Genomic DNA, 69,329 nt, shown 5'->3' on the forward strand with positions numbered 1-69,329 from the left:
TCCTGAGAGCCCCTTGGACTGCAAGGAGATCCAACCAGTCCATCCTAAAGGAGATCAGTTCTGGGTGTTCATCAGAAGGACTGATGTTGAAACTGAAACTCCAATACTTTGGCCACCTGATGCAAAGAACTGACTCATTTGAAAAGACGCTGATGCTGGGAAAGATTGAAGGCAGGAGGAGAAGGGGACGACAGAGGATGAGAAGGTTGGATGGCATCACCGACTTAATGGACATGAGTTTGGGTAAACTCTGGGAGTTGGTGATGGACAGGGAGGCCTGGCGTGCTGGAGTTCATGGGGGTTCAGAGGGGTTGCAGAGTTGGACACAACTGAGCAACTGAAATGAACTGAACTGAACCGAACCAGATAGATAGCCGTGTGTGTGTGTGTGTGTGTACATATATATACATATATACATACATATACATATATATATATGGCACTAAGCGCAAGCGGCGGCGCCAGTGGGCCACATCCAAGGTCAGGGGCGGTGTCCGGGAGGAGCTACCCAGCGTCCCAGGCCAGTGGCGGCCGGGAGGGGACAACCCACATCCGAGGTCAGGGGTGGCCGGGAGAAGCCACCTTGCGCCCGAGGCCAGGAGCGGTAACCCTGAGGAGCCACCCCAAGCCCAAGGCCAGGGGCGGCAGCTGGGAGGAGCCACCCACACCCAAGGCCAGGGCCGGCGGCCGGGAGGAGCAACCCGAGGAGGGTTGCACAGGAGGGCCTAGAGGAGTATTCCCACGTTGAAGGTCAGGAACAGCAGCGGTAAGGAGATACCCCTCGTCGAAGGTAAGGAGCAGCAGCTGTGCTGTGCTAGAGCAGCCGTGAAGAGATACCCTACGCTCAAGGTAAGAGAAACCCAAGTAAGTTGGTAGGTGTTGCAAGAGGGCATCAGAGGGCAGACACACTGAAACCATACTCACAGAAATCTAGTCAATCTAATCACACTAGGACCACAGCCTTGTCTAACTCAATGAAACCAAGCCATGCCTGCGCGGCAACCCAAGACGGGCGGGTCATGGTGGAGAGGTCTGACAGAATGTGGTCCACTGGAGAAGGGAATGGCAAGCCACTTCAGTATTCTTGCCTTGAGAACCCCATGAACAGTATGAAAAGGCAAAATGATAGGATACCGAAAGAGGAACTCCCCAGGTCATTAGGTGCCCAATATGCTACTGGAGATCAGTGGAGAAATAACTCTACTGAGAAAGAATGAAGGGATGGAGCCAAAGCAAAAACAATACCCAGCTATGGATGTGACTGGTGATAGAAGCAAGATCCGATGCTGTAAAGAGCAATATTGCATAGGAACCTGGAATGTCAGGTCCATGAATCAAGGCAAATTGGAAGTGGTCAAACAAGAGATGGCAAGGGTGAACGTCGACATTCTAGGAATCAGCAAACTAAAATGGACTGGAATGGGTGAATTTAACTCAGATGACCATTATATCTACTACTGTGGGCAGGAATCCCTCAGAAGAAATGGAGTAGCCATCATGGTCAACAAAAGAGTCCGAAATGCAGTACTTGGATGCAATCTCAAAAACGACAGAATGATCTCTGTTCGTCTCCAAGGCAAACCATGCAATATCACAGTTATCCAAGTCTATGCCCCAACCAGTAATGCTGAAGAAGCTGAAGTTGAACGGTTTTATGAAGACCTACAAGACCTTTTAGAACTAACACCCCAAAAAGATGTCCTTTTCATTATAGGGGACTGGAATGCAAAAGTAGGAAGTCAAAAAACACCTGGAGTAACAGGCAAATTTGGCCTTGGAATGCGGAATGAAGCAGGGCAAAGACTAATAGAGTTTTGCCAAGAAAATGCACTGGTCATAGCTAACACCCTCTTCCAACAACACAAGAGAAGCCTCTACACACAGACATCGCCAGATGGTCAACACCAAAATCAGATTGATTATATTCTTTGCAGCCAAAGATGGAGAAGCTCTATACAGTCAAAAAAAAACAAGACCAGGAGCTGACTATGGCTCAGATCATGAACTCCTTATTACCAAATTCAGACTCAAATTGAAGAAAATAGGGAAAATCGCTAGACCATTCAGGTATGACCTAAATCAAATCCCTTATGATTATACAGTGGAAGTGAGAAATAGATTTAAGGGCCTAGATCTGATAGATAGAGTGCCTGATGAACTATGGAATGAGGTTCATGACATTGTACAGGAGACAGGGATCAAGACCATCCCCATGGAAAAGAAATGTGAAAAAGCAAAATGGCTGTCTGGGGAGGCCTTACAAATAGCTGTGAAAAGAAGAGAGGTGAAAAGCAAAGGAGAAAAGGAAAGATATAAGCATCTGAATGCAGAGTTCCAAAGAACAGCAAGAAGAGATAAGAACGCCTTCTTCGGCGATCAATGCAAAGAAATAGAGGAAAAGAACAGAATGGGAAAGACTAGAGATTTCTTCAAGAAAATTAGAGATACCAAGGGAACATTTCATGCAAAGATGGGCTCGATAAAGGACAGAAATGGTCGGGACTTAACAGAAGCAGAAGATATTAAGAAGAGGTGGCAAGAATACACAGAAGAACTGTACAAAAAAGATCTTCACGACCCAGATAATCATGATGATGTGATCACTAATCTAGAGCCAGACATCCTGGAAAGTGAAGTCAACTGGGCCTTAGAAAGCATCACTACGAACAAAGCTAGTGGAGGTGATGGCATTCCAGTTGAGCTGCTTCAAATCCTGAAACATGATGCTGTGAAAGTGCTGCACTCAATATGTCAGCAAATTTGGAAAACTCAGCAGTGGCCACAGGACTGGAAAAGGTCAGTGTTCATTCCAATCCCAAAGAAAGGCAATGCCAAGGAATGCTCAAACTACCGCACAATTGCACTCATCTCACATGCTAGTAAAGTAATGCTCAAAATTCTCCAAGCCAGGCTTCAGCAATACGTGAACCGTGAACTCCCTGATGTTCAAGCTGGTTTTAGAAAAGGCAGAGGAACCAGAGATCAAATTGCCAACATCCGCTGGATCATGGAAAAAGCAAGAGAGTTCCAGAAAAACATCTATTTCTGCTTTATTGACTATGCCAAAGCCTTTGACTGTGTGGATCACAATAAACTGTGGAAAATTCTGAAAGAGATGGGAGTACAGACCACCTGACCTGCCTCTTGAGAAATCTGTATGCAGGTCAGGAAGCAACAGTTAGAACTGGACATGGAACAACAGACTGGTTCCAAATAGGAAAAGGAGTATGTCAAGGCTGTATATTGTCACCCTGCTTCTTTAACTTCTATGCAGAGTACATCATGAGAAATGCTGGACTGGAAGAAACACAAGCTGGAATCAAGATTGCCGGGAGAAATCTCAATAACCTCAGATATGCAGATGACACTACCCTTATGGCAGAAAGTGAAGAGGAACTAAAAAGCCTCTTGATGAAAGTGAAAGAGAGTGAAAAAGTTGGCTTAAAGCTCAACATTCAGAAAACGAAGATCATGGCATCTGGTCCCATCACTTCATGGGAAATAGATGGGGAAACAGTGGAAACAGTGTCAGACTTTAATTTTTTGGGCTCCAAAATCACTCCAGATGGTGACTGCAGCCATGAAATTAAAAGACGCTTACTCCTTGGAAGGAAAGTTATGACCAACCTAGATAGTATATTCAACAGCAGAGACATTACTTTGCCAACTAAGGTCCGTCTAGTCAAGGCTATGGTTTTTCCTGTGGTCATGTATGGATGTGAGAGTTGGACTGTGAAGAAGGCTGAGCGCCAAAGAATTGATGCTTTTGAACTGTGGTGTTGGAGAAGACTCTTGAGAGTCCCTTGGACTGCAAGGAGATCCAACCAGTCCATTCTGAAGGAGATCAGCCCTGGGATTTCTTTGGAAGGAATGATGCTGAAGCTGAAACTCCAGTACTTTGGCCACCTCATGCGAAGAGTTGACTCATTGGAAAAGACTCTGATGCTGGGAGGGATTGGGGGCAGGAGAAGAAGGGGGCGACCGAGGATGAGATGGCTGGATGGCATCACGGACTCGATGGACGTGAGTCTGAGTGAACTCCGGGAGTTGGTGATGGACAGGGAGGCCTGGCGTGCTGCGATTCATGGGGTCGCAAAGAGTCGGACACGACTGAGTGACTGAACTGACGTATAGATAGATAGATAGATGGCTTTCCTGGTGGTTCAGCAGTCAAGAATCTGCCTGCAATTCAGGTGACTCAGGTTTGACCCCTGAGTTGGGGAGATCCCCTGGAGGAGGGCATGGCAACCCACTCCAGTGTTCTTGCCGGGAAAATCCCACGGACAGAGGAGCCTGGTGGGCTGAAGTCCATGAGGTCGCAGAGTCAGACACACTCTGCACACACTGAGCACATGCGCAGGCACACGTATGTGCACACGTATAGAGAGAGACATTATGGAGGCTGAGGGCTGAGAAGCCTTAAGACCTGCTGTCTGAAGACCTGAGTCCCGGGAGAACCATGGTCTGAGTCAGAGGCAGGTCAAGACCAACGTGCCCGCTTCAAGACCGGCAGGCGAAGACAGCACAGCCTCGTACACTCAGCCTTCCGTCTGCTGTGTTCAGGCTCCGAGGGGCTGGCTGACACCTGCCACCCACATTCCCACCCCCGCTCGGGAGGTACCTCTACTCAGCCCGCCAACTCAGCGTCAGTGTCTTCCATGAATGCCCTCACAGACACGGGAGCGTGGCTCAGCTGGCCCCGGCCTGGAGCATCCAGGCGGCCCTCAGCAGTGCCATCCCCCAGATGCTCTGGGGACGCGTGTCCCTCGGTTTTCCTTCCAGCTGTTGGCTGTTTCCTGGCCTTTGAGGTTGGTGGGTTGTGGAACCAGGGACCTCCTCGGGAGCCTGGCCCCGGCTGCTCCAGGCTGCCTGCACTCCTTCCTGTGCCTCCCACGTGGTCCCCCAGCACGGACAGGCCAAGGCCTCACACACCGCGAATCTGACTTTCCCGTCTGCGTGTCTCCAGCTGGAGAAAGTTCTCTGCTTTTTTACGCGCTGTGTGGTTAGACTCCACACAGTTGCTCCTGGATTACCTCTCTGTGCTCAGGTCTATAGCCTTTTCTTTCTTTTCATTGTTGCTCTTGCCATACCTCGCAGCTTGCAGCACCTTTCCAGGCTCTGAACCCACGCCGCCAGCAGTGGAAGCGTGGAGTGCTAACCACTGGGCCGCCAGGAAGCCCCTGAAGTCTGTAACGATCCCATCTGCAAAGTCCCTTTTTAACATGTAATGTAGCACAGCGGTTTCACTTTTCCTCCCTTAATCATTTGGGGAAAAATCCAGGGATCCGGTCATTGGCAGGAGTAAAGACAAAGACAGAATAGCCTGGAACGCTAGTGGAGCTCCAGCAGTAAGGAGGCAGCAAATTATGAAGAGCCAGGGATGTTTACATCAGTTTTATTCAAATTACCAAAATTCGGGAGCAACTAAGGTGTCCTTCCGTAGCTGAACGGATTAGTAGACTGCGGTCCATCCAGACAAAGGAATATTGCTCAGCAAGAAAACCGAATTATTTGTCAAGCCATGAAAAGATATGGAAGAACCAAATGCACATGAAAAGAGCTGACGGAGACCTTCTGGAAAAGGTGATACCATGGAGGCCCTGACAAGCTCAGCACTCGCTGCAGGGAGGGAGGGAGCACAGAGGACTTTTAAGGCAGTGGAAACACACGGTGTGATGTCACAGCGATGGAGACGGCATGGCACGTTCATCTAAACCCACAGAACGGACGCCATCAGGAGCAAGCCCCGGTCACACTGGGAACTCTGGGAGGTGATCTATCAACACGGGTTCATCCTAGCTCTCGCAGGCACCGTCCTGCTGAGAGATGCTGACAAAGGAGGAGGCTGTACAGGTGTGGAAACCCAGGGTACAGGGGAAACCTTGGCACTTCCTTCTCAATTTCATTGTGAACCTAAATCTTCTCTTAAAAAGCTGTCTTAAGAGTCAGAGGCATGACCCAGCAGCTGCACTCTGAGCCAGACACCACCCCAGGGCCACAGGAGGGGTGTGAAGGGCCCAGGGTAGGCGCTCCGGAGCTGCTCACACAGCCCGCCTGGCCCCAAGCAGCCCAGGGGTGGGGCCAGACACCCAACCCCAACGAGCTTCTGAATCAGGCTGCCCTACTCCAGGAGGGTCTATCTCTAGGTGGGCGACTGTGTCTCAACTGGAAAATAACCCTCATTTAGCTTGTTAAATGGCATTTAGTCCCTGAACTCTGAATAGCTCAAAGAAATTTTTTTTTTTTTAAATATAAGCATGCCGGGAAGATTAACAGGGCATGTTTCTCCATGATTTCTTCCAAACTCATAAGACATAAAGTCCTCTTTAGGCTTGGAGAAAAATTACACATATGGCAAGTTGTAAGCTATAATTTTAAAAAGCTATTTTATTGAGATGTAACTCACATACAGTAAAACGGACCCACCTGCACTGCATGGCTTGGTGCTGAGGAGTTTCGATGGCTGCGTACGTACACTTGTGTAATCTCTTCTCCAGTAAGACCTGGAACGTCTCCATGACCCTGGAAAGTTCTCTCGTGCTCCTTCCCAGTCAACCCCCCTCCCTGCTCGGCAACTACCACCCCTACCACTAGCGGGTTGTTTAGCCTTTTTCAACTTTTATTTTGTATCGGGGTATAGCCAATTAACTGGAGGAAGAAACTGCAACCCACTCACTCCGGTACTCGTGCCTGGAAAATTCCATGGACAGAGGAGCCTGGTGGGCGATAGGCCACGGGGTCACTAGGGTCGGACACGACTGAGCGCCTGAACAGCAACAACTGTAGCCAGTTAACAATGTCGTGCCAGGTTCAGGCGAGCAGCGAGGGAGCTCAGCCATACATACACCGGTATCAGTTCTCTCCCAAACTCCCCTCCTGCCGAGGCTGCCACACAACACTGAACAGAGTTCCCTGCAGGTTTAGCCTGTTTCAGAACTTCAGGGTTCTCCAGAGACACAGAGCCAACTGGATATGTGAGACACAGTAAGAGACTCATCTTAAGGAAACAGCTCACTTGATCTCAGGAGCTGGCACGTCTGAAGTCCGTGTTGCAGGCTGGAAAGTCGCACAGCGGGGGGCGGGGGGGGGGTTGCAGTCTTGAGGCAGAACTTCTTCCCTGAGAGACCTCAGTATTTGTTCGTGAAGTTTTCAACCGATGGGGTGAGGTCCACCTACATCACCAGGGGTCACCTTCTTCCCTTAAAGTCAGCCGATCCCAGGGGTTAACCACGCCTACGAAATACCTTCACAGCAACACCTAGATTCCCACGTGACTTACTCCTGGTCCTATGCCCTAGTGAAGCAGACACAGAAGACTCAAATCATCCCGCAGCTGGAATCACACAGCGTGTGCTCTTCTGGGTCCGGGTCCTTTCCTTCTGTGGCAAATTTCTGACTCATCCCTGTTGTTTGTCTCTGTAGTAGGTTCCCTATTATAGGTATCCTCTAGTATGAATACAGTAAGCTAGATTCTAATACACACCAGGCATTTCGCAATTTAGCCAAGAGATCTACAAATAACAAAACAAGAAAATTGCTTCGTGATGCCCAGGGACTTGTAAGAACCCACCAGAGTAGCTCGCTGGGTATTTAAAGTTCACTGGCATTATACAACAGAGCGGTTTAAAATGTCTCAATATCAGCTGAAGCACAATGGGACGCAAAGGAGGTGGCTCAACCCTTTCGGGAAGGCATTCATTTCGTGTTGTTTTTGTTGTTTTAGGATTTTAATTTAGTGGCAACTAATTAACCAAAGAATACAGTCTAAACTAAAACCAGTTTCTCTTGTGGTCACTTCAGAAGACTTCTCTGCAGCACACACTAAAGCAATTGCATGTAGGAGAGTCTGAGAGTGAGCCTGGGTTGCCAGCTGCCCGGGGAAAGACCAGCGAGATCTATCAGGGAAAGAGGAGGTCACCGCCCACCGCACTCCGCCTCACAAAGGGCTGCTGCCCCTCACCGCCTTCTCTCTTCCCTGACTTCCCTTCACCCCTCTCACAGCAGGCTGCACCTGCCACCCTGGCGTGCCGGCTCTCAGGTCAGCGAGGGCACGCACACGGCCACACGGCCCTCCGGCAGAGCTCCTCCCCAGGGGCTTGCAAGCGGGCCCCTCCCCACCCTGTCCGTGCTCCTGGTCCTCCCATAGGGCTCCTCCTCAGCCTCCTCCTGGGTTCTGAACCCGGTCCTCTCCTCCATCTGCCCTCCCTCCAAGGTGAGGAGCTCACCAGGCTCTTCTGGCTTGAAACGCCTCTACCTCCAGGGCCTCCGGAACCTACACCTCCAGGGCCTCCTTCCCCAGGGCTGCAGATCTGTACCTGCAACCTTTGCGACCACTCCGCAAGTTCAGGACCAGTCTCTGCGACAGCCTGCACGCCTGCGCCGGCCCAGCTGCCGCCATCTCGGGGCCAGGAGACTCCCTGGTCCTGGGCGCTCAGACCAAGGCGTGCAGCGTCCCTGAGTCCCTTCTCTCTCACACTGCGCCTACTTCACCACGGCCCCAAGCGCTCCACCCTCAAAATGCCGCTGACCCCTGACCAGCACTCAAGTCCTCTCTGTACAATCACCACATCCATGACGGCTGAACGCTCATCCCTCTGCCTGGACGGCCTTGGCTCCCTACAGTGTGTTCTCAGCACAGCAGTCACGGTGGCCGTTAAATGCCAAGTCACCCGTGACCCCTCTCTGCTCATGGCCCCACAGCTTCCCGTCTTGCCTGGACTCCATCCCACTCCCCGCACACACTCCTCCCACGTCGGCGTGGCTTGCTCCCTCATCCTCCTGAGCTCTTCTCCAGGCACCCTGTTTAAAACCGCCACCATCCAACAGGCACTCCCTCACTCTTTCCCCCTCTAGTTTTCTGTCCAACTCCATCTGATCTACTACAGGATTTGCTATATTCCTGCTATTTTCTGTATCCCTAAACCCAGATGCATCTGCCTGCAACGCAGGAGACCCCAGTTCAATTCCTGGGTCAGGAAGATCTGCTGGAGGAGGGATAGGCTACCCACTCCAGTATTCTTGGGCTTCCCTGATGGCTCAGCTGGTAGACAATCTGCCCGCAATGCGGGAGACCTGGGTTTGATCCCTGGGTTGGGAAGATCCCCTGGAGAAGGGAAAGGATACCCACTCCAGTATTCTGGCCTGGAGAATTCCATGGACTGTGTAGTCCATGGGGTCACAAAGAGTTGTACAGGACTGAGGGAACTTCACTCACTCAAACCAAGACATGCGCTCCCTGAGGGCAGGCATTTGCTGTTTACCCTCCAGCCTTCTGGGCCATGAGCAATGTGGCACGCAGCCTGAGCGAATCAAAATGCTCTATTTGTGGACAAATGTTCCTGATGTCGGAGAAGGCAATGGGACCCCACTCCAGTACTCTTGCCTGGAAAATCCCATGGACCAAGGAGCCTGGCGGGCTGCAGTCCATGGGGTCGTGAAGAGTCGGACACGACTGAGCGACTTCACTTTCTCTTTTCACCTTCATGCATTGGAGAAGGAAATGGCAACCCACTCCAGTGTTCTTGCCTGGAGAACCCGAGGGACGGGGGAGCCTGGTGGGCTGCCGTCTATGGGGTCGCACAGAGTCGGACGCGACTGACGCGACTTAGCAGCAGCAGCAGCAGCTCCTGATGTAGGAGGGCCATCTTCTAGTGTGACACGCGGTCACCACCAGCTTTACAGTATCACTGAAAGTTATGACTTCGAACACATAAACCCCACAAATGAATAATCTCTACGCAGGCCACAGAAAACACACCCACGAACGAAGGGAGGCTGGGCCACACTGCACTGCACCACCACTTCCCCAGGACCGGACACTGACGCGGGCGCGGGGGCTGAAGGAACCCAGGCCGACCAGGCTGCCGTCAAAGGTGGACACCGGCCCCGGTCGCCGGAGCCGGGGGCGCGTACGGCCAGAGTCAGCGGGCCGGCAAGATGCCCTCAGGTGGGGGAGGCCCCACGTGGGCCAGGCGGGCCCGGGACCGTCTCGCGGCCTCCGAAGCTGCCCGGGGTGCGCGGGGCCAGCAGCATCCCCGCGCCCGACCTGCAGGGCGGCGCCAGGCCTGCGGCAGCGCGCGCGGCGGCCCGGACTCCTCCCCGCAGGGGGCGGGGCGCGGCGCGGCGCGGCGCGCGCAGGCGCAGTCGGAGCGCCCGCGGCCCTGGCGGCGGTGAGCCCCGCCCCGCGCGGGCGAGCCTCCCGGCGGACCCGCCCCCGCCCGGGGCCTGAGGAGGCGGGACAGTGACGTCATCGCGCAGGGCGCCATTTTGGAAAGGGATAAAGGTGCCGCGGCGGCGGCGCGGCGGCCGGGGCTGGGCTGAGGTGCTCGAGCGGCGGCGGCGCGGCGGCCGGGGCTCCCGCTGCGCGGGGACGGGAGCGCCTGAGGGAGCGCCGAGCGCCCGGTGTTTCCGCGGGAGCCGGAGCCGGCGGCTGCCCGGCGGGCGGCCGCGACGAGCCGTGGTGCCGTGGACAGGCCGTGGCGGGAGGCGGGCGCGCGCCTGGCGGCCCCTGCGCTCGGCGAGCGGCCCGCCGGGGGAGGCGGCCCCGGGGTTGCCTGAGGAGCCCAAGGCCAGCCTCAGAGCCCGAGCGGGCCCCGGCCCTCCCCGCTGCGGGTGGCTGCCGCCTGCGCTGGACCGCTCGCCCCGGTTTCCTGGCCGTCCCTCCTCCAGTGAGGCGGCGGAAAGTGCCGACTGCAGGCCGCACTGCTGCACCTTATGGGGCCACTCGAAGCCGGGCGGTCTTTCCCCTAGTCCCGGCGCAGAGCTGCAGGGCGCAGGGCGCTTCCCGCCGCCGTGTGTGTCGTCTCAGACCCTCCCGTGGTGCGCAGGGGGCGCGGTTTGTACTGTAGTGACTGTGTTGTGTGTGATCACGCTACTCAGCTAGGGACCCTTCAGTTCAGTTCAGTCGCTCAGTCGTGTCCGACTCTTTTCGACCCCATGAATCGCAGCACACCAGGCCTCCCTGTCCATCACCAGCTCCTGGAGTTGACCCAGATTCATGTCCATCAAGTCAGTGATGCCATCCAGCCATCTCATCCTCTGTCATCCTGTCCTCCTCCTGCCCCCAATCCCTCCCAGCATCAGAGTCTTTCCCAGTGAGTCAACTCTTCGAATGAGGTGGCCAAAGTATTAGAGTTTCATCTTTAGCATCAGTCCTTCCAAAGAACACCCAGGACTGATCTCCTTTAGAATAGACTGGTTGGATCTCCTTGCAGTCCAAGGGACTCTCAAGAGTCTTCTCCATCACCACACTTCAAAAGCATCAATTCTTCGGCGCTCAGCCTTCTTCACAGTCCAACTCTCACATCCATACATGACCACAGGAAAAACCATAGCCTTGACTAGACAGACCTTTGTTGGCAAAGTAATGTCTCTGCTTTTGAATATGCTATCTAGGTTGGTCATAACTTTCCTTCCAAGGAGTAAGTATCTTAATTTCATGGCTGGAATCAACATCTGCAGTGATTTTGGAGCCCCCCAAAATAAAGTCTGACACTGTTTCCACTGTTTCCCCATCTATTTCCCATGAAGTGATGGGACCAGATGCCATGATCTTAGTTCTCTGAATGTTGAGCTTTAAGTCAACTTTTTCACTCTCCTCTTTCACTTTCATCAAGAGGCTTTTAGCTCCTCTTCACTTTCTGCAACAAGGGTGGTGTCATCTGCATATCTGAGGTTATTGATATTTCTCCTGGCAATGTTGATTTCAGCTTGTGCTTCTTCCAGCCCAGCATTTCTCATGATGTACTCTGCATAGAAGTTAAAGAAGCAGGGTGACAATATACAGCCTTGACATACTCCTTTTTCTCTTTGGGTAACTTCAGCTTACTGAAAATTGCTTTTGGGAGTAAAGCAAAACCTGTTGGTTTATGGCTAGAGAGGTGGCAGGGCTTACTGTCTGTCTTAACTTCTAGTTTCTTCCCTTTTTACAAGAAGGTTTAGTTGATAACCTGAGTGAATTAAAATTTAAGTCTAACTAAAACGGTCTGTTTTAAGTGTTGATGTTATACTTTGAAAAATGGTATTTTTACTTTTAAACATCTTGACAAAAATATTTTGTTCTCCGAACTAAACTCAGAACTTTTTTCCCAATTTTAAATCTGTACTTTAACTAAAATTTTGAATATATCTAAAAGTTTGATATTTTGAGTTATCTATTTTCTTAGATCACTTTGTGGTAATTTTTGGTTGTTGTATGTATTCAAAGCTTTCTGTTTTACTCCACATAATACTTCGGTTTTAGTGATCCTTCAGGGTTAACATTGATGACACTCATCGTTTTATCAAACAGGTGTGACACTGTTTAAATTGTATCATTATCTTGAAAGTCCATGAGAAAGGAAGAAAAGTAAAATGGCGTGATTGTTAAGCAACCAGAATTAAGAAGCCAAGTCGGTCCTGAAGCTGGTTGTGCCCAGACTCAACCTTGGTGAAGAAATGTTGATTGTTGTTCAGAGTACGCTTGGCTTCTCTGTCCCTCGCCATCTCCCAGAGTCTGCCCAAGTTCATGTCCAGGGACTCGGTGATGCCATCCAACCATCTCACCCTCTGTCGCCCTCTTCTCCTCTGCCTTCCGTCTTTCCCAGCATCAGGGTCTTTTCCAGTGAGTCAGCTGTTCGCATCAGGTGGCCAACGTGTTGAAGCTTCTGCTTCAGCCCCTCCAAAGAGTATTCAAGTTGATTTCTTTTGAGACTGACTGGTTTGATCTCCTTGCTCTCAAGAAACTTCTCCAGCACTAGAGTTCTAAAGCGCCAGTTCTTCGGTGCTTTGCCTTTATTGTCCACCTGTCCTTTCCATACATGACTAATGGAAAGACCGTAGCGCTGACTAGACGGGTCTTTGTTGGCAAAGTGGTAGCTCTGCTTTTTGACACACCGTCTGGATTTGCCGCAGCTTTCCTGCCAAGAAGCAGTCGTTTTCTAATCTCCATGGCTCCAGTCACCATCTGCGGTGATTTTAGAAGAGGAAGTCTGTCACTGCTTCCACCTTTTCCCCTTCTGTTTGCCACGAAGTGATGGGACCAGATGCCATGATCTTAGGTTTTTTTTAATATTGAGTTTTAAATTGGCTTTTTCACTGTCTTCCTTCACACTCATCAAGAGGCTCTTTAGTTCCTCTTCCCTTTCTGCCATTAGAGTGGTATTGTCCAAATATCTGGGGTTGTTGATATTTCTCCTGGCAGTCTTGATTCCAGCTTGTAGCTCATGCAGTCTGGCATTTTGCGTGAGGTGCTCTGCGTGTAAGTTGAACAGGGTGACAGTAAGCAGCCTTGTTTCTCCTTCCTCCATCCTGAACCAGTCAGTTCTTCCATACGGGGTTCGAACTGGCGTCTCGACCCTCATACATGTTTCTCAGAAGAATGGCAGATTCGTAGTTTAAGGGAGGTGATTGTACACTGTCCATCTGAAGGAGATCAACCCTGGGGTTTCTTTGGAAGGAATGATGCTAAAGCTGAAACTCCAGTACTATGGCCACCTCATGCGAAGAGTTGACTCATTGGAAAAGACTGATGCTGGGAGGGATTGGGGGCAGGAGGAGAAGGGGACGACAGAGGATGAGATGGCTGGATGGCATCACGGACTCGATGGACGCGAGTCTGAGTGAACTCCAGGAGTTGGTGATGGACAGGGAGGCCTGGCGTGCTGCAATTCATGGGGTCGCCAAGAGTCGGACATGACTGAGCGACTGAACTGAACTGAACTGATTGTACACTGATCGTTGGACTTTCGGACTAGAGGTGCAGTGAATTTATTTGTTCAGATTTGTGGCTGGTGAGTGTTTTGTTCCTTGAGGTTTTGTTCTACTCCAAGCTCCACTTTGAAGAGTGCTCTGGTAACCTTAGAGTCCGGAGGTCATTCTGCTTTGCGCTGCGCTGGGGATGAGAAGGGGAGGCTGAGGTGGGCCGCTCCTGAGCTGAGTGAGTGAGCGTGAAGGCATGGGGTGGCGTGGGCTCCCCTGACTTCTGAAGGCTGCAGGGTCAGTACAGTGGAGAGAAGCTTTTGATTTCCTTTCTGTTTTTAAAACTGTTAATTTTTGGAGACTCCTGAAGAAAGTATTATAATGTGTAAGATTTGATGGTGGCTTTCTTTCTTTTTAAATAACAGGGTATTGTTTGTGGGTCCGGCCAGCTGTTGTGCTCCCCTCAGGCAGGGATAGAGGTGGACTCAGGACGTAGTCAGTGTCTGCTGCTGGTGCCGGGACACGTGAGTGATGGTCCCTGGAGGCTGCCCTGCCTCCTTCCCTGCAGCAAGCTGGCCCTGGTGCTAGGCCAGCCTGAAGGTGGAGCAGCTGAGAAGCATCACAGTAACAAAGCCGGGGAGGCTTCCAGAAGGAAGTGAGGAGAGCTGTCAGCTCCTGCTCCAGGTCCTTAGGCCCTAGACAGCGACTGCTCTTGGGAAGCTGTTTGGTACTGGGGCAGATTCTTCCCACGTGGTGCTACTCACCGCCTCCCAGCACTCTCCCTTCCATTGGGCCACTCTCACCGCACAGAGGTCTTTTGCAGGTGTCCCCTGTGTTACCCAGAGAAGGCAATGGCACCCCACTCCAGTCCTCTAGCCCGGAAAATCCCATGGACGGAGGAGCCTGGTGGGCTGAAGTCCACGGGGTCTCGAAGAGTCAGACACGACTGAGCGACTTCACCTTCGCTTTTCACTTTCATGCATTGGAGAAGGAAATGGCAACCCACTCCAGTGTTCTTGCCTGGAGAATCCCAGGGACAGGGAGCCTGGTGGGCTGCCGTCTGTGGGGTCGCACAGAGTCGGACACGACTGATGCGACGCAGCAGCAGCAGCAGCAGCAGCGGCAGCACGTGTTCCGGTTCTTCGCTTGTCCGTCTCCAGCAGCGAGCGCTCTGCTTGAAGCTGGAGGGCTAGGTGCCCCCTTCCCTGCCCCACCACCTTATAGAGCCGAGTCCCCAAGCTTTTTTGGCAGCAAAGGCTGGTTTTGTAGAAAACAGTGTTTCTGCAGACCGGGGTGGGGGTGGGGTCAGGGTGATCCAAGCATGTTCCATTTACTGTGCGCTTCGTTTCTAACCTGATGCCACCACGGGTCTGACAGGAGGTGCCGGTCCACGACCTGGAGGGTGGAGACCCCTGCTGTAGAAGACCCAACCCAGGGTCGTCGAGTCTCTCACACCCAGAGCTTGCTGCAAGGGCCTTGTGTCCATTTGTGCAGCCTTCACACCTTGGGGGAGGGCCTCTTGCTCTTCCCAGCTGTAGACGCAGAAGCCAAGGCCCGGGGGCAGGGCACTTGGTCGGCAGGGTGGCCAGGCCGGGGTTTACAGCTAGCCAGCTGGCTCCCGAGCCCACGCCTGCTGGCCTGAGTCAGCGGCCGTCTGTGGCCAGCACTGATGAAGCCCCCGCTGTGGGATGTGGCTGCCCAGCTTTGCGATTGCCCTATCCTTCAAAAGCTCGGGAGAGATCTCCTCAGCAAGAATTGCAGAAAGTGACCTCTGAAAGAAAATGAAAATGAGATGTCTTTAAAGGAGGTGCTTCTCACAATGATGTGAGATGAGTAACAAGGGTTTCCGAGAGGCCATTCTCAAAGTCCTGGGAGGACACAACACGGACACGTCAGGTGTCAAGATGGCCTCTCACAGGACCACGGCCACCCTCCTGCAGGGAAGCTCTGGCTCCGTGCTTCTGTGTGTTCACTGCTTTTCCTGATTTCCTGGAGGAACAGTGGGAAAGAGAGGAGGGGCTTGTCATGAACTGGTTCAGTTCAGTTAAGTCGCTCAGTCGTGTCCAGCTCTTTGCAACCCCCATGGACTGCAGCACGCCAGGCCTCCCTGCCCATCACCAGCTCCCGGCGTTCACCCAAACCCATGTCCATTGAGTTGGTAATGCCATCCAACCATCTTATCCTCTGTCATCCCCTTATCCTCCCGCCTTCAATCTTTCCCAGCATCATGGTCTTTTCAGATGAGTCAGTTCTTTGCACCAGTTGGCCACAGTATTGGAGTTTCAGCTTCAACATCAGTCCTTCTGATGAACACCCAGGACTAATCTCCTTTAGGATGGACTGGTTGGATCTCCTTGCAGTCCAAGGGACTCTCAAGAGTCTTGTCCAACATCACAGTTCAAAAGCATTAATTCTTCAGTGCTCAGCTTTCTGTATAGTCCAACTTTCACATCCATACATGACCACTGAAAAAACCATAGCCTTGACTAGACGGACCCTAGTTGGCAAAGTAATGTCTCTGCTTTTTAATATGCTGTCTAGGTTGGTCATAACTTTCCTTCCAAGGAGTAAGCGTCTTTTAATTTCGTTGCTGCAGTCACATCTGCAGTGATTTTGGAGCCCGCCAAAATGGTCTGACACTGTCTCCACTGTTTCCCCATCTATTTGCCATGAAGTGATGGAACCGGTTGCCATAATCTTAGTTTTCTGAATGTTGAGCTTTAAGCCACCTTTTTCAGTTTCATCAAGAGGCTCTTTAGTTATTCACTTTCTGCCATAAGGATGGTTTCATCTGCATATCTGAGGTTATTGATATTTCTCCCGGCAATCTTGATTCCAGCTTTTGCTTCATCCAGCCCAGCATTTCTCATGATATACTTGGCATATAAGTTAAATAAGCAGGGTGACAATATACAGCCTTGACGTACTCCTTTCCCAATTTGGAACCAATCTGTTCCATGTCCAGTTCTAACTGTTGCTTCCAGACCGGCATATAGATTTCTCAAGAGGCAAATCAGGTGGTCTGGTATCCCATCGCTTTCAGAATTTTCAGTTTATTGTGATCCAGTTTGTTATGTTCCACAAGTCAAAGGCTTTGGGATAGTCAGTAAAGCAGAAATAGATGTTTTTCTGGAACTCCCTTGCTTTCTTGATGATCCAGCAGATGTCGGCAATTTGATCTCTGGTTCCTCTGCCTTCTCTAAAACCAGCTTGAACATATGGAAGTTCATAGTTCATGTATTGTTGAACCCTGGCTTGGAGAATTTTGAGCATTACTTTACTAGCATGTGAGATGAGTGCAATTGTGTGGTAGTTTGAGCATTCTTTGGCATAGCCTTCCTTAGAGATTGGAATGAAAACTGACCTTTTCCAATCCTGTGGCCACTGCTGAGTTTTCCAGATTTGCTGACATATTGAGTACAGCACTTTCACAGCATCATCTTTCAGGATTTGAAATAGCTCAACTGGAATTCCATCACCTCCACTAGCTTTGTAGTGATGCTTCCTAAGGCCCACTTGACTTCCAGAATGTCTGGCTCTAGGTGAGTGATCACACCATCGTGATTATCTGGGTCCTGAAGATCCTTTTTGCACAATTCTGTGTATTCTTGCCACCTCTTCTTAATATTTTCTGCTTCTGTTAGGTCCATACCATTTCTGTCCTTTATCGAGCCCATCTTTGCATGAAATGTTCCCTTGGTATCTTTAATTTTCTTGAGATCTCTAGTGTTTCCTATTCTATTGTTTTCCTCTATTTCTTTGCATTGTTGCTGAGAAAGGCTTTCTTGTCTCTCCTTGCTGTTCTTTGGAACTCTGCATTCAAATGGGAATATCTTTCCTTTTCTCCTTTGCTTTTCTATGCTCTTCTTTTCACAGTTATTTGTAAGGCCTCCTCAGACAGCCATTTTGCTTTTTTGCATTTCTTTTTCTTGGGAATGGTCTTGATCCCTGTCTTCTGTACAACGCCACAAACCCTTATTTATATGAACATCCATCCATAGTTCATCAGGCACTCTATCAGATCTACTCCCTTAAATCTATTTTTCACCTCCACTGTAAGGGATTTGATTTAGGTCATATCTGAATGGTCTAGTGGTTTTCCCCCACTTTCTTCAATTTAAGTCTGAATTTGGCAATAAGAAGTTCATGATCTGAGCCACAGTCAGTTCCCAGTCTTGTTTTTGCTGACTGTATAGAGCTTCTCCATCTTTGGCTGCAAAGAATATAATTAGTCTGATTTCAGTGTTGACCCTCTGGTGATGTCCACAAGTCTTCTCTTGTGTTGTTGGAAGAGGGTGTTTGCTATGACCAGTGCATTCTCTTGGCAAAACTCTATGAACTGTTACCCAGATTTAAACATTTTTTTTGTATAATCAGTTTCTTAATCCATAATCTAATCTGTTCCTTTGAATTAGGCATTAATCTTTTTCTGAGGAAATAGTGCTTAACAAAATTAAAGGTTCATCTGCTAAACTCAAGCTTGAGTCTGGGAAGTTGTGTAAATCATATGGGTATCTGGGTAATCTGGTATGGCCAGCCTTCCTAAATGGGTTTCCATGGATATTATGAAAGAAAGAAACATTTAAATTGGGGAAGGATAACAAAAACTAAGAGCATTTGGGCATCAATAGCAGGGATGTTCAGTATGTTTCACTGACTGTTAGACACGTGATTTCACAGACATTAAAATGAGAGGAGATGCTGCATGCGTTTTCAGTCAAGGTCATTATTTCTGGAGCATTGAGTTGTTTCCTGTGGAAAGAAAAAACAGATGCAGTCTTTATCATTCATCTTTTTTTTTTTTTTAAGTCACAGTGGGACACCTTATCTGATTGTTTGAATCGTTTTCAGTCTGGTGTCTACCTTCCATTTTAGAATTCCCATTTACTTAATATTTATACCTGTGTCACTAAAAAGAGCCTTCAGGAAAGCATCTTGTAGGGAAGGCCATCAAACAAGAAAACAATCTGGTAACATTCTTGCAGTTTCATTTAGGAGATTCTGCCTTTAGGAAATCAGAGACAGATGGTTTCCTTAAGATGGATGCGTTCGCCGCGCCTGCTGAGCACAGCTCGTTGTCATGTCTGCAGTCAGGCTGTGCCGCCAGGAAGCTGGACAGATCCGAGTTACATAATCAGGTGCAGGTTCGCATGGTTCATGGCAGGGGCAGATCGTATCCCTTGACTTTTAAAATCTCTTGTTTTGATGGGAAGTTCTGGGTTCAGTTTGTGTCTGCTATTTATCAAGTTTGTAGGCCCTTTCTAGACTTCAGCTTGCTTATCTGGAAATCACATAATAAGATTTTTGTTGAGATAAAACAGTGCAGTGCTTTTGAACTTGTAAGGTGGTGTTGGAGTGTTAGGTCCAGCTGTTCATTAATTCTCATGTATTTTAAGGTGTTTGGGTTTGGTTGTACCTATTTTTAAACGTGAAAGTAGCAGTTTCTTATTTTTTCCTGACCTCCCGTTCCACTCACCCAGGTCCCTTCCATGGGGCCTGACCTCTTTTTTTGTTATTATTTAATGATCTTTCCCCTCGCTTGCTCTTGGCTCCTGTTTCTTACCCAGTGTAGAATACCTGTTTCCCCTGCCATCCTCTCTGGAAGAGCCTGTCTACAGAGCCCATCCTATCTGCAAAGACTTCTGTAAGCTGAAGTGGTGTGAAGGGAAGAGGCAGTTGCTTAAGACACATGTTGCTGATGGAAGCACAGAGAAGCCGAGGTGGAACCCAGACACTCAGACACAGTCCAGAGCTCCGCCGGCCTGACGCTGAGGTGCTGAGTGTGGTTCCTGGAGATGGAGCTTGCCGAGCCCCGGCTGCTCAGGGTTCGCTGTCTGTGTGATCACTTTCTGCAAAACAGTTGCTGAAGGGTTTTTTTTTGTTTTTGTTTTTTTTTGCTAAAGTGAAAATCTTTGGGTATCTTTCAGTTAGCAAGGACAGGTTATTGACGCAGGTCTTTTGTTAAAGTAAAATAATATACAGCAAGCTTTCAAAAAGTGGGGAATTTCTCGGGAATTCCCTGGTGGTCTAGTGGTTGACATTCCAGGCTTTCATTGCTGGGGGCTCAGGTTTAATCCCTGGTCGGCGAACTAAGATCCTGCAAGCCAAGTGGGGTGGCAAAAAAAAAAAAAAAACTGAAGTGGCAGATTTCTGTACTGCTTTAGCTTCCTGTCCTCCCTCCACACCTGCTCATCCATCTGAATGCATCTCAGACTCGATCCATCTCATCTCAGCGAGCCACTTCAGACTGGACCCATCTCACCTCAGCGAGCCACTGCCCAGCCACTCTTCGCACCCAGTGTTCTGTCTCCGAGCCTGACCTTCCTGTCACTTAGCAGGTCGCGGTGTTTGGCCTTGGCTGTGTCCTGCTTGTTCTCCAGTTTTATCTTACAGGTTCGGCTTGCTCTTCTACCTGGTGTTAATCAAGATACAGACTTTGGTATGAATCCCTTTCGGCTTTCTGACTAGCTTTGTGCTAACCTGGCAGGTTACCTGCCGTCTGTTCCTCGTGAGTAACAACAGGGGTGCTGTTTCCGGTGACCCTTACAGGCTTGTTAGATTCCAGAGAACGCAGGGAGAGCTTCGGCAAATGGCTCACAGTAACTGATAACTGTGAAGATGCTGGTGTCTTTAAAAACAGTTTTTAATACAGTTTTTAAAGGTTACTTTCCGTTTACAGTCATTACTAAACGTTCACTGTACTCCCCAGATTGCACAGTGCACCCTTGAGGCTGGCTTACACCGCACAGCTTGTGCCTCTCGCCCCCCCCAGGTCCCCCCGTGACCTCTGCTTTGTTCTGTTAGCTCCTTCATTTTGCCCCCTTCATTCGCTTGTGGCTTTTGGATTCCACGTATAAATGATGACGTGCAGTGACCGTCTGACTTTTCACTAAGCACAGTCCCCTCCAAGGCCATCTGTGTCGCTGCAGACGGCAGACCCGCCTTCTTCGTGGCCAAGTCATCGCCACTGCAAGCATGCACCACGTCATCTTTGTCCGTGCGCCTATGAGTGGACACTTGGTTGCTTCCATTTCTTCTCTATTGTAGTGACGCTGCCGTGAGCATTAGGGCGCATGTATCTTTTCACGTTAATGTATGTCTTTGTCCTTTTCAGGTGTGTGCCCAGTGGTGGGATTGCCGGACCACGAGGTGAGCCCACCTGTGGCTTTTTGAGACTCCTCCATGCTGTTTTCCACAGCGGCTGCCCCAGTTCACATTCCCACCCAACAGGACACGGGGGCTCCCGTTTCTCCACACCCTGGACATTTGTTGTGTTCTTTTTGATGACAGGAAAATGTTGATTTTTTTTTTAAGAGACCCTCTTGCATAGGAGAACAACTTACTCTGGTGGTGACGCTGAGTCGTGTCCGACTCTTAACAGCCCCATGGACTGTAGCCCACAGGCTCCTCTGTCCATGGGATTCTCCAGGCAAGAATACTGGAGTGGGTGGCCGTTTCCTTCTCCATAACTCACTCTGTTACCTGATAACTTACTCCAGGAAGCCGGCCTGGGAGAACGAAGGGTGTTATGGGGGCTGACTTCTAGCTTGGTTCAGCTGCACAGTTCGCAGCGGAGTCATGAAGGGCTGCTTGTGTTGGGATGGAGAGACCCAGTGTCCACCTCGGAAACTCCGTTCAGACGGACTGGCCAGCAGATGGGCCCTTGCCCCACACTGAGGGCAGGGTGCGCGAAGGGAAGGCACCCGTGTGCCGGTACACAGACTCGGGTGGGGAGTGAAAGGGAGTCCGGGTGTCGGGAGAAGGAGAGCACCCAGGGTGAGGGCTTGGAGTGGAAATCAGAGAGGGTGAGGTGGGTGTATTCCGGGCAGCAGGACCTGGAGGGTTTGGCAGGAGCGGAGGGCCCGAGGTGGGAGGGGGCGCCTGGAGTTCCGTGCTGAGGACCTTTCAGATGCCAAGGAGAGGCGCAACATCAGCTTTTTGGAAGGTCACTCTGGCCTTTGGAAAATGGGTGGTGATGGGGTGAGGGTGGAGGCCGAAATGCTTAGGGCTGCGTTACTGCAGCAGTAAAGGCTGGGAATGCGGGCTTACTCTAACTCAGAAGGTTTTCAGTTCTTTTTAAAGTGCCCAAGCGTAAGTCTTCCAGACTTTGCAGGCCTGTCTGGTCTGTGTCTCATCTGCTCAGTTCAGCTATGCCTCAGGAAAGCAGCCGCAGGCCCCAGGGGCATGAGTGCCCTGAGCCCAGAGCAGCGAGGGTGGGGCCGTGGGCCGAGACCAGTATGTACCGACCGGCAAGGGCCAGGTTTTGATTTCAGGTGGTGGTTGCCTGCCCTGTGCTAAGCCAGTGGTTCTCAAAGCCTTTTGGTTCAAAAACCTCTTGGTTTTATATTCTCAGTAATTTTTGAAGACCATGAGGGTTATATCTATCAATATTTACTGTGTTGGAAATTAGGACAACTGAAAATATTTACTATTTCACTGTGATAAGCTATTACATCTTAACATATTTTAGTGAAAAACAGCTTTCTCGAAAGAGAACAGTGCCTCTGTCTTACACAGCGCAAGCGCTTTGAGTGTGGGCTTAACAGGGTGCAGCTGGGCTCCCGGATCTGCTTCTGCACTGTTTGTTAACAGTTGTTTTATTGAAATGCGTGAGAATTTGGCCTCATCCTTACATGTCGTTAGAAAAGGGAGGGATGATTTAACAGCTTTCTCGTGTGATTATGGGTTTCCCACTGTGTGTGTTTGCTTGTTTTGTATTTTGACCGTGCTGCATGGCGTACAGGATCTTAGCTGCCCCACCAGGGACTGAGCGTATGTCCCCTGCAATGGAAGTGGGGCGTCTTAGCCACTGTTCTGGCAAGGGAGTCCCTAAGGCTCCCCTTTAGTACCAGCACCACAACACAAGTGGGCAGGTGATGGCTTGTTTAAGTTAGTCTTTGGATGTGTTGGTATTCAGCCACATCTTCTGCTGCTGCTAAGTCGCTTCAGTCGTGTCCGACTCTGTGTGACCCCATAGACGGCCTCCCATCAGGCTCCCCCATCCCTGGGATTCTCCAGGCAAGAATGCTGGAGTGGGTTGCCATTTCCTTCTCCAATGCATGAAAGTGAAAAGCGAAAGTGAAGTCGCTCAGTCGTGTCCGACTCTTAGCAACCCCATGGACTGCAGCCCACCAGGCTCCTCCATCCCTGGGATTCTCCAAGCAAGAGTACTTCACATCTTCTAAACGTTGATATATTTCATTGTCCAAGATCGAGAAAATGAATACTGATCTCATCAGAAAAGTCTTAAAAGTGGGAAGCTGTCAAAGTAGTAATAGTCGAAACACTTTGCAAGAGTTCTGATTCTCTCAAAAGCTTGGATTTTATCAGCAGCAGCAAACCCTGTCCAGTTTCTGTGTAGAGAGTAGCTCACTTTGTTCGTTTTTAAGAAAATTTTCGCCAGATGTCAAAGTCTGAATAAGCGCCGTTGTTCCGTTGTTTCAGACGAGTCGCGCTCTGTGAACAGTGACTGCAGCGCCGCAGCCACGCCTCGACTCCCCCTCGAGCCCATCGCGGCGCCCGGGACGCAGCAGACACGCTGCGTGCATGTCTCACGAAGGACCACAGACCCTGAGAAGCCTCACGCTCAGGCACTGGGACTGTAGGACCACAGAGACCCTGAGAAGCCTCACACTCAGGCACTGGGATTGAGAAAATCGACTCGCTTGACAGGTCGTCAAGGATGTTCCTGAGTAAAACTGGCTTCTTCCCTTTCTTGGTGCCGTGGGTGAGGTGAACAGCAGGACTATGGCCTGTGCTGGACGCCAGCTCCAGCCACTGCTGCTTTTCGTGGTTCGTGCAGCTGACAACACAGTGGAGACGGCAGAGGCGGGGTTCACAGTGTTATGGAAAGCGTTTTGCCCTCGTAGACCTCCGAGAGCTTCTGGGGAACCCCCAGGGGTCCACAGACCACACTTTGAGAATGACTGCTTTAAAGCTAGCCTCCAGCAATAGGAAGAACAGAACAGGGCAGGTTTCGAGATTATCTGTTGCCTCTCATCTTTCCTGGAATTTGTTGGTTTTGTCTCAGAATACCAAAGCGGTGCGTTCATTATTTAAAGTAACTCAAATGATGCAGGGGTAAAAAGTGATAGCAAGCGTTCCCGTCATCCCTCCCCAGAGGTGACCACCCTGAGCAGGGTGCAGGCATGTTTTAGACCACTTCCTGTTAGCGTGCCTCTGGGCGCTTTTGCTTCAGGGGCTGGTGTGTGTGAGCTGCGGTTCCCAAGTCCCTTGCACACTGTGCATCCTGCTCTTGGTGGCGTTCCACTGCTGCCCGTCTGCGTCCCCAGTGGGTGATGTGAGGTGTGCGGTGCCGGGCTTGCTTCTGAGCTCTGCGTGCCCTCTCCCCACCCGCCCTGCACGCGGCCCCTGGAGCTGCGAGGGCTCCTGATGCTGTGTGTACAGGCGCCCACTGTGGATCTCAGAAGGTGTGGTCACTGGCCCGGGACACACGGCTGGTGGTGCCGAGGCCAGGGTTCCAGCCCAGCTGTTCTGGGGCCAGAACCCAGCTGCTGCTGCTGCTGCTGCTCAGCCACTCAGTCATGTCTGACTCTTTGTGACCCGCCCTGGACTGCAGCATACCAGGCTCCTCCATCCTTCACAGTCTCCCGGAGTTTGCTCAGTCGTGTCCATTAATGCTATCCAGCTATCTCCTCCTGTGCCACCCTCTTCTCCTCCTGCTTTCAATCTTTCCCAGCATCCAGGTCTTTTCCGGTGAGTCAGCTCTTAGCTTCAGGTGGCCAAAATATTGGAACTTCAGCATCCGTCCTTCCAATGAATATTCAGGGTTGATTTCCTGTAGGAGTGACTGGTTTGATCTTCTTACTGTCCAAGGTACTCTCGGGATTCTTCTCTAACACCACAGTTCAAAAGCATCAGTTCTCCAGTGCTCAGCCGTCTTTATGGTGCAACTCTCACATCTGTACATGACTACTGGAAAAGCCATAGCTTTGACTATACAGATGTTTGTTGGCAAAGTGATGTCTCTGCTTTTTAATACACGGCTAGGTTTGTCATAGCTTTCCTTCCAAGAAGCAAGCACCTTCTGATTTCATGGATTTTCATGGTTAAAAATGGTTTAAAAAGCTATGCTTTCTTGCATAGCCCAATTGGACCTTTTCTGATGGTTCCACAGTATTTAGTTGGATGAATTACTGATTTATTTAACAAGCCCTCTGTGACTGGGTTCCAGATTTTGCTGTTACAGAAGTTGCTGTATTAAAGAGACAGTCCCTCCATCTGCCCTGCAGGCATGTCTGTCTTCCGACTCAGGACACTCACTCAGGCCTTGGGCGTTACCCCTCCGCGTGGCCCGGGTTGTGCTCCAGAGACGCTGCTCACCTAAACCTTCACTGCGCATGCCGAGAACCTCCGTCTTGTTCATCGTTGCTATTTTAATGTCAACTTTAATGTTGTAATTTGCATTTCCTTACAGTTACACAATTGAGATCTATTTCCATTCCTTCCATGAATTGTCAGATTGTATCTCTTGTCCATTTTTCTGCTGAGTTTTTAAAAAATCTTTATTTAAAAGCTTTTTATGCATTATAAAGAGTAATCTCTGAATATTTTTTGATTTTTAATTTTTCAACGATACTGTATATATGTCTTGTAAAAGTGGATTTTTTTTGTTGCTGCTGTTGGGAATTAAGAAAAAGCTGAGATGCTTGTTTGGGTCAGTTAACGGTGCAGAAGAGGGACAATGCGTGGACCAAGAGCGACTCACAGTAGCAGGAGGTCAGGGGCGACCATGGAAATAGGAGAGCCTGGGACCTTCAGGGCACCTGGTGAGGACGTCACTGAGGCTGGAAACAGACTCCAGCCCATTTCGTCTAGCTCTCCAGAGATGGAAAAGTGAAAGTGAAGTCGCTCAGTCGTGTCCAACTCTTTGCAACCCCATGGACTGTAGCCTATCAGGCTCCTCCGTCAATGGGATTTTCCAGGCAAGAGTGCTGGAGTGGATTGCCATTTCCTTCTCCAGGGGATCTTCCTGACCCAGGAATCGAACCCAGGTCTCCCGCACTGCAGGCAGACGCTTTACCGTCTGAGCCACCAGGAAAGCCGAAGCCACAGCTGAAATGCAGGGGTGTGAATTCTGCATCTTGAGCTGCGCTTAGTAGAATGCTGGCTCATAGGAAGTACCTTAATACATGGTGGCTTCTTAGTGAGTCATGAGGGTACCTTCCCCAGAGGTAGTAAGTTCCCTGAGAAAGATGTGGAAAATTTAGGTGAAAAAAAGAAATGATGAGTCCTCATTTTTAACCATATCTGTAAGCATGTCATTCACTTTTTAAAAGGGGTGAGAAAGTTAATACAGATCATCAAAGAAAGGGCATTAATGAGCATAAACATTTTCATTAAAGCAGTGATGAGGTTTTATTTTTGCTTTACATTTCTGGAAAGAGTGGGCTTCCCTGGTAGCTCAGCTAGTAAAGAATCTGCCTGCAATGCAAGAGACCTCAGTTCGATTCCTGGGTCAGGAAGAACTGCTGGAGAAGGGATAGGCTACCCACTCCAGGGTTCTCGGGCTTCCCTGGTGGCTCAGCAGGTAAAGAATCCGCCTGCGATGTGGGAGACCTGGGTTCAGTCCCTGTGTGTGGAAGGCCCTCGGGAGAAGGGCACGGCCGCCCGCTCCGGTATTCTGGCCTGGAGAATCCCATGGACGTGTAGTCCATGTGTAGGCCGTGGGGTTGGAGAGTCGGAAACGATTGAGCGACTTTCACTTTCTGGAAAGAGTATCTTGAACTCATTTTTCTGGAGGGCAGTTTCATGTTATCTGTCAAACTTTAAGCAAGGGTTGGGAGCATATGGCTTCGTTACCGGAATATGTCAGCATTTCATGAAGACATATTTAGAGTTGTGCATTGCAGCAATGTAATATCTGGAAAAGCTTACGTGTGCCACAGTCATGATGTGATCAAACGCTGTGTGCCACACCCATGCTGTGGGTTAAGGGGCCCGTGCCTGTCGGAAAGCAGCTTGTGGAATGCTGGGCGAGTTGGGTGAGAGGCAGTGCACAGGTCAGTGACCCCGTGTAAACTGCGGGGGTGCAAATGTCGGGAAGGCGCTGGGTGGCTGGCGTCTGGGGACCCGGGGCTGAGGGCTCGGGTTTGCAGCACAGAGGGGCTCTGGCTTCTATTCTGCACTGCCTTGTATTAATGTTCCACGCTGCGGAGGCGCCGTTTGTGATGATACAAAGGCCAGTTAAGAGGAGGGAAAGACTAGCATTATAACGATGGAGAAAGGTTCCTCTTCCTGCTGCTTATGAACACATACTGTTGAGACTGCCACTTGTCACCCTTGACATGGTAAGGTTTTTGATCTTGAGGGTTTTGGGTTTTGTTTCTTGGAGTCTAGTTGATTTACAATCCCATGTTAGTTTCAGATGTACAGCAAAGTCATTCAGTTCTGTGTATTTTTTCCCAGATTATTTTCCATTCTAGGTCATTACTATAAGATGCGAGATACTGGCTATAGGTGTGCTACACAGTAAATCCTGCTCTTCCCTGTTTTGTGTGTAGTAGTTTGTATTCGTTAACCCTGCTTTTCCGAGTTTTAGTTCTGCCCCAGGTATCTATAACAACAAGATAGATGCCCATGAACACGTCTATTACTGAAGCTCTAGTGTTTGCAACTAGGTGTGAAACAAGCAAAATGATAAGCCTGTTCGTAGCGATTGTTGGAAGGGGGCCTTCGGGGCCTGCGTGCGCCAGTGCGTTTGTACACAGACATCGCTTTATTAACCGTGGGGGCTGTTTCTGGCTTTGTTAACAGCCACTTGCACTGACCTGGGAATCTCCACGTTTAAAGAAATGTCGTAATCTCATTGTTTTTCTGATGCGCCTTACATATAGGAGAAATATTTTAAATCTTGAGACCATCATTTGCCACCTCACATTTTAATAACTATAGTTTGCTTTTACCTGGCTTCTGTAATCAGATTAAATTCATTTTGGAAATTAAAATTTTATTGGTGGTATTATTTTGTTAGTATTTAGTTTGTTTATTTTGATTTTAGAGCTCTCCTAAAAGCTACAGTGGATATTTCTAATTTTAAACTCATACATATTTACATAGCTTAATGAAAATAATTTTTCTCACTGCTGGCTGTCATGGAATTTCTCTTAAAAGATTCACACCATTTTAATTAAGTGTGAGAATCACTGGCAGAGCTGGATACCATTAATTATATAATATTGTGCACCCCCTGGGTATAAGTGACATACATTTTTCATCCCTTTTAGTCCAATAAGACTATTTTGGTTTCATTTAAGCATATTTGGTTATTTCACATAATTTAATTTAAAAGGTGACACTTCTAACAAAAAGCTTTATTCTTTCCCAAGGCTTCCTGAAGATTAAAAAAAAAAACAACCCAGCTGGCAGAATTCAGTACATTCTTGCTGCTCTTCAGTCGCTAAGTCACGTCTGATTCTTTGTGACCCCAGGAACAGAAGCACTCCAGGCTTCTCTGTCCTCAGTATCTCCTGAAGTTTGCCCAGATTCATGTCTATTGAGTCAGTGATTCTATCCAACCATCTCATCTAAGTAAGAACTTATTTTTAGGAAGGATATCGTAAATTAACAAATATATGTTTGTGCAGATCTTTAAGAGCTGGGCTTCACTTGTGGCTCAGCTAGTAAAGAATCTGCCTGCAAGGCGGGAGACCTGGGTTGGGAAGATCCCCTGGAGAAGGAAAGGCCGCCCACTCCCATGTTCTGGCCTGGAGCATCCCATGGGCTCCGTAGTCCATGGGGCTGCAGAGAGCCGGACACGGCTGAGCCACTGCCACTTTCACTCAAGAGTTCCGTTACTTTGTGGCCCCCTTTCTGGGACGTTCTTCAAGTCGTTTCAACTTCGGGGTCTATCTTCCATTAGTAGGTAAGTTGTGTATCACAGCTGTTTACACCGCATGTCTTTGAATGCTCTTTTCCTCTGTAATGCAGAGGTAGGACACCCGCTTTGAGCAGGCCCCAGCCGCAGGTCTCTTGTGCTCCGACCCTTCCACGGAGCAGCCAGAGAGGAGAGTCTCTGCAGCAGCTGACTAAGATGAAGAGTCTACTTCTGGTCAGAAAACACGCTCACACCAGCCTCTCAGAAGACCAGACCCAAGGCTTTGTCCGATCGGTCTGTGCTCAGCAAAGCTGAACCCCAGAGAAAGTGGATTCCCCTGAAGCCCAACCTGGGTGTCCTTCCCGATCAGAAATCTGTGTCATAAACCCAGGTCCACCTCCTCTGCCTGAAGTGCTTGCCTCTGAACACCCGAGGCCTTTGCGGTCTGGGCTTTGCTCTTTCTTCCTGTGGCTTTACCCTCCCCGAGCGGCTGTCCAGATCTCTGTGCTGGCCGTGTCAGAAATCTCAGCGTCCCACTGGGTGACGATGCCATCCTTATCAAAGGCAGTGACTCCCCAGACCTGAGACTTTCGCTGGCGCTCGCAGTGACGCTGCTTTGTCCAGAAGCTGACCGGTCACCACACAGAGGAATGCACGTCTGTCTCTGTCACGTAAGCATCAGGTTTGTCTTTAAAGTGACGCCAGGCGTGGATTTTAAGTTGGGCAGCGGCCTTCTAGAGCCAGTTCTCCGTTTTTGCTTTCTCTCGAAATTAATTTCCTAAATTTCTACTCTGTATCGAGTAGCAAGACAGCCCAGTCTAGAGAAATGCTGATGTGCCAGGGACCCATGAACCCGTACGGACTCTGGGCTCCAGAGCCAGAAAGTGGATGCTGGATAATTACAGGTTTCTCGTGGAAATTGTCTTCATCCAAGGAGAAAACTTCGTATGAGCTCATCTTGTCCAGCCTCTGCACTTGGACTCCCCAGCCGCCTGTGTGACTGGGTGCTCCCCGCAGACGGTGAGTGTTTTCAGCAGAACATCAGAGCTCTTGAGAAAGTTACTTTCCGGTTCTGTGAAACCAGACTGGCCTCACTTCTTCGATTATTGGTGAGTGAGGATGCCGTCTGTTACCTGATGTCCATTTCTGTGACGCTTTGTGTCCTCTATTGTTTCCTCTCAGTAATCTGTGAGGACTGTCATGCGTGAAGGGTTTGTTTATGCAGTAGCATCTATCGTGGTTGTCGTAAAGATTCTATCCCCCCATCAGGATTCAGATGCCCGTCTTGTGACCAGGCTCATAAAGCTGGGAACTGGCATGCGCTTCCTGGGGTCTGCTGGCACTCTTGTGCCTTGAATCCACTCACAGGGGCGAGCTGGTGCCCTGTGGCTCCTCGCCTCCCGCTTGACTTTCAGCCAGTGCCCAACCATGCCCCTTGGCAAGCTCTCTCCTGAGCTGGGTCACCATTGTCTCATTTTAGGGGTGGTTCCTCCCCCAGCGGGGGGGGCGTCCTCAAAGGCCTGTGCTGACCAGTCCTCCGGAACCCACTGGCCTCTCGGCCCGATTCTGGGCTGGCCTGGTCCCCACTCTGCTTGGCACCTGGCGATGCCTGCAGCCGAGTGCTGGGCAGATTCATGCTCCAGTGCTTCAGGGCCCTGCGCGTGCTGTCTGACGGCTGCAGACGCTGCTGCGGGGTCACCGGGTATGTCAGCCTCCTCGTCCGTTCCTGCACGCCTGGCCGGACCCACAGCCGGGTCCACTCCTCGTGTTCTCAGTCAAGCAGTGTCTGTTTGGCAGCCTGCCATGTGACCTTGCTCTGATAGCTTAGAACACGCTCTTGACATCGGATACCTCGACCCTGTCGGGATCCTTTGGAGTCTGGCAATGCTCCTGCGTCTGCGCCATTTCGTGGCTGTTCATGTGGGACTCGAGTGCAGTGGGCACTTGGCCGCTTTTCTTCCTTTTAATGTGTGTTATGTTGCTTTGAAAGTCTTTCATAGAAGGCTAGCAGTCACAATGAGGTGAAGGCAGCCCCCTCTCCCCAGGCGTTGCTGGATCTGATTAGTCCATTAACGTACATCTTCTTACGTAGCAGATTACAGTGCCTGTAATCGCCTCCTTCAAACACCTAAGCTCTTAAACCTCCTGCCTGCGAGCCCTGCCTTAACCATGCGCTTCCAGACATCATGGACAGAAGCCAGCCAACATGGAGGAGCTGACGGAGGTGGTCACAGTGGCAGAGCCCGACCCCCTCCAGTGTTGCCTGCTCATCCACAGCGGAGGCCGACCCCCTCCAGTGCCGCAAGCCCATCTACAGTGGAGCCTGATCACTACCAGTGCTGCCTGCTACGTCCACGGCGGAGCCTGTCCCCCTCCAGGGCAGCGTGCTCGTCCGCGGCGGAGGCCGACCCCTTCCAGGGCAGCGTGCTCGTCCACGGCGGAGGCCGACCCCCTCCAGGGCAGCGTCTACAGCAGCAGCACAAGGCCGTCTGCCCCTGGGACACGCGGTCCCCCGCCCCCGCTGCCGGCACGCCAAGGGTAAGTGCTGGCGAACTCAGGCACCTCGCATTCAGAGCCCGCCTTGTCCAGGCGCTCACCACCTCCAGAGACCTCGCGGTGCCTCCTGTCGCCTGCGTGCCTGCCTGCACGGAGGCCCTGCTTCCTGGGTACCCGCGGTGGGGCCTGCAGGTCACCCCGGCCAGCCCCTCTGTGCACGGGGACCTCTGCTGAGGCCGAAGGCTGTCTCTGCGCCTGGGATGGGCTCTGTCCCTGCAAAGCTTTGCTGGCCTGGAAGCCAGTTCCCTCAGGAAAGTCCAGGCTTTAGCCCACTGAGCCTTGAGGTCCTTCTGGGGGAAAAGAGCTTTGGGTTTGTTATTTTTACTCGTAAGGAACAGGCCCTACTTTGTAGAAAACCAAGAAGTCTGTGTGTCATGACAGGGTGTGTGTCCTGGGAACTCTGCCGGCATGCCTCTGGGCGCTGAGCGCTGACGGCATCCCGGCCCAGAGTGCCGTGGATTGTCCTGTTCTGGACGCTCTGTCCTGCAGTGAAGTCAGTGTGTATCGGTCAGTCCGTCCAGAGCGTCTCCCGCTGTAAAGTGGGTCAGCTCCAGCAGAGCCTGCACATTTGGCCTGTGTCTTCAAGACAACACTCTTGAGTAAACAGGCTTAGATTCCAAGAATGGTTTTATTTGTCAGCCAAGTTATATATGTGAGTAAACACTCAGTAAACGCTCAGTATTGCCGCTAGGTTGCTTAGGATGAACTTCAGATGCAGAGTCAGTAAACATATAGGTTCTTTGTAATACATATATTTTTAAAAAAAGCAGCAGCTGAAAATGAAAGCAAGTACAGAGCTCCTTGCTCACAGCTCCCTGAGCCAGGACAGGCGCTGGGGTCTGGCGCACGGGCGGGTGGGGGGTAAGACAGGCACTTGAGTTATTGCTGATAAAGCAAAAGTGCTGGGGAAAGAAAGTTCTGCCCGGGAAGCCTTCAGAATCTTTCTGAAGGTAGTAGGTGGGTTTTGCTGCAGTGAGTCTTGCCCATCGAACGCTGAAGGAAACCCCTCTCCTGACGGGCGGTGGCAGGTGGGAGTGGCCGCAGTCCCGCCGTCCTCAGCCGAGGGCTGGCCCTGCAGGACCCGTGGCTCGGGAGTCAGAGGGCCCTGGGCCCATGTTGGCCTCTTGTGGTGCCCGGCGTGGAGCCTGCCGGCCGGTGCATACCACACCCTGGCCCCCGGGAGCCACAGGCTGTGCAGGGCGTCTGCGGGGTGCCCGGTGGCTCTCCAGGTTTCAGGCCAGGGCCCGGTGAGCCCGGGGGCCTCACTTGCACTGCAAAGTGGGTTGTTCTCTGGCTTTTAAACAGAAGTGGAGACACTGTGTTTTCCGGTTTTGGAAGAGCCCAGCAGTAGGTCCTTCTCAGAAATCATCTCCTCCGTGTCCGACGTGAAATTCAGCCGCAGCGGTCGGTACGGGATGAGCCAGGACTGCCTGTCAGATGGAGGTGTGGGGCCTCGACACGGAGCGCCGGCCCATTGAGACCCACCGGGCGAGGCCTTGGGGGCCACCGGCCCATCAAGACCCACCGGGCGAGGCTTTGGGGGCCACCGGCCCATCAAGACCCACCGGGCGAGGCCTTGGGGGCCACCGCCCCGACCTTCCTGCGCTTCCATTAAGGTCCACGAGCACCTGCGAAGCAAGCCGTGTCCACTCTGCGAAAATGACCGCATCTTCGATGACTGAGTGCTGCTGGAGTGGCCCCACCAGGTGAGGCCGGCGTGGGGACCCAGGCCTCCAGCGCCAGGGCTGGCGCAGGCCCGGCCGCCCGAGTGGAAACGGGGTCTGGGCACATTTCTCGCCGTGCCTGCGATTCCATCCGTGTCTGAACAGCAAGCACAGCGCTAGGTTCACGCTGGCTGTGTCTGAAATGCTTAGAGGATGACAATTTCTTATTTTGTATTATTTCCAAGAGGAGTGAAAGGAGGAGGTGAGGAAGGTCATGTGGGCGGGTGGGATGGCCTTTGCCTTGGGGACGAGTGGAGGACGAGACCCGAGAATGCTGCGTGCGTGGACGGCAGTGCGGGGCTGGCGGGACGCCCCTCTCTGCCGGGGCTACAGCCGTCTCTATGCCTCTGGTCGTCTGTGGGCACGTGCCTTAGAAGTGACAGCCGCACTGGTTCTGCCTAGAGGTCTGTGTTTGATAACGTTTGAAGCCTCTGCTGCCGTGGGCCTGGGATGGGAGGAGACGCGGCCGTGGGCCTGGGATGGGAGGAGACGCGGCCGTGGGCCTGGGATGGGAGGAGACGCGGCCGTGGGCCTGGGATGGGAGGAGACGCGGCCGTGGGCCTGGGATGGGAGGAGACGCTGCCGTGGGCCTGGGATGGGAGGAGACGCTGCCGTGGGCCTGGGATGGGCTGTGTGCCACGTGGAGCTTGTGCATGTATCCGAACTGAGGGCCTCCCTGTGGTGGTGAGGGGCTGCCAGCCGTCCTGAGGCGCCCTGCAGCACAGACCCGGGGACTGCCGGCCGCGACGCCGCCATCCCTTGCGTGTGAAGAGGGAGGGGGAGTGAAGAGGGCACGGCACTGGCCTCGGGGCCTCTGCAGGACCCAGGACCCAGGAGCCCCGGCGGGAGGAGCCGTGACTGGACCCGCAGAGGTTGGCTCTTGAGACGGAGACCCTTGGGATCTGTAGAAGGCACCCATCTGCGTTAGACAGGCCCCAAGGGAGACGCGTGTGTGAGAGACCTCGGGCTGGGGTGGACCACGTCCCCAGCATTGGTGAGCCCCAGTACGGCTGTGTGTGTGTGTGCGTGTGTTGATGTGGGGAGCACGCCCCGCGGGCCGCTCCAGGCACATGGGGCACAGACGTGTCAGGTATGGGCGCCTGCTCTTCACAGGCTGACGTGCCCCACGTGGTGCCAGCGGCGGGTGGACGGTGTGGTACCCGGGGCAGAGACAGGACTCCGCCCTCAGGCCTCGCACAGCAGCCTGGGCACCATCAGAGCCCTGAGGGGAGCCCCAGGCCAGGTGGGGCAGCCCTCCTGGCGCGCTTGGCGTCACAGCAACACTTAGAGCTCGAGGTCCGCCCGGCTTCAGAAGGTGGAACACACAGCTGGGGCCTGCGACGGGCCCAGGCCCAGAGCCCTCACGAAGCGCTTTCTCAGCAGACCCGCTGAGGGCATGCAGGGCAACGGAGGACTTGCCCTTCCCAGGGCGCCAGGGCCCAGGGTTCCCCTGGGTTAAAACCCCTGAAACCAGAGCTCACAGGTGCAGACGGGCAGGCACGCGTAGGAAGGGCAGTGTACACATGCCCCCGGAAACGAGAGAGCCTGGCGCTCCGAGAATCCTGCTTCCAGAGGCACGCGCAGCGGCATGTACACCGTGCAGGAGGGGGCCGGCCCGCGCCGTGCGCACGGCACTCATGTGGCCGCCACACTGGGAGGGGACCCCGGCTACTGCTCGGGACGCGAGCTGCGTCCTGAAAACCCACAGTGGATTCAGCACCCCCGGTGCAGCTGAGGAGACCCTGAATTCACTGAAGATGGGAGACATTCTAGGGAGAAAGTCGAGGTTTTTACCTTTTTCAAAAACACACCGATAGAATTGAAAGTGCAGGCTCGTCACTGTCCGCCCTTTGATTCTGCTGTGTCTGTGCTTGCTGATGCGACTGTGTACGGGGCTCAGCGGGGCAGTCTCAGCACGGTTCTCTCCTGGCCATCAGCCTTTCCTGTCTGACGTCTGGAGACGGCGAGCCGCTTCATCCGGGGCCGGCGGGGCGGGAGGAAGGGCCCCTCGCCGCTGACAGGTCCTCGTCCTTCATGCAGCGCTGTCCTCACGGGCCCTACAACAGCTCCTCCTGTGTGTTCGACCGGTCCACCCGGAGGGCCAAGACGCCGGAGGCCTGCAGGGTGAACAGCAAGCCTTGGGCCAGCCTGCAGCCTCGCAGGGCATGTGTGGGCGGGAGGCAGAAGGGTGAGGTGAGCGTGGGCAGCCTGGACCAGCAGGAAGACCCTGCACACGCGGGCACCCAGCCAAGAATCATTGCTACGGCCGCCACCTGTACACCTTCCAGGACGAGGTCAGCTACGGCGCACAGGGCCCCGCGTCTGCAGAATCATACCTGCTTGCTGTCGGAGCTCGGTGGCCGCCATGCCTCTGAGAAGCAGGGATACCCTCCTTCCTCAGCACAGACTGCCTGGGGCTCCAAGCAGGGGCCCCAGCTTCTGCTCCGGGGAGCAGGGCCCTGGGTGTCGCTGCTCAGGTGAGAAGCCAGCTGGAAGCAGGCCTTGAGGCCGTGACTAACACAGACGTCTTTATTCAGGTCTGAGCCTGCCTTCCAGCTTAGAGACCAGACACTCACACCCAAGAGGAGTCGTCAGGTGCAGCCTCTCCTGCCAGCCCTCCTCCCCCCCTGCCATCCCCCGGGCCTCCACCCACGTGGCCGCGTCTGCCACCCACCCAGCAGCCTCGATGGCTCTGTGTCCCCGGTGTGGCCCCGGGCAGCTGCACTCCCCACTCCTGAGTCCACCGTCACCCCTTCTGGCGCAGCCGCTTAATAAAAGCAACGCACTGTAAAGAGTGTCTTTAAGTCCAAAATAAGCATCGTCTTTTTACTTGCTTTCATTGCACGTAATGAAATAATTATGCAGAATTAAAACTCTTTTACACTTCGTTGACAGAACGGTGGAATGTAGGTAGTGCCTGAGGCTCTGAGCGTGTGCATCCCCAAACTTCTGCAACCCTTGTTTCTGCAGAACTGGTACCGCTGACCCACCAGGTGAGGACTGGCCGAAGCCTCAGCTGAGAGAGAAGATCATAGGGAGCAGCCTCAGAACTGCTGCTGAGAAGCTAACACGGGGTTTAAAGCACGCCGCAGATGCACTGCCGTTGAAAACTCTCGTGCTTTTTCTAAACCTTTTTTAAAGTACTAGGTGCGGAGTGGAGGGATAACATACTTCTTTAAAATGCTAAAATTATACTCTGGATTTCACACTTAAAGGCAGCAAAAATTAAACCGTTTTAATTTCTATCCCTTGATGGTTTAACAGTAGGATCTTTGGTGTCAGAAATCACGATTTCCCCTGCCCCCCTCAAAAAATACAGCGGTAACAATGTCACTGGAGCTTGCTCTGTGGAATTCCACACTGGAGCCGCGGCCCCAGTCCTCCGGGGGGCGGGCTGCTGGGCCCACGCACTGCTCGTGGGCTCACTGTGCTGGCGGAGGCCCCATCAGCGCACATTTCAGTTGCAAATTGAGAACCAAAACATATTAGGTGGGTGCAAACATAACTGCGGCTTTTGCATTGTTGGAACAGAGAAGGCAGTGGCGCCCACTCCAGTGCTCCTGCCTGGAAAATCCCATGGACGGAGAAGCCTGGTGGGCTGCAGTCCATGGGGTCGCTAAGAGTCGGACATGACTGAGCGACTTCACCTTCACTGTTCACTTTCATGCACTGGAGAAGGAGATGGCAACCCACTCCAGCGCTCTTGCCTGGAGAATCCCAGGGACGGGGGAGCCTGGTGGGCTGCCGTCTGTGGGGCCGCACAGCGTCGGACACGACTGAAGCGACTGAGCAGCAGCAGCAGCTTTGCTGAAATTTGTCGTTTGATACTGGAATACATCCTAGATGCGGTTATGTTATATATCATTTCTTGCTTTGTTTTTCTGCTAATGACTGACTGCCGTGTATTTCATATTTGTCTGAGACTAGGGAAATGATGTTAGACAAAAAGCAAATTCCAGCAATTTTCTTATTCAGGTTCAAAGTGGGTCAGAAAGCAGTGGCGACAGCTCGCAACGTCTACAGCGCGTTTGGGCCAGGAACGGCTAATGAACATACACTGCAGCAGGGGTTCGTTTGCAAAGGAGACGAGAGCCTTGAATACGGAGTGCAGTGGCCAACCGTCAGAAGCTGACAATGAGCAATGGACGGCCATCATCCACGCTGATCCGCTAACAACTACGTAAGAATCTGCCACAGAACTCAAGCGCCAACTGTGCTACGGTCATTTGGCATTTGAAGCAAATTGAAGAGGTAAAAAGGCTAAGTGGGTGCCTCGTGAGGTGACCAAACAATTTTTTATAAATGGTCATTCTTAAGCCTTGTCTGTCTTCTCTTACTGTATGCAAAACCTAAGAACCACGTCTCAGTTGGATTGTGACGGGCGGTGAAAAGCGGATTTTATTCAACTGGCAATGACCAGCTCAGTGGCTGGACTGAGGAGAAGCTCCAGAGCACTTTCCAGAGTCACACTTGCACCAAAAATAGGTCAGGTCACTGGTGGTCTGCTGCCCCTCTGAGCCACGACAGCTTTCAGAATCCCAGTGAAACCATTCCACCTGAGAAGCAGGCTCAGCAGACCTGTTGGAAATACACCAACAACTGCAACACAAGCCACCGTCAGTCAACAGAAAGGGCCCAGGTCTCCCCAGCGACGCCCGACCACGTCTCACAAGCAGTGCTTCGGGAGCTGAGCGACTGGGCTGTGGAGTTTTGCCTCCCTCACCATATTCACCTGCCTCTCACCAACAGACTCTGCCTCTTCAAGCAGCTCAGCGACTTTCTGCAGAGAAAGCATTTCCACAACCAGCGGGAGGCAGAAGCTATTTTCCAAGCGTTCATCAGATCCCAAAACATGTATTTTTATGCTACAGAAATATTAACTATAACTATTTATTGCTCCTTGGAAGAAAAGCTATGATCAGCCTAGACAGCGTATTCAAAAGCAGAGACGTTACTTTGCCGACAAAGGTCCATCTGGTCAAGGCTATGGATTTTCCAGTAGTCAGGTATGGATGTGAGAGTTGGACCATAAAGAAGGCTGAGTGCTGAAGAATTGATGCTTTTGAACCGTGCTGTTGGAGAAGATTCTTGAGAGTCCCTCGGACTGCAAGGAGATCAGTCCTAAGTGTTCATTGGAAGGACTGATGCTAAAGCTGAAACTCCAATACTTTGGCCACCTGAACTGAGTGATTGGAAAAGCTGGGAAAGACTGAAGGCAGGAGAAGGGGCTGACAGAGGATGAGATGGTTGGATGGCATCACTGACTTGATGGACATGAGTTTAAGCAAGCTCCAGGAGTTGGTGATGGACAGGGAGGCCTGGCGTGCTGCAGTCCCTGGGGTTGCAAAGAGTGACTGATAACGATTTAAAATTCATGGTCTGAAATCACAATTACTTTTGCACCAACCTAATACACTTACTTTAAAGGTAGTTCTTTTACTCTGTTGGTTGTGATGCAGTTCACAAATGTGAGATATTGAACAACTGTCTTAAGTCCTTAAGCATTTCTGGAAAAATGGGGTTGTATATATTTGTTTCGCTATTTTCGCCAAAATTTTAATAAATTTCAAATGTTTAGCTGGATTTGTCCTGTGTAATTGGACAGTTTTTTCCATATTTCCTTCGAGACATATTTCCCACCGAACAAGAAACCAGCCTTCTGCCTCTCAGAGGGCCCTGAGCTGGGGTGTGCATGGCCAGGCAGGGGTCCCTGTTTGGGGCTGACGGCCCTCAGAAGTGCTCTTGAGGAGTATGAGATTTAAGAGATGCCCAGGAATTTCTCCAGGCTTCTTTGCCAGTTGACACTTTTGATTCCATACAAGCCTCTTCCCCTCCTGATGACCTAAGAATCCTGTGGTTCATCGGACTTAAGTTCGCCTTATTTTGGCTGCACTGGCCCTTAGCTGCTGCGTGTGAGCTTTGCCTACCTGTGCTGAGCACAGGCTCAGGAGTCATGGCTCATGGCCTTAGTCGCTCCACAGCACGTGGGGTCTTCCCAGACCCGGGACCGAACCCGTGGCCCCTGCACTGGCAGGCGGTTTTCAACCACTGGACCGGTAGGAACGCTCCCATTTCAATAGTGCGCTTCCCTTGTTATCACCGACTTGAATTAACGACTTTGGCCCTAAATGGAGCAGCCCTGTGGGCCTGCGAGGAGGTTATTCAGAGGGTCCCACCCCCTCTCCTGGCCACACGCCACCCGTGCAGACAGCCAGGCTCATTCATTTCTGGCAGATTGATCCCGAGTTTCTGGCGCAAATGAGCAGATGCGCAGCCTCTGGCTGCTTTCTGCACGTTGTTCAGCCGCTGTCACGTCTGACCCTGCGGCCCCAGGAAACTGCAGCGCGCCAGCCTTCACTCTCCTCAGCTGTCTCCCAGTTTGTCCACATTCATTTCCGTGGAATCAGTGATGCTGTCTAACCATCTCGTCCCCTGCCACCCTCTTCTTTTGCCTTCAGAATTTCCCAGCCTCAGCCTCTTCCAACTAGTCAAGTCTTCAAATCAGGTGGCCAAAGTATTGGAGCTTCAGCATCAGTCCTTCCAGTGAATATTCAGGGTTAATTTCCTCTGGGACGGACTGGCGGGATCTCCTCACCGCCCAGGGCACTTGCATGAGTCTTCTCCAGCACAATCCAAACGCACCCGTTCTGCAGGGACAATCACTGGCACACACTTTGTCCCTCAGCCTGCAGTTAGGGCTCAGCAGACTCAGCCCTTCCCCCGGGGCAGCTCAGAGGGGTATGGACCGGCCCTGTGGCTGCCCGAGCTCTCCACGTGGGCCTGCTCACCAACGGAGGTGGGGTGGGGTTAAAGGCCGGGCCTCAGAAAACCCAGCAGCTGCTTATAAAACGGGGCACTGGGACGCTCCCTCACCGCTTTATTTCATGCTGGCAGCCGCACGGCACCGGCTCGGGGACCCTGTCACGCCTCCCAAGTCGTCATGTTTGTGCACACGCGTTGTCGAGCGCTACACCACAAGTGGCCCAGACACATGCCGCTGAAGGTGCGCCCCGCTTCCCACCAGGGCGGGCCCACAGTCTGCAGGCGCGCCAGGCAAGAGTCTGGTCGGGAAACAGCCGAGCACAGGCTTGAAAATCTTCTGGAGGATGTTGAGTATTTTGTGAACCTGCTTTTCAGTCAGTAAAATGAACGAAGTGTGATCTGCGTTAACAGGAGGGTGTACGGGAGCTGTCACAGTGCTGTCTCGTTCAAAAAAGTGAGAACACTCACACACAGTCCCACACCTTAAATGGACCAGACGCTCACTGTAACGTCACAGTGACGGGAGAGAGGCTTCAGGGACCCTGGTGACCGTGTTTGGCAGCTCAGCTGTGTCCACAACAGCGTCAGGCAGTGGGCAGAGCTGGGAGAAAGGATATGCAACCTGGGAGGGCAGGAACAGAGAAATAATCCCGCCAGAAAACAAGAGAGAACCACGGTTTTAAAAAATGAAACCAAAAGGAAGTTAGTGGAATCAATCATGGATTAAAACTGGTGTTCCAGAGAAGAAAGGGAGGATACCCTCAAGAGCTTACAACTCCTCACCCCAGAGCACCTCCTCGCAGCCTCGCTGCATGAAGCCGCCTCATTCTGTCACGGCCCAACTCACCCGTGCTCTCCAAGATGAGCTGGCCCTGGGGACCCCTGGCCTCACGGCAGGCACTGAGCACAGCCTCAACCATGCCCATCGCGGTGAGACATGCCCCTGGCCAGGACACGTCAGCAGGACGCAGGCTTCGCCTCTTTAAGACTAGTCGTGTAAAGAAGCTGACGCCTCACCTCCAGATGGAAGGCCTGCGGGTTACCTCCAAGGTCATTGTTTAAATATAAACCAAGTTTTTAAAAATTAGAATGTTACATTTATTGAACACAACTGAAATTTAGTGTGGAAAAGGGAAGCAAAAACCACAGCGTTTATTTATACAGTGTACGAAAGGGCACCCTTTAACCCCCGGCAGTGGGGATACACCTGGCTTCACCAAAAAGCTTGTATGCCGTTTAGTTTCAAACCATATGTTAATACCATAACCAAGGATTTGGCAAACATTTATTTTTTTTCTATTTCCAGCCTTTTAAAGTAGACAGAATAGTTTAGAATGAAGCTGATACTAAGAGCACAAAAAACTGAACACAGACTAAACTCCGCGATCCGGAGACGCGAGGAGACAGTGGTTGTCCAGTGGCTGCTGTCCGGGGCGGCGCTGACAGTCTCAGGGGGCCCGTCCAGCGCTGCCCAACTGCCCGGGGTGGGGACCGCTCGGTGCTGCCAGTGTCACGGCCTGGATTCTACAGGCTGCGCACCAGAGCCAGCAGACACTCAGTGCTAAGGGCTGTCTGCAGCGGACGGACGCGTCCACCGAAACGTCTGCAGCAGGGAGTAAGGCCACGTGTTTATTCAGGTAAACCCCTCAGGCAGTCCTTCTAGCATCAGCAGCATCCCTTCCCTCAAAATAGTGTCTAACGCGATCAAGGTCGCAGGTAATTCATTAAAATACTGCATACAACATAACTAGAGATTTTAAAATTATTTATACTTTGATATTTATAATATCTGAGGAAGGTTACTACCAAATTATTACAGTAGGTATTAATCAATGACATGCTTGTCACTCGATCCCCAAGTCTGGCTGCGGGAGAGCGTGGTTTACTGTCTGTCTCTCTGAGTTAGGGAGGCGGCGCTGCCAGAAGAAACGACGAGCGGGGCAGCAGCCCAGGACCGAGACAGCTGCTTCTGTGCGCTGTGCGGGGCACGGGCCCCCGCGGCGTGGGGACACTGGGCTACAGCCTGCATCAGAACGTGCTGGTGGACGTGGTCAGGCGCCTTCCGATGTAGATCCTGACAGAGAAAGGAGGCGGTCGTCACATGGCAGTGCGCCTCCCAGGGGCGCGCGCTGCTGAGACAGCAGCTGACCGGCCCAGCTCATTCACCGAAGGGGCCTGGCTGCCAGCACTCAGTGGACGCGTGGGCGTCACTCTTACCAGCACGCATTTCAGCATCCAACTCAGAAAAAGCCAGTTGTGTGCTAATAGCTTCGCAGCGCACACACTCGGCACACACGAAGGCCAGCTCCTCCTGAGCTGAGAGGCTCCCTGTCTCCTCACTTTCTGACCTGATCAGACAGTCGCCCACAGGACAGCTGACAGCCCCAGGTTTATCGGCACATCTCACAGAAACCACTGCTGCACGGGACGCCCCAGGGAGCCCAGAACGGAGGGGTGTCGGGGGGCTGTCCGGGAGGAGGGCGGGGGGGAGGACATCAAGGGCCTGCAGGCCAGTAGGGGGTCTCCGCAGAGCAACGGGACAGGAGGGCTTGATCCTGACCCCCGTGAAGTCTCAGAGAGCAGACACACCTGCAGAAATCCACCCCAAAGTGAAGGCTGAAGCCTGACCCCGCCAGGCCCTAGAGGACCTGAATGCTGGTTCTGGACAAAGCTCCCTGCAGGACTGACAGCCCGACTCAGAGGCACTGGCCCACACAGTCCACACGCTGTGCTAAGGGGAAGGCAGGGCAGAGCCCAGAGCGGGGGCAGGCCATGGGCCGGGGCTCAGGGGGACGGGTGGGGGCTCTGCTCCCGCCTCCCCAAGCCAGCGAGCCCGGCATCTGCTCTGCCCCGTTCTCGAGCCTGGGGGCCCAGCCCGCAACAGAAGCCCATCCTGACAGCCGGGGGCCCAGAAGGCTGCCCAGGAGAAGCCCGTCCACCCGCGTCAGGACCGGGGAGACCAGCACCCTCCACGTGCGAGCCTCCCCAGCCTGCGCCCGCGGCCGGCACGGGCGACACTCACCCCAGCCCGATGGCCAGCAGGTGGGACAGCAGCAGCGACGGCAGGAAGACCTTGAGGAACTCGGCGGAGAAGATGCCGCCCTTCTTCATGACGCTCGTGTTGCGCATGCTGAGCGTGGGGGCGCGCTTCGGGTGCCTCAAGAGCAGGAGCTCCCTGCGGGGAGAGGCGGTCAGCGGGCGCCGGCTCCCGGCCCCAGAGGCCCCCGCGGACGCAGACTCACTTGGCTGGGGGGATGTTCTCTGGCCGACTGGACCAATCCCAAATCCAGTCTGAGTTTTTCTTCAGGATGCTTTCGACCTCTTTCCTCCTCTCCATGTAGTCTTCCTCGGACTGCGGGAGACGAGGTCGGTGAACCCGCTGCCTCCACCCCAGGAAGCTCGCCGCCCCCCGCCACACCCCCTGTGGAGGGCCCGCCGGACTCCAGCGGCCCTGAGCTGCAGGCACTGCCCCAGGGGGGCACCGGCCAGTGGGGACAGACGTCCACAGAGACGCCGGCTGTGGTCCTGGGTGTAAAAGGAAAAACAGAAATCCCTGAAAAGGCCCGCAACAGGAATGTGCCTGAGCTGACGGCACACGGCTGCAGTGAGCAGGTGCACGTCCGCGTCTGGCAGAAGAGAGGACCAGAAGCCCACACACACCCCTGGTCTCAGTGACCTTAAAGATACACATTATTAACAGTACGCTAATTAAAGAGCTTTAAAAAGATGCATTTCTTAGAATTTTAAAAACTCTGTGCCTGATCATAGAATTCCTCTTTAAATTCAGGGGGGGAAATTATGGAAATATTCTAGAACACGGTACCAAAACCAACCAAACACCTGGACACAGCAAAGCTGGGCTGGACCCTGCACATCTGGGAGCAGGCAGGCAGCACCCTGGAGAAGCCCGAGCACAAGGACTGCTGAGCCCCTGGGGAGGGAGAGCCTGAGGGGCACCCGGCAGGCAGCACGGGGACCAGTGGCATCGGCCGGAAGCTCGGTCCCCACAGCTCTCACAGTGAGGAAGGGAGCGGGGCCTTTCCCTTCTCCAGGAGATCTTCCCGACCCAGGAGTGGAACCGGGGTCTCCTACACTGCAGGCGGATTCGTTACCAGCTGAGCCCCCAGGAAAGCAGGGGCCCCCAGGTTCCTAGATCCCGACACCCCCGAGCATCACAAGAGGCAGCAGGCAGGGAGACGGCCTGGCGAGGCCGCACTGGCCACTGGCCCAGCCCAGGTCTCAGCAAGGCAGCTCGGGCCACAGCCCACCCTGCTCTCATGGACTTCCCCCCAGCCGGGGCTACGGCCCCAGCAACTCAGAGATTCTTAAAGGAAAGTCAGAAAACGAGGCTCAGCCTCCACCAGTCTGGTCAGCTCCTAACCCGAACCACACAAGCGCGAGTCAGTGAAGCCCAAGGCACGGTTTCTGGAAGCAACTAGTGCCGTCCCAGTGGGGAGGCCCTGCGCAGGCCTCCAGACCCCCACGGGCCCCCACCTCTCCCGCCCCTCGTCCCCTGGAGGGCGTGTGGGGCAGAGGGGGCCCTGGGCACACACCCTGAACCAAATGGCCCGGCTGCCTCCGGTCCACTCTGTGAAGTGCTGGAGACGCCCCACCCCCACAGCTGAGACAGGGTCTGAGGAAGCAGAAGTCCTGCTCTTGGGCCAGGTCCCCCAGCACCCGGTTCCGACAGATCACAAAGGCAGACCGTGCGCACCCTACCTGGGAGCTGTTCTTCTCTCCGAGGCTGTGCGCGTCTGTCTCAGAAGCTCTGTTAGTGTCCTGCGGGGTCTGTGAGCGGGGCGGGCTTGGGGGAAACAGCACATGTCCACCTTCCCATCAGGACACACAGACCCCCACACACAGGGGACAGCGTCCCGGGAGAAGGAAGTACTCCCGCCAGCCCCGGGGGGGGGGCCAGGGCCCAACAGTCACAGCGGCCCCCTGACTTCCCAGATGAGCTCGACACCCAGCAGGCAGCAGCCAGACCCGGGGGGACCAGGGCCCAACAGTCACAGCGGCCCCCTGCCTTCCCAGCTGAGCTCGAGGCCCAGCAGGCAGAAGCAGGGGCAGGACCCCACGGGTGGTGTCCCCCGACCTGAGAGCAAAGGGCCCGCCGTCTGGGCGCTGACGGAGGCCAGGCAGGCCTGCGGAGCCACGCCGTGACGCGTGCATTCGCCCACCTGTCACAGTGGGAGCTCTTGGAGCTGCTCCGGCCGGATTCGTGCTGCGCGTCCAGCAGGATCTTCTCCATGTCGCCGTTATAAATAGAAGCAGAGTCGGGAACACTGCCCCCGCTCCCATTACTGCCGAAGTGTAACTCTACCCAGGAGCCTGGTGGGGAAGAGAGAAGGACCGGGTTGCAATTTTCCGTCCATCCCGGAGTCTGCTGCTAAGATACAGAACTCACCCCGTCTGTTTCAAGAGGTGCCAGAGACTCCCACGGGCCCCTGCGGGAATCTGTCCGCAGTGCCCCGAGGCCCGGCTTGGGCCCTGTCCACGGTGAGCCTCCACAGGGACCCTCGGGAGCCGCACCCCAAACCATCTGCTCCGTCAGCAGAGGCCCTGTGGCCAGGACAAGCCCGCACTCAGCTCTCAGCAGCAAAAGGGCTCAACCAGCACCTCGGGGACTTAGAAATTAAGGAAAGCTTTAAAATTTCAACATTCCAGCCTCACATTCTGACCCCGAGGCCCCATAGATCAGTGACCAATTCCCACGGCTTAGCACTTGATAAATTCACCAGGGCAACGGCACCTGAGCCGGCGGGCCCTCCGCTCACCGGGTCGAGCCCCTCCCGGCCCCAGTGAGGGGAGGAGTCCCCAATCCAGGAGCCGCCCCCAGTGGGTCCTGGCAGGGAGGCAGCGCTGCAGCTCCCGGCCGGGTGCTGTGGGGGCTGACACGAGGACGAACTCAGGAGGAGAGCCCTCTGCGCCCCCGCCTGGGAGCCAGCTCTGAGACGTGGGCGCCGGTGGGCACGGTGAGGGGCTGGTCCTCACCGCGGGCGCACGTCGGGGGGGCGGGGGCAGGATGGCCGGCTTATTCAGCGCTGCTGCCTTCTCAGGGGTTGGGCATTTTCCCACAGGCCTGCTGGCCGAGGGGAGACCTTCTTTTCCACGTGAGCTGTTGAAGCCCGCTCCTCTCTTCCGCTGAGCGGCCCATCCTTCTGCATCGAGCTCAATATTCGAGACTCGCAGCTTTCCTTTTTTTGGCCACATGGGAAGGCCTGCAGCACTGAGTCCAGCCTGACCACTAGGCCCCCGGGGCCCGCCGGCACACGCCTGTCTCCACCCCAGTGTGATGCTGGCGACTGAGGAGAGACTGCCCTTCCAGACAGATCTTCAGGTGAGAGGACGAACCACTCTTGCTTTTAATTCCGTCAAACCTGAGGCCACGAAGGTCCACTGCACCGCCTCGCTCCGGGGCCCCCTGCACGTGTGCGCTGGCGCGGTGAGCTCAGCCCGGCCCTCCACTGCCCAGCTCACTAACGACACTGCCGCCCCGCCCCAGCCTCTCCCGAGCCGGCCGCTCGCACAGCTCTCTTCCCGGCCCAGACTGTCCACTGCGGGTCACGGTCCGGCCTCCCCAGGTGGGTGCAGGCCGGGAGCACCCAGGCCGGCGGCAGACCCCGGCTGCTCTGCACCCCCTGGGGGCACCACCCGACACCCGGGCCCCAGGCCCAGACCCCCGCCTCACCCCTCCTCTGACAGTCCTGCCCCGACAGCTGCCGGCTGCAGACACCTCACAGTCATCGAGAAAGGCCGATCACAGGAATGAACGTCCACGCACAGCACAGGCAGCCTCCCACGAGCTGCCGACCACATGGTCACAGCTGCCAACCGGACGCACCATCTTCTCTTCAGCCTCTCCAGTTTCCTCACACCGGCCTGGCCCACACCAGGCGGGCCACGGTGTGTCCTGGAGCCTGGGGCGCCCTGGACCCTGCCCGCCCCCAGCCTCCGCAGGTCAGCAGAAGGAAAGCCCCGAAGCTCACTGAGATCGGCTCCGTGTGGACGCCTTCACAGCCCCCTCCTTTCCGGGGCGAGGGGACACTGCCAGCCCGTGCTCGCCCCACGACAGGGCCGGAGCCCCAGGCCCTCCTCCAGGCGCAGGTCCCCTCTGCTGGGTTCTGGGGGGCCCAGTTCCGGGCCTGGCTGCCCAGACTGCCTTTACATATGGCGTCTGACACCACCTCGGACATGAAATTGGGGGTTGGGGGGGGCTTTTATATCAATAACCAGTTTTCCAGCTCCAACGGGCGGCCCAGCAATTTGGTTTTGACACTACCTGTAGTGGTCTCAGTCCCCCCAGACTATCCCCGCAGGGGACACCTCAAACGCCTGACAACAAGAATTCAGGGGTTCCCACAACCCTCCCTTGTCAGCAACTCCCTGGGACAAGTCACAGAAGTCAGGACAATACCGTGCTTGCGCGAAGGCCTTCTCAGAAGGGCAGGCACACAGGCAGTGGTGGGCGAGGGCAGTTCTGCGCCCTCTCCCGGTGTGTCCTGTAACCCAACCTCAGCGCCCTGGGGAGGGCAAGTGCTGATTTCCGGCCATCCCCATCTCACCCCACCCTGAGGCTACCGGGGGCCTAGGCAGTCACCTCACTAGCACAGACTGAAGTGTTTTCCAAAGATCTCAAGACAGTCCAAGGGTTCCTAGAGCCGAGCTGTGGATCTGGAACCAGGAACAAAGATTAAACACATTTTTCAAATTAAAATATAAGTGACACACAACACTGTCAGTTTCAGGGCTTTGCTGGAGGTCCAGTGGTTAAGAATCCACTCTGCAATGCAAGGGACACAGGTTCAGCCCCTGGTCCAGGAAGATCCCACATCCCCGCAAAGCAACTAAGCCCACGGGCCTCGACTACCCAGCCCGTGTGCCGGAGCCCAGGAACCACGGCTCCTGAGGCCCTGGGGTCCGTGCTCCACAAGGGGAGACGCCGAGGGGAGGAGCCCGCCCACCGCAAGGCCAGGAGCCCTGCTCACTGCAGCTAGGGAAGACACGGGTGCAGCAGCTAAGGCCCAGCACGGCCACAAGGCAGGATGTTCTTAAAAAAAAATAACAACACAGGGAGCTTCAGGCGCAGGTTTAGATTCCGCTCCAGACTCCATGGAGACAAGCACGCTTTTCGGAACCATCTCACTGAAAGTGCTGCGCACCCTTCAGAAAGACCTCCACCCGGGCTGTCTACAGCGGAGCTCTGTCTACAGCACAGCTCAGAGGCTGTGGCTCACTAACCGACCAGAGTTTATGATTAACCTGCGGCAACTACACAGGGGAGCAGCTCCCTGGAAAACGAGGACAAGGGGCCATTAAGCTTCTTTCACCTGCAGCTAAGCTCACTCACCTTCCTAAGCAAGAAAGAGGGGCTTCAGGTTGCTTCGTTGTTAGTCACTAGGTCGGGTCCCACTCTCTGCGACCCTGTGGACGACAGCCAGCTCCTCCGTCCATGGGATTCTCCAGGCAAGAGCACTGGGGTGGGCTGCCGTTTCCTCCCCGGATCGCCCCCGCCCAGGGATCGCCCCCGCAGATCACACCCGCCACGCCTCCTGCACTGCAGGCGGGCTCTTCACCGCCGAGGCACCAGGGAAGCCCTCGAGCTGCTTTACAACCTCAGACCACTTCCTCAGAACCCCAAGCAGCCTGTGAGATAATCGGGCCGCGGGAAAAGGGGCGGTGGTTGCTGATCCAGGCGAGTCTCGCCCTGACTCAGGCCACTGGCCACACTGACCTGTAATTCACAGTGACAAGACATGGGGCAGGGGGACTGGGCAGATGAGACGGGCGGGGAGCCTCGGCCAGTGCCCCGCCACTGCAGAAGAGAACTACAAGCCTGCACGACAGGCCATTTCTCACATAAAACCTCCTGCCACCCCCAGGATACTTGGTCCCAAAAGAAGAAAAGCCCGCATCTTGAATGAGACAATTCGTGGGCCCCAAAAAGATCTGTAACCACAACGCTGTCCCGTCTTCAAGCTCTGGAGAGGCCACAGGAACGACCCAGACAGAACCACTTACTGACGGGGCCACAAATGCCATGAATTCAGCTGACCTCGACTGCCAGTAACCGGGCACAAGCTGTGATCACATGTAGAGTGTTAAACAGTTCCCTGAGCCACTGCTTGGCAGGCTGGATGGTTGACTAAAGCTTCCAGTTCACCCTAGCCTGAAAACAGACAACGCCAATTGTCTTTCTTAACTTGTGGAGCCTTACCCTATCAACTAACCTCAACACAGCACCTACACTGTCTATCCTATTTTGCACAGAGCTTCTCACAGTCCCTGCCTGCACTGAGACTCCCTGCTCCTGGCCCCAGGACAACATCCCTCTCCAGCACCCCCGCAGAGCACCCCACACCCCAGTCTGGGGCAACAGGTCACAACCCCGGCTATGACAACCACCTCTGGTGCTTTCCCTGTTATCCAGCAGTCTCACCCACCAGCCAGAAAATCCTGATTTGAAATGCTACAACAGAACCCTGGTACCTTTACTTTGAAAAAGCCACAATGGTGACGGTGGGCAGCCAGGGTTGAAAACTACAGGGGCATGACCTACAAGATGCTGGGGTCTTTGGGACAGGTGGAACCCGGAGGGCAGCCCTGGGGCAGCGCAAGGGCTACGCCTGGAGGCAAGGACCACCCGCATCGGCGGAAGGCTTCTTCCCTAGGAGAGGTGGGACTTTTAAGAAATCCCGGTTTTTAAGTTTCTTGAGGCGGTACAGGAACGAGAGGCTTGGCATCTGGGCAGGAACTGGTGGGCACCCCTTCCCTCTGCCTGTCTGCCGCCTTCTGCCACCGAAGCCGGAGGAGCCTGGCACCCGAAGAGCCCTAACTGCTGTCACCTGCCTGCCGTGTGCTCTGCCTTGCCTCACGGCCTCACTGTGGCCATCTGAAACGCACAGGGTAGGCCCGGGTCTCCCTGCCAGAAACCCCGTCCCTCTCAAAGTGCAGGACGCGAGACCTGCATGTTCTGTGCCTCTTCGTGCACCGCGCCTTCACCCACGGTGGGGGCCTGCAGCAACACAACCCTCTGACTGGCTGCAGACAGACCAGCAGGTGAGCGGTGCGGGCCATCTCGGGGTAAGCCGGGGCCGCCTGCTAGCACAGCACTGGGGGGCACCTCTGGGAGGCTAAGTCTCGCACACCCGCCCACGATGCTGCGAGATTACACTACAGAACTCCACCTTCCCCCGGGGCACGTTAGGGGGTGTTTATCTGAGACAGGAAAGGCATCTAGGACATCTTGCTGCTCGTCACCAGCTTTAACTAGAGCGGACCAGGGAGCAGAGGCAGCAGGGCTCAGGGAAAGCATCTGGCCAGAGACAAGCAGAGGGGAGAGCGCTGGCCTTTGTCTTCGGCCTCAGCGACCAACTGCGCCCAGTTCTTTCCGAGGTAAACAAGAGGTAATCAAATCAAAACCGAGCCCAGGGCAAGTGTCGGCCCAGCCACCAATCCCCGCCCGGATTCGGTTTCCCAGGGCGGCCGGGCCCACGTGACCCCTCCCACACGCGCCGGAGGCGCGAGTGCCCGGCTGCACGTACCCCAGACCGCGGCCCAGACTCCTCGACAGTTTCCACTCACCGTGTAACCGTCTTTTTATAGAATACACAAAACCGAGGAGCGAACCTTTTAACCCACGAGCTGGCACCCTGCGTTGCCAATGACTCAGCAGTTGGGTCTGCCAACCAAGGACTGGCGATGAAGCCGCTCCGGACACTGCGGGCTCTTCGGCCCGACGTGGCCACTAAGAGAACGCGCCACGGTAGGGGCAGAGTAGTCCGCTAACAGGACTGATCTGAAGGCGGTTCATCAAACACTCTTCAGATCTTTTATAAGGCAAAGATTCAGTCCCTTAAACTGTCTCAAAGAAAATAACCCATGTCGAAATTTAAGAAAAGATTATAGGATTTTTAGGCTGTGATTGCGGTTTCACAATATACGACGAATTTTGCCAAGTCTTGGCGAGTAAAATGCTGTTTCAACGAATACAGAAAATTAGTGGCTCAAATTCAGGCAGGGTGATGATTTTTAAACCTTAATGAACCTTTAAAATTCTCTACGGTGTCCACGGTCCTCTCCAAACCTTATTTACGCGCTCCCGCGTCCCACTTAACTCTTGCTTCAGAGAAGCGCCGGCGCTCGGCCCCTCCTCCAGCCGCGGCCGGGGCGGGGGTCCAGGCCGCCCCCCGTCCGGTTCCGGGGGCGGGGGTCCGCTCGGGAGTCTGCAGTGCGGCCAGCTGCCCCGTGTTCCCCGGCAGGCCGACCCGCGACCCCGGACGAGCGATCGTGAAGGAGGAGCGACCCCCGCGCTTCCCCTCAGGCCGCCCTGCCCCGAGTCCCAGGGCGCGTCCTCCCCAGTCTCCCCGGGCGGGTACCGGCACCGAAACCAGCACCGGGCTGCGCCTCGGAAGACCAGCACCCGCGGGCTCCGGCCGCCTGGGGGTCCTCTCCGCAGGCCGCCCCGTCGCCGCGGGCCCCTCGCCCGGGCCCCCGCTCACCGTGCAGGCTCTCCTCCTGCAGCCCGGGGCTCTCGCTCTGCGACATGACGGCGGGGCGAGGGCGCCGCGGCCGGCGGGTCGGGGTCTGCGGGCGCGCCAAGGGAGCGCAGGGGCCGGAGCACCTCAGGCGGCGCACGAAGCGTCGTCGGCCCGCGGCCCCGACTGACTGACGCCGGCGGCCGACGCACAGCAGATAAGCAGCGGCGCCGCCCATTGGCCGCGGGGCGGGGCCTGCGCGTGCGCGAGGCGCGGGGCGCGTGCGGCGCGTGCGACGCGTGCGCGAGGCGGGGGCGGGGCCGGGCGGGGGCGCCTGAGGAGCGGGCCGCGCGTGCGCGGCGGGGGCGCGGGGGAGGGCTCCGCGCGTGCGCAATCGGGGAGCGGCGCGGGAGTCCGGCAGGTACGCGCGGGACGTGCGGGAGCCGCCTAGAAACTGAGGCGGGCGGCGGACGGGGCCTGGCGGGGCGGCTCGGCCGGGCGAGGCAGCCTGAGGCTTGGTTGCCGGGGAGGGGCCGGCAGGCTGGCCGTAAAGCTGCCGGGAGAGCCGGGCCGGTGCCTGTGGCCCCCGCCCCTCGGTGCGAGGCCGGGAGGGGCCGGCCCTCAGCTGCGGTGACCACCCGCCGTCCCGCAGGCCGGCTGCCGGTAGGACGGTGTCTGCGGCGGCCGCCCTTCGGCCCCCGTGACGGGCGGGCCCCCGTCCCTGAGGACGGGCCGCAGGAAGCCAGACGCGGCCAATCACAGCCCCCAGCCCCGCCTCCGAGGGCCCGCCCTGAGTCCGTGCAGACGCGGGGCGCCCGCTTTCCGCTGGGGGTCTCCTTTCGGGGTGAGGACGCGCCTAAGGGCCGTTGGTCTTCCCGGCTCTCTGTCCGGACGGGGACGCGCCTGCCTTCTTGCAGCTGGACCCTCAATCCTAGCTGCTCACCGTGCATGCACCAAAGCCTGTCCCAGCGCTGCGCTACGCTAGAGGGGACGGTCTGGGTAGCAGCAAGCAGCGCCCAGCAGAGGACAAATTCAAAAGCCCCCGGACCTCCGGCTCGCCCGGCCTCCCCCGCAGCGCCCCTCCCCGCCTGGTCCTCCGCCCCAGGGAGCTGCCTGCCCTCGAACGCTGCCCATGTGGGGCCTTTCAGTTCCTGAACACCTTGTTTCCTGACTCAAGCCTTCTTCAGTTTACAGGGCTTGCTCATCTTTTTTCAGATGTATCCCTATTCATATATTTTTATAATGTGATTCAGTTCACTTCAGTTCAGTCGCTCAGTCGTGTCCGACTCTTTGTGACCCCATGAATGGCAGCACGCCAGGCCTCCCTGTCCATCACCATCTCCCGGAGTTCACTCAGACTCACACCCATCGAGTCAGTGATGCCATCCAGCCATCTCATCCTCTGTCGTCCCCTTCTCCTGCCCCCAATCCTCCCAGCATGAGTCTTTTCCAATGATTCAACTCTTCGCATGAGGTGGCCAAAGTACTGGAGTTTCAGCTTTAGCATCATTCCTTCCAAAGAAATCCCAGGGCTGATCTTCAGAATGGACTGGTTGGATCTCCTTGCAGTCCAAGGGACTCTCAAGAGTCTTCTCCAACACCACAGTTCGAAAGCATCAATTCTTTGGCGCTCAGCTTTCTTCACAGTCCAACTCTCACATCCTTACATGACCACTGGTAGCCTTGACTAGACAGACCTTTGTTGGCAAAGTAACGTCTCTCCTTTTGAATATGATATCTAGGTTGGTCATAACTTTTCTTCCAAAGAGTAAGCGTCTTTTAATTTCATGGCTGCAGTCACCATCTGCAGTGATTTTGGAGCCCAAAAAAATAAAGTCTGACACTGTTTCCACTGTTTCCCCGTCTATTTCCCATGAAGTGATGGGACCGGATGCCATGATGTTCGTTTTCTGAATGTTGAGCTTTAAGCCAACTTTTTCACTCTCCACTTTCATCAAGAAGCTTTTTAGTTCCTCTTCACTTTCTGCCATAAGGGTGGTGTCATCTGCATATCTGAGGTTATTGATATTTCTCCCGGCAGTCTTGATTCCAGCTTATGCTTCTTCCAGCCCAGCGTTTCTCATGATGTGCTCTGCATAGAAGTTAAGCAAGCAGGGTGACAGTACGCATCCGTGACGCACTCCTTTTCCTGTTTGGAACCAGTGTTATATTTTGTTCGGTTGCTTACTGGTGTGTGCTTAGTCCCGCAGTCGTGTCCCACTCTGTGACCCCGTGGACTGTAGTCCGCCAGGCTCCGCTGTCCATGGGACTCTCCAGGTAAGAATACCGGATTGGGTTGCCGTTTCCTCCTCCAGGGGATCTTCGCAACCCAGGGATCGAACGCGGGTCTCCCGCACTCCAGGTCGCTTTTTCACTGGCTGAGCCACCAGGGAAGCCTCTGATAGAGAGTGTGTGTGTTCTCACAGCCTGATGAGCTCGCTGGAATCTGGATTCTCTAAGCCCTCTGAAGTCTTCATAGGCAGTTACCTGGAAGTGTTCAGATGAAAATGTTTCTTACTGCACCTGGTTTTCCCTCCCAGTGTGGAGCCCTCCACAATGCCCACCGAGTTCTGTCACTGGGAGGCTGCCATGAGAGGGAGGGGGAGGCCCGAGGCCTAGAGATTGACAGGATCCTTGTAAAGTAACCTGCCTTTGCGAGGGTTAAAGTTAGGGGTGGGGTAGTTTCTGGGGTGGCAAAGAACCTGCCTGCCATTCCAGGCTTAAGAGACGTGGGTTCCATCCCTGGGTCGGGAAGAGCCCCTGGAGGAGGGCATGGCAACCCACTCCAGTACTCTTGCCTGGAGAATCCCATGGACAGAGGAGCCTGGAGGGCTGCAGTCCACGGGGCCGCACAGAGTGGGACACGACTGAGCAACTGGGCACAGCACACCACAGTCTGCCCTGGGAAGCCCAAGGAGCCCCAAGTCAGAGCTGGTGGTTCCAGAAACACAGAAGTGGGGAATGGAAAAGCAGGCTCAGCGACTGCAGAGGCTTCCCTGTCCTGCTCTGACTGCCCTGCCCTGGAAAAGCAGTCTGGCTTCTGAGGCAGTGCCCACCAAACGTTTACTCCTGTAGTCCCTGAAAAGCTTTCGAAAATTCTTCCTTTCATACTTCAAGTGGACATCTAAGTTTTGCATCATAAATGTGAATGCTTGTGAAGGATGTTATTTCTGACATACTGTATTTTTAATCAAACTTTTTATCAGTTCAGTTCAGTCACTCAGTCGTGTCCTACTCTTTGTGACCCCATGGACTGCAGCACACCAGGCCTCCCTGTCCATCACCAACTCCCAGAGCTTACTCAAACTTATGTCCATTGAGTCAGTGATGCCATCCAACCTTCTCATCCTCTATAGTTCCCTTCTCCTCCTGCCTTCAATCTTTCCCAGCATCAGGGTCTTTTCCAGTGAGTCAGTTCTTCACATGAGGTGGCCAAAGTATTGGAGCTTCAGCTTCAGCATCAGTCCTTCCAGTGACTATTCAGGACTGATTTCCTTTAGGATGGACTGGTTGGATCTCCTTGCTATTCAAGGGACTCTCAAGAGTCTTCTTCAACACCACAGTTCAAAAGCATCAATTCTTCAGCGCTCAGCTTTCTTTATAGACCAATTCTCACATCCATCCATATATGACTATGAAAAAACCATATAGCTTTGACTAGATGGACCTTTGTCGACAAAGTAATGTCTCTGCTTTTTAATATGCTGTCTAGGTTGGTCATAACTTTCTTTCCAAGGAAGAAGCATCTTTTAATTTCATGGCTGCAGTCACCATCTGCAGTGATTTTGGAGCCCCCAAAAATAAAGTCTGTCACTGTTTTTAATGTTTCCCCATCTATTTCCCATGAAGTGATGGACTGGATGCCATGATTTTAGTTTTCTGAATATTGAGTTTTAAGCCAACTTTTTCACTCTCCTCTTTCATCAAGAGGCTCTTTAGTTCTTCACTTTCTGCCATAAGGGTGGTGTCATCTGCATATCTGAGGTTATTGATACTTCTCCAAGCAATCTTGATTCCAGTTTGTGCTTCATCCAGCCCAGCATTTCTCATGATGTACTCTGCATAGAAGTTAAATAAGTAGGGTGACAATATACAGACTTGATGTACTCCTTTCCCTATTTGGAACCAGTCTGTTGTTCCATGTCCAGTTCTAACTGTTGCTTCCTGACCTGCATACAGATTTCTCAAGAGGCAGGTCAAGTTATAACACTTTTTAAAAAATATTTATTTGGCTGCACTTGGTCTTAGTTGGAGCATGAAAGAGCTTTATTTGCAGCATGTGAACTCTTAGTTATGGCACATGGGATCTGGTTCCCTCATCAGGGCTCGAACCAGGGCCCTCTGCACTGGGAGTTCAGAGTCTTAGCCACTGGACCAGTAGGGAAATTATTCATCCCACTTTTAAAAGTATACAGTGGCTACTAACTACCAAAACAATTCGATTTTCTCATCACTCAGTTTAAATGTGCATCAGTAATTATTATTCTTTAGCAGGAAATCTCGTATCTTTCATTTTTCTTCTTGGACTTCACCTTCTCCTCACAAGTTTATCGTAACGTAATCTTTTCTGCTTCCGCTGTGGCTCTGCCAGCGCAGGAAGTGTGGGCTCCATCCCTGGGTTAGGGACATCCTTTGGAGAAGGGATGGCAACCCACTCCAGTATTCTTGCCTGGGAAATCTCATAAACAGAGGAGCCTGGCGGGCTACAGTCCATGGGGTCAAAAAGAGTTGGACACAGCTGAGCACACACAGAATATACCGTTTTACTTTTGAAAGTCTTTCATTGATCACCCTGTCTTTTTTCTGTCAGATGACCATGGACGTACATTTAAATGTAATAAAAAATATTTCTTAGGACCCTAAGGCTCTTTCAAAATTTCTTTTTGATCAGCTTGTCATTCTGATGGTCAACATGATAACAAGTCTCAAGTCTTGGTGAGTAATTATTGAGAATGAGACAGATGCAGCAGCATTCAATTTAGAATTTTCCTTTTTACAGCTGTAACTCCTGAGAAGCCTCGGTCACATACATAAACAAGTGGGAGCAGAAAGCACTGTAGGCTTGTTCGAGTGTTAACAGTCCTGACACTCAGTTCTCTGAACCCCGTGAGTTATATGCCAAAGGTCACATGTTGATCTTTCACCAAAAAATTATGCTAATTGAGCTCTCTTCAAGTCTGTTGGGACTTAAAGAATTAGAATTTCTCTGACTTGCTGAAGGAGTCATCAGCTCCTACAAACATTCTCATTGTCAGCAAAAAGGAACACATTTCAAATTGTCCCTCGGGAGCTCCTGAAAGTTTACACAGCTCAGGGCAAAACCCCACAGCGTCTAATGGATTGGAGTGGGAAGAGATGATGGTCAAAGGGGGTCGGCAGAAACTGTCCAAAGGCAGATCAATTTTTGGAAAGAAATTGATTTCCTTCAAACTATCTGCCTCTCCCTCCCTGATAAGTGTTCACACTTACCCAGCTGCACCCCAGCTTGAGAACACAGCTCAGGATGTTAACAAAAGCCCTTCTCAAGCTGGCCTCAATGAAGGGGAGAGGAGGAGGTGGGCAGGGCAGGCCTCCCCAGTCAGGCACCCTGACAAGTATGGCAGACTAGGGGGCTGGGAGAAGGGCAGTGGGAAGTGTTGAGGCTCTGTTTTCCCTTCTAGGGCAGTGGACACCAGAAGGTGCTGTCTAAAGTTCATGGAATCAGAAATAGATACTTTATTATTTTTAAAAAGACCTAAAGAGAAAACCTAAATAAAATCAACAACCTCAGATATGCAGCAGACACTACCCTTACGGCAGAAGTGAAGAGGAACTAGAGAGCCTCTTGATGAAAGTGAAAGAGGAGAGTGAAAAAGCTGGCTTAAAACTCAACATTCAAAAAACTAAGGCAATGGCATCCAGTCTCATCACTTCATGGCAAATAGATGGGGAAACAGTGGAAACAGTGACAGACTTCTTTTCTTGGTCTCCAAAATCACTACAGATGGTGACTGCAGCCATGAAATTAAAAGACGCTTACTCCTTGAAAGAAAAGCTATGGCCGACCTAGATAGCACATTAAAAAGCAGAGACATTACTTTGCCGACAAAGGTCATCTACTCAAAGCTATGGTTTTTCCAGAAGTCATGTATAGGTGTGAGAGCTGGACTGTAAAGAAAGCTGAGCACAGAAGAATTGATGCTTTTGAGCTGTGGTGTTGGAGAAGACTTGAGAGGCCCTTGCACTGCAAGGAGGTCACACCAGTCCATCCTAAAGGAAATCAGTCCTGAATATTCATTGGAAGGACTGATGCTGAAGCTGAAACTCCAATACTTTGGCCACCTGATGCGAAGAACTGACTCATTGGAAAAGACCCTGATGCTGGGAAAGATTGAGGCAAGAGAAGGGGATGGCAGAGGATGAGATGGTTGGATGGCATCACTGACTTGATGGACATGAGTCTGAGCAAGCTCCAGGAGTTGGTGATGGACAGGGAGGCCTGACGTGCTGCAGTCCATGGGGTCGCAAAGAATCGGACACGACTGAGTGACTGAACTGAACTGAACTGGCCAAAGCCGGTGGAGGACGTTCTGTGTAACCTGGAAATGATGAAAAAGCCTCACGTGTGGCTTCACCAGGACAGGGAGGAGCTGCTCCAGGGAAGGATACGCAAGTCACTGGTTCCCCTAGGGCCCTGGGTGTTGCCAGAGGGGAGGCGGCCAGATGGACATGCTTGACCCTGACCGTGGGGGCCGGAACCTTTGGGGAGGGCTTATCCTTCGCCTTCTAGGATTCCTGCCAGGCGTCCTCACGGAGATGCCGCTCGGGGCTCAGAGCTGGGCTCTGATTGTGCTGTTCTGCTTCCCATACTCTTCCAGGAAAGCCTGGGCTTTTCCACGAGGTCCCCGTGATGTCTGCGTGCCGCGCCAAGCTGCTTTTAGGAACGGCCAGCATGATGACACTCTAGGAGCTGTAAACAGCGTGCCTTCACGGGGTCTGGCGTGTCCCAGCTCCCGTCCAGGCGGTTGAGGAATGGGATCCTTTCCAAGGAGAGGCTGCGCCTTGATTAGGGGCCCCGCCTGCCCTGGCATTAAACATTCAAAACAGGAAAGGGTGCCTGGAGCGGAGCCACGTCCCTGCCAGGCCTAGAGCGAGGTCCCGGGGGCTTGGCGGGGCGGGCTGTCCGCCTCTTTTCTGAAGCGCTGGCGCAGCTGCTCCTGAGCTCGGGGCGGGGGCACACACAGGCACGCACGCACACACACACCCGCCCCCCCCCCCCCCGCCGGCCCAGCAGGTGGCCTCCAACAGGCGCTCAGCCCCCAAACCCTCCCACGCCCGCAGCATGCCAGGGGCCCAGGGGGAGAGGCTGTGGGTCGGGGGAACTGTGAGGGGCTGGACTGACGGCTCTCAAATGCTCGAAAGACTGGGCTGGGAGCAGCCCCAGGGTCAGGCCGTCGTGTGCATAAAAAATGCTTAGACATCCCTTGAAGGCAGAGGTCTGCGGGGTAATGCCCTCCACTGGCCACTGCCCAAGGGGGACACAGTGTTACAAGGAGACTGAGACTCGGAGAGGTCTATGAACGAGCCAGAGTTTGAGAGCAGGCCTGCCTGCTTCAAGGCCTGGTCTTACCACACTGTCATCCCTAAAAAGACAGGGCCTGTGTGGGCAGCGCTGCAGCCAAGGGGACCAGTGTGAAAGGCCTGGGACCACGGCCTGGGGCAGTGGAACCACATCATGAGACCGGGGCCCAGAGCTGGACGGTCCTGGAGCAGCGGGCAGGGCCCTGCCCCCGCCCCCCGTGGGAGCCCCTGGGCGCACCAGCCAGGCAGAGCCCTCAGCCAGAGCCCTCTTTCTCAGCCCAGCCGACTCCCTGCGCCCCTGGCAGTGGGGAGGCCTGGGGCTGTCTCTGGGGCACCCCAAGGGGCCCGGCAGGGCTGCAGGGAAGGCCATGAGGTCCCTGTTCCAGAGCGGATGTCGAACCCGAGTAGCAGAGGACAGGGCTGACTCGGTGCCAGGTTAGCTGCTGCTAAGTCGCGTCAAGTCGTGTCCGACTCTGTGCGACCCCATAGATGGCACACAACAGGCTCCTCTGTCCCTGGGATTCTCCAGGCAAGAATGCTGGAGTGGGTTGCCATTTCCTTCTCCAATGCATGAAAGTGAAAAGTGAAAGTGAAGTCGCTCAGTTATGTCCGACTCTTAGCGACCCCGTGGACTGTAGCCCACCAGGCTCCTCGGTCCATGGGATTCTCCAGGCAAGAGTACTGGAGTGGGGTGCCATTGCCTTCTCCAGCCTGGTCGGCTGGAGGGATGCTATCTGCCGAGTCTGGAGCGCGGCTCAGGAGCCTGCCGAGCAGGAGGTGGGTGGGCAGAGAGCTGGTGCTTGTCCACCTGGAGGTTCTCAGTTCACATACTGTTGAAGCTAGAGTGGCCCCTGCTCGCCACAGCTACAGAAAAGCCGCATCCTGCTGTTGCTGGGAGGGAGACCCCATCCAGGGCCTGAGAGTGGGCCCTTGTCTAACACTCAGAAATGAGTTGTTTGAGGAGACACGCATGCTGACAAAGCAGGAGCCTTTATTGGGAAGGGGCGCCGGGTAGAGAGCAGCAGGGTGAGGGAGCCCAGGAGGCCTGCTCCGCCACGTGGCTCGCGGTCTTGGGGCTCATGGTGATGGGGTCAGTTTCCGGGTTGTGTTTGGCCAGTCAATCTGACTCAGAGCCTGTCCTGGTGGTGCATGCGTCGCTCAGCCAAGGTGGACGCCAGTGAGGAGGGTTCTGGGAGGTGGTAGGACCTGTAGCGTCTCCTTTTGACCTTTCCCGAGCTCTTCAGTTTTGGCGGCTTGTTAGTTCCCTGTTCCTTACCAGGACCTCCTGTCGTAAAATCACTCATGCGAATAGTCACTGTGATGCTTGTCCAGGGTGGGCAGGTTCAGTCAGCCCATTTCCCCAAACGCAGCCATGAAGATCCAGGACAGCCAGAAGTAGACAAAAATAGTTCTCATAAAACAGCCTTTCTGCGTCACACTCCAAGCCTCACTTCTCTCGTCCAGATGGAACTTCTCCAGGGCCTTCAAGCTCAGGACACGCCCCAGAAGCGACAGACGCTCACCCAGAAATACAGAGGTCACGGCAAACGCAGGAGCCCCCTGGGGACTCCCCGAGGATCCCCGCTGCAGAGCACGTGGGGAGGATGTACGTCCGGGGCCTGGCGAGACGACACCCGTGGGCACATCCGCGCCAGGTCCTGGGGCCTGCCATCCTGGCCCCGTCCTCCCAGGCGGCCTCCCTCGCTGGACCAGGAGGACCCCTCCACGCGTGGGGCACCCGTGACATCCGTGAGACAACTGGCTTCTGATGACTTAGGTCTGACAAGTTTAGGGTTTGACTTCCGCCTGCGATCCCCTTTGAGGGATGGTGGTACCAAGGGTGCTTCCTCCTCTGGGGGAGAATCGGGTTTCCATCCATTGGCTCACGGACGCCCCCTGCTGTCCAAGACGCAGAATCCGGCAAGCGCCCGGACCGGGAGCCGGTGCAAGGATGTTGACAGCGGTTTGTTTATTCATAACAGACCCCAGGTAGGAGGACCCCAGCTGGCCCTCCACAGGAGACGAGAAACAAACCCTGGTGAATTCACACAAGCATCCCGTGCAGTGTTAGGGACAGACTGTTGATCTGTGCAGCCCTTTGGAACCCTTACACAAGATTGTCTATGTGACTCTCCAGGCTGAGCTAGTCTATGGTGAACAGTGTTGGAGGACGCTGTCTCTTGGACGGGGCCCTGGAGCGCGCTGGGGAGGCGATTCCAGACGGTGAGCGTGTGGAGGCTCACGGGCCCTTCTTTCACCCTTCCTGTGTGTTTGGGAATTTTCATAGTAAGATGTCCAGGAGGTGCTTATGGTGCCTGCCGTAGGGCATGGGTGTGCTCAGGTCTGCATTTGTGGAAGATGCACAGGGTGCTGAAGGACCAGGAAGGCTGGAGAGGATGCGGAAAAGCGTGCCCGCTGTTTGCACTGGTCCTCGCGCGGGTCTGTCCTGCTCCCTGGCGGGCACTGCCCTAGGTCTGGACACAGCGTGAGCAGGACTGAGACAGCCTGTGCCTTGTGGGGAGAGACACATGAAGACGCACGCTCAGGGAAGCGCAGCACGTCTCGGGCTGGACTGTGCAGCGGAGACAGACACGGCGCGGCAAGGACACGGCTGGGGGTTCCCTGAGGCCAGGAGGAAGCAAGGGAGGGAGTCAGTCAGCCGCTGGCGGGAAAAGGGACAGCTGGTGCAGAGGCCCCGGGGGAGCTGCCTGGGCGCACTGGGCAGAGGCAGGACCAAATGGGTGGGAGGGGGGCTTCGGAGGCCAGAGGCAGCCACTGGGCAGAGGCGTGGCATGAACATACTCCAGGGGCAAGGGTGGGAGCGGACCACTCCTCAGGGGGCGGCAAGAGCCCAGGATGGCGGCCTGGCCCTGGGCTGGTTGGAAGGGTAGAAACTGTCAGGCCTGAAGGCACAGTGGTTCTAAGACAGAGCCAACGGGATTCCTTGATGGATTCGACACAGGGATGAGAAAAGAAGGGAATTTCCCGGGGACCACAAGCTTGCAGTGTGCACAGCAAGGGGAGTTCACTGCTGTGGGAAAGACGGGCTGGGAGGAGCTGGGAGTGGGCCTGGTCAAGTCTGAGGTCAGCACGGCTCAGCCCTAGCTGTCCAGGCTGGGATGGACAGACGGACTGTGCGGCAGGGGAAGGCACGGTGACAGACCGAGCCGGCTAGAGGCTGAATGATGGGCCCTCGGGTGCTGGGTGGGGGAAGTGCCGCTGCTGGTGGCCTGGGGCCTGCAGAGGGCAGGTGCAGCCAGCCCCCTGCCGCTGACGGGAGGAGCGAGCAGCAGGCAGCAGGTCCACGTCCGGGTGAGGAAGCGGAAGCCCGGAGCGGCAGCTCTGTGAGGCTGCTGCCCACCTGGTCCTGGCCCTGGCGGGCGTCCGGGGCGCCCCGGGGTGTTCAGTCTGAGCGCGAGCTCTTGGCGGGCCCACAGCGCCTCAGTGGTGCTCACACGGGTCGGCTCCGACGACTGCAGCCGTCCCGGCACACGGCGGCCGCGCTCAGGTCTCCGCACTGCCTGCTGCTGTTAGGATGCCCCCCCTCCCCCCCAGAGCCCAGCCCTGCTCTCTCTTTCTTCCTGCTCACTCAGATGTGGCCTCATCAGGCCAGCTGACCTCCTTAGTGAAACAGGAACACACACACCCCCACCCCCTACCACCATCGCTGGGTCTCCTCACTCGCTTTACCTGCGTGAACTTCTCTCCAAAGCCTTACAAGCTGATGATTTAACATCTTCCTGTCCCCCCCTCCCCCCGGAACATGAGCTCCCTGAGGACAGAGGCTGAAATGGCATCTGGTACCTTGTCCATCCTCCACGAGCACCTGCCCAGTGTCAGAACAACCAGACAGCCTGGTGCTTTTTGCTCAGAAAGGGGGTCTCAAGTGTGTGACGCTGTGGTGCGGCCCCCAGGACCCCCAAGGGGCTGACTCACCGAGTCTGAGTCAGTTTCAATGAGTTACACTGAAGAATGGATCGCCCAGAGCCGCTGAAGTGTGGTGTTGGAGCAGACGGGGCTCCTTCCAAGTCATCCCAGTGGATGGTCCCCGCTGTCTTTGCCCCTCCTGGGTTTTTTCTGGAAATACTCTCTGGTCTCTGAGTGGCTCAGCCGAGCTCACAGGTGTTGCCCCAGACCCGTGGGGAGTGGTCCGGGGTAGCGGTTGTCCAGGGACTGCAGTGCCCAACCTCCTGCCACCTGGAAGAGCCCGCACGTGGGCAGACGCCGGACGGAGCACAGAGCCAAGAGGATGGGCCAGACCTCGTCCTGGGTGCTTGGATTCAGCCACAATCTGTCTTGCTGGATAGCGCGCGGCCAGCACATTAGCTTTTCCATCGGAACACACCTGAAAGCTTCCCACCCACCAGCAGTGGCTGCCTGGGCCAGCTGTCGAAGCCCAGGGCCCGCAGCCGGGGCCCTGCGGGGACGAAGTGCTCCAGCAGCCTCGGGCACAGAGCCCGCCTCCTGCAGCCCCACCAGGACCCCCAGGAGGCAGAGGGGCCTCTGCCCCCAGGTGCCGCTGCTACAGCGTGGCCGTCCGTCTAAAGATGCTGGCATTTGAACTCTTGGGTTTCAGCCAGGGGATTCGTCACAATAACACATCAGTACTTCCTGCGTTGAAAGGACTCTGGGCTGGGACTCAGGAAGGCACAGGGGTACGGCTGGAGGCAGGGCACCCCCTCTCTCTGGACTCAGTTCAGTGTCGGAAAAAGGGAGGGAGAGGGGTCATTCGTATGCTTCCCTCCACTCTGGTGATTATTTGCTCATGTGGGAGATCCCTGGTTTTCCACTGGCATTTTAAAAAACCAGGGTATTTCTTGCAAAATGGGAAAATCTATAGGTCGTATGTGTGAAACGTAAAGAATGATTGTAAAATAAACACTCGTGAGCCCAGGACCCCAGTCCGGAAGGGAGCGTGCCTCCCCGTGAGCCCTCTGCAGGCCCCTGCCCCAAAGGCGGCCGCCGTCCTGACGCTGACAGCACGCGCCTCACTTGCTCTGTGCTTGCAGCACCTCAGACACGTGAGCAACGTTGGATCTGGCTTAGTTTTGGATTTTGTGTGACACCCTGTAAAAGGTGAAGGATTCATACGGTCTGAAGAGAAGCCAGAGTACACACAAGGTGCTGGAGAAAAGAAAGAGCCTTTCTTTCTTTTAAAACTCGTGTTCACGACTATCATTACCCAGGACTATGGCGTCTAGGGCCCGGGCAGAGTGTAGAATAGATTCTCTGGCTGTGAGCACGCTTATTTCTCGTCCTTTATTTTATTGCGATGCTCACTCCACTGTGATGGTCCTCAAGGTGGCCTTTGCTTTTCTTTCTTTCTTTCTTTCTTTTTTTTTTTTATATAATCCTCACCATCTTGAAAAATTCTCTTCAAATTCAAATTTGCTTAGATTTTTAAAATTATGAATCGGCGCTGGATTTCATCCGGCTGCGTTCCCTGCATCCAGTCCCCCACCCACACTCGCGCGGTCACTAGTGGGACACTGACTTGTGGCTTCCCTGCCTCTCGCTGCTCTTGTTTTGTTTTGCTCAGATGCACGCCTCAGCGTGTGGGGTCTTTGTTCCCCAACCGGGGATTGAACCCAGGCCTACGGCAGTGAAGACACCCAGTCTTGATCACTGGACCATCAGGGCACCTCTCCCGCTGTTCTCATCAGGTCTTGCTGCTCCCGTGAAAGGAGTGGGGATTGTTAGCATTTCCCCCGTTCCCTGAAGGAGCTCGTGTAAGGGCTTATCTTTTGTCCCTTTCACATTAGGTGGAAATTGCCGATAAAGCCACCTGCGCTCGGAGTTTTATTTGGGGGAAGACTTTTTTCATTCATGTTCTAAAAGATTCATTTTTTTCTGAGTCAGTTTTCTCACTGCAGGGAGAACCCCACACCCAGAGAGTAGCCCCCGCTCACCCCGAGAGAAAGCCCAGTGCAGCCACAGAGTCTCAGGCCAGCCACAGATAAACAGAGAAACACTGGGATTCAAACACGCGCGCGTCTTCACATCCACAGCGGCACCAGTCTCAATAGCCAAGACGCGGAGACGACCTGAGCGGCCGTCGGCGGATGAGCGGATGAAGACGTGGTGCGCGTACCGTGGGGCAGTGTGCGTGCGTGTGCCGGCTAAGCCCCTCCTGGCTCCTCCGTCCGTGGGGTCCTCCAGGCAAGAACACTGCAGCGGGCGCCGTCCCTTCTCCAGGGCGTCCTCCCAGCCCAGGGATCCAACCCGCGTCTCTTACGTCTCCTGTGTTGGCAGGTGGATTCTTTACCACTAGTGCCCCCTGGGAAGGCCTCATGGACTAATACTCAGCCAAAAATAATCATAATAAAGAAAGAGTGCCGTTTGCAACAATGTGGATGAAACTAGAGATGATCGTGCTGAGCGAAGGAAGTCACAGAGGAAACAAACATTCTGTGATATCACTTATACGTGGAATCTAAACCAATGAGCTTATGTACGAAGTGGCGACAGACTCACAGAGAGCTTGAGAACAGACTTGTGGCCAGGAAGGAGGGAGTGGGGGAGAGACGGGTGGGGAGTCTGCGGTCAGCAGACTCAAACCAGTGCACGCAGTGTGCATCACTCCATCACTTTGCTGCGCACCAGGAGCTAACCCAGTATTGTAAGCCAACTGCATTTCAGCAAGATAAGTTGAGAAAGTCAAGCCTGAGAAGAGCCCCATTTGCGCATTAAAGAAACTGCAGACTTTGCTAATATATTGTGACAGAATGGTGGGGAGTGTGTGTGGAAATGTAATATACGGGCACTAGGTCATGGTGGGAGCAGTATAACTGTGAAAAACTTTCATTTACGCTCTTTTTTAAAATTTATTGAAGTATAGTTGACTTACAAAGCTGTGTTAGTTCAGGTGTACAGAAAAGTGAATCCGTTTTCCATGTATATATAAATCTTTTAAATTTGACATAGTTTTAGACTTGCTGAAAATTGCACTAATATTACAAAAAAGTTGCTGCTCAGATTCCCCACATGCTGATATTTTACCACTTTGCTTTATCTCTCTCCATTCACATGCACGTGTGCATATATATGTTATTTCTGAACCATTTGAGAGTCATTTCTGAGCATCAACCCTCCACCCCAATGCTTTAGCGTGTATTTCCTGAAAACAAAGACAGGCTCTCACCTAACTGCAGAGTAGCTATCAAACTCGGGGGTTTCACGTGGACATGCTACTTGCTGTTCCAAGTCCGCACGCCCCTAAACATGCTCTTCTGGGGGAAACAGGCCCGGGCCCTGAGCGGCCGCCACTGCTCTTCAGCCTCCTTTGTTTGGCATAGTCCCTCGGCTTCTGGCTTTCACGGCCTTGCGTTCGAGGCTAGCAGCTAGTTTGCGGAGACGTCCCTGGTGTGGGTTTGTCGACAGTCGCTCACAGTTGGATTCGGGTGTGAACCTGCCGATCTGTGCTTTCCTCGGCTCTCCTAGTCTGAGGCGCTTGGTCTGCAGGTGTAACTTCCATTTCCGGGTTGATTTGGCGTCTGCCTGCTTCTCTCCTGTAGGCGCTCTCTTTCCCCTTTGTTATGACTAAGTATCCATGAGCAGAGACATTGAAACTACTTATCTACCCTACAACTGCCATTTTTCAGCAGACTTTCAGTTTCCAGCCCTTTTAAAAATAGGTTTGCTAAATTGGGCTTGATTTCTCAACATGGATTTGCTTGCTCATGAATAAGCAGAATTCCCTGGGCTAGCCGGAGCAATCTGAGTGGGACTCAGTGTGGAATGAAGTTGAGAGCACTTCCTTTAGGAGCCGGGCGTCTTGGATAGACTTACCACGTGCAGACATTGGTGAGACAAGCGCCTGACCCTGGGGGAAGCGGGGCAGGTAGGGGCTGTTCTCTGCGGGTCAGCGAGGCAGGGGCTTCCTGACGCCAGGGGACGGTTTGGACCTTGCAGCGCAGGGGACCCCTGCCAGCTCTTCCCCACCAAGTGCAGAATGGGCTGCATTCCCTCGGCCGGCAGAAGAGCTGGGTGGTCGTTAGAGAGACGTGACCCACAGCAGCCTCGGGGGGCAGTGAACGCCACGTGGTTCCCAGGGCTGAAGTCGATAGGAAACCCACTGAGGGCCACCTCGGTCCATTTAACTGAAGCAGCGAGCTGGGTCCTTAGTGAGCACAGCCAGCCCCTGAGTCACTGCGTAGAAGTCACGGCCCTCGCTCAGTGATCAGACCTGAATCAGCTTGAAGACCCGGAGTCCTAATTAAGGGAAGTCGGGCATTCCTGGGGAAGGGTCCTGTGCTAGCCCCAGGGTGTTAAAAAAAACACAGCAGCAACCTTCCTCTCAGCCTTTCTGGAAAGACTGCAGCCACATCCCCCCGCTGAGCCCGGGGGAGGGGAAGACAGTCAGACCTTCAGGGAATCACTGGACGCTGACCCTAGCCAACACTAACCCTCACCAGAGAGGCCCCGCCAGAAACCAGCCCTGTGGGGATCTTGACCTTGGGCTTCCAGGCTCCAGCACTGTGAGAAAACACACTCCTGTTCTGTGGGCGGTAGCCCCAGCCGAGTAACCTGAGTTTGCCCTCAAGCTCACCTAAGGCCCAGGTAAGCTGCAGGAGCGGCGGCTTCCCGTGGAGGCGCCCTCTCCCCACCCTCCACTTGCATCTGGTTTTCTGCTGGTGGTGGTGGTGGTTTAGTCGCTAAACCGTGTCCGATTCTGGGGACCCTGTGGACTGTATCCTGCCAGGCTCTTCTGTCCATGGGATTTTCCAGGCAAGAATACTGGTAGAGTGGGTTGCCATTCTCTTCTTCAGGGGCTAGTCCCCACCCAGGATCGAACCCAGGTCTCCTGCATTGCAGGCAGATTCTTTACCGACTGAGCCCCTGGTTTCATGGGGATTTCCCTAAATCAGCCTGCTGACCAATGAAAACAGAGTCTGCTGTAGTCACGCTGCGGCTGGAAAAGGACTGGCGGCTTCCCAGCTGGGCTCGACTGGCCCCAGTGACGGCAGGGACGGGAGGTCTACCCAGTGGGCCACTTTCAAGCCGTAGATTTGGTTACGCCCCTGCTTTTCCTTGGGGGTGGGGGGAGAGTTGACTGAGATATTTGTCTACACTGATGGTCAGGGACTGAAGGAACGGGTTTGGGCGGTCAGGGTTAAGGAGGTCTGGGGAAGAAGTATGGGGAATGGATGGACTTCAGGCATCCCGCACGCATCTCACTGGATGTCCTGCTGCGCAGGGTGTGCTGGACAGTCAGGTGGAGACGATGGCCCTTTCTGCCCGTGTCGGCCAGCTGCCTTGTCCAGCCAGCCCACTCTCTGCACAAAAAGCCCGTGACAAGCGCCAGTGGAGGCGCAGATGCAGACCGTCTGCGGGTCACCAGCCTGGGTCTCCCCGCCAAGGCCAGTCTGGTTGCTGCTGCCACCCAGCGCACAGTCTGTGGACGGTGAGACCAGCACGGAGCGGTGAGGGGTGTGGGGTCCCACCCTGGGGCTCCAGCCTGCTGCACCCCGTGGGACCTGCGTGCGAGTGTGTGTTAGTCACTCGGTCATGTCCGACTCTCTGTGACCCCACAGACTGCAGCCCACCAGGCTCCTCTGTCCATGGGATTCTCCAGGAGAGAATACTGGAGTGGGTCGCCACTTCCTCTCCAGGGACCTCCCCGAGGGGACGCTTATCTGGGCCTGGCTTTCCCTCCTGTCGGGAGGCTTCCTGAGTGCCCTCTTCAGTTCACACTAACCCTACCCCCCCCCCCCCCCCCCCCCCCCCCACCCCCACCACGATCGCTTCTCACCAAGGAACCAAGGGGCCTGACACTCTCCTCTCCGGCGGGGCGACCCCGGCCTCCCCGGTGTCTGTCATTCAGACGGGGGACCTGAGGGCCCAAGCTTCTGTCTCTCAGACGTGTTCTCAGCCGGCAGCCGATCAACCGCACCGGCGGTCCTGTGGCCGGAAAGCTCGGCCGGGACACTGAGGGGAGGCCCCGCCTCCGGCACACTTTAGGGCCCGCATCCGCCGTCTGAGCTCCGGACGGTGGCATCAGCCCACCGGTTGTGCGTCCTGGCATCCGGGAAGGAACGCGTCCCACCGGGGAGCTTTCCCCTGTACACAGGCTTCGGTAAACGCGATTCACTCTTCCTTCCTGCCACGTTTGGTAACTCTGCTTTCTCCAGCAACTCCAAGAAGTGGGGGTGAGGCCGCTCCCCGCTCTGCAGAGGGGCCCCCGGAGGATGGAGCGGCGGCGGCGGGGGTCCTGGCGCCAGGGGGCCCCGGAGGCGCGTCCTAACCGTGGATTTGGGGATCCGAGCCCGGAGCCAGGGCTCATTTGCTCCCCGCGAGGCTCCAAAAACCACTTCCTCCGAGCGGAGACGGGCAGCATTTGGAGACGGGCTGCCGAGCGTTAACGGTTAAACACACGTGCGGCTGCTCTCCGACTGAAGCGCTGGTGAGCGATCTCCCCCGACCGTCCCCAAGAACCCGCGCGCCCGGCTGCGGCGTGCGGGCCGCACGGAGCCCTCCCTCCGCAGCCGGGTTATTTTCTGCCACGAGGTCTCCCGATTTTAACAGACCGCAGACCTGCCCCTGAAAGGACCCAGAGGGGCAGAAAAGGAGGCGAGGAGGTGCGGCGGGGGTGTGGCGGGCCCGCGCGCCGCGGCGGGGAGGGCGGAGAGCGCCGGGGTTTGGGGCGCCCGCCCGCGGTGACGCGCGCCCCCCGCCCGCCGCAGCGCCACTGCAATGGCTGAGCCGGGCCATCGGACGCCGCCGCCCGGAGCCCGGGAG

General features: G+C 54.4%; 2 protein-coding genes and 1 long non-coding RNA gene across 22 annotated transcripts in view; 2 read left to right on the forward strand and 1 right to left on the reverse strand.

Annotated features, from left to right (window-relative positions):
• Positions 1–10,578: 10,578 nt before the first annotated feature.
• Positions 10,579–38,376, forward strand: LOC121817655 (uncharacterized). 3 transcript variants are annotated; one of them, XR_009598070.1, is made up of 4 exons: positions 10,579–20,116; positions 20,792–20,826; positions 23,122–31,051; positions 32,375–38,376. It is a non-coding gene; the product is annotated as an uncharacterized LOC121817655 (long non-coding RNA). The 3 variants fall into 3 exon arrangements; XR_006057708.2 differs by having other exon boundaries at positions 10,579–20,826; XR_009598069.1 differs by having other exon boundaries at positions 20,792–31,051.
• A 2,446-nt stretch (positions 38,377–40,822) lies between these two features.
• On the reverse strand, positions 40,823–51,224 carry BNIP3 (BCL2 interacting protein 3). Its single transcript, XM_027960648.3, has 6 exons — positions 51,057–51,224; positions 44,736–44,886; positions 44,275–44,359; positions 42,798–42,907; positions 42,578–42,730; positions 40,823–41,629 (listed from the first exon to the last, which is right to left on the reverse strand). The coding sequence occupies exons 1-6, from the start codon at positions 51,100–51,102 to the stop codon at positions 41,584–41,586; spliced, it is 591 nt and encodes a 196-aa protein (XP_027816449.1). The 5' UTR covers positions 51,103–51,224; the 3' UTR covers positions 40,823–41,583.
• Positions 51,225–68,595: 17,371 nt separating this feature from the next.
• The window catches only part of JAKMIP3 (Janus kinase and microtubule interacting protein 3), a 94,915-nt gene continuing 94,181 nt past the window's right edge, over positions 68,596–69,329 (forward strand). For 17 of the 18 annotated variants that reach the window (XM_060404837.1, XM_060404843.1, XM_060404841.1 and 14 more), the window contains exon 1: positions 69,264–69,329. This exon is cut by the window's right edge and continues 23 nt beyond it. The gene's annotated coding sequence lies outside the window, so the exon portion shown is untranslated. Of the gene's footprint in view, positions 68,995–69,263 lie in introns of those variants that run through there. The other variant, XM_060404839.1, reaches the window with a different exon arrangement.

The sequence above is a fragment of the Ovis aries genome, chromosome 22 (assembly GCF_016772045.2).
Source record: "Ovis aries strain OAR_USU_Benz2616 breed Rambouillet chromosome 22, ARS-UI_Ramb_v3.0, whole genome shotgun sequence".
Taxonomy (NCBI): Eukaryota; Metazoa; Chordata; class Mammalia; order Artiodactyla; family Bovidae; genus Ovis; species Ovis aries.

Bases quoted from the DNA above. Each gene is read 5' to 3' on its own strand.
- BNIP3 (XM_027960648.3), bottom strand. From the start codon at position 51,102: ATGTCGCAGAGCGAGAGCCCCGGGCTGCAGGAGGAGAGCCTGCACG. The intron at 44,360-44,735 runs GTGGGCGAATGC...GTTTCCCCCAAG, and splicing joins AAGAGCTCCCACTGTGACAG to CCCGCCCCGCTCACAGACCC. The intron at 42,731-42,797 runs GTGAGTCTGCGT...CTCTCCCCGCAG, and splicing joins GAGAACATCCCCCCAGCCAA to GGAGCTCCTGCTCTTGAGGC.